General features: G+C 34.8%; 3 protein-coding genes and 1 long non-coding RNA gene across 4 annotated transcripts; 3 read left to right on the top strand and 1 right to left on the bottom strand.

The window, feature by feature from the left end:
* The first annotated feature begins 21,803 nt into the window (after nucleotides 1–21,803).
* On the top strand, nucleotides 21,804–23,478 carry LOC146166519 (uncharacterized). The gene is made up of 2 exons (XR_014498332.1): nucleotides 21,804–21,880; nucleotides 22,312–23,478. It is a non-coding gene; the product is annotated as an uncharacterized LOC146166519 (long non-coding RNA).
* A 17,630-nt stretch (nucleotides 23,479–41,108) lies between these two features.
* On the top strand, nucleotides 41,109–42,356 carry LOC146166518 (uncharacterized). Its single transcript, XM_083387124.1, has one exon. The coding sequence runs from the start codon at nucleotides 41,109–41,111 to the stop codon at nucleotides 42,354–42,356; it is 1,248 nt and encodes a 415-aa protein (XP_083243250.1).
* A 7,688-nt stretch (nucleotides 42,357–50,044) lies between these two features.
* Nucleotides 50,045–57,767, bottom strand: LOC146166517 (E3 ubiquitin-protein ligase RNFT1-like). Its single transcript, XM_083389100.1, has 8 exons — nucleotides 57,694–57,767; nucleotides 54,546–54,763; nucleotides 54,140–54,228; nucleotides 53,753–53,918; nucleotides 52,907–53,056; nucleotides 51,925–51,990; nucleotides 51,593–51,688; nucleotides 50,045–50,659 (listed from the first exon to the last, which is right to left on the bottom strand). Exons 1-8 carry the CDS (start codon nucleotides 57,755–57,757, stop codon nucleotides 50,471–50,473), a joined length of 1,038 nt encoding a protein of 345 aa, XP_083245226.1. The 5' UTR covers nucleotides 57,758–57,767; the 3' UTR covers nucleotides 50,045–50,470.
* Nucleotides 57,768–61,045: 3,278 nt separating this feature from the next.
* On the top strand, nucleotides 61,046–66,180 carry LOC146166516 (nicolin-1-like). Its single transcript, XM_083389146.1, has 6 exons — nucleotides 61,046–61,654; nucleotides 62,689–62,840; nucleotides 63,305–63,505; nucleotides 63,839–63,940; nucleotides 64,289–64,455; nucleotides 65,589–66,180. The coding sequence occupies exons 3-6, from the start codon at nucleotides 63,314–63,316 to the stop codon at nucleotides 65,812–65,814; spliced, it is 687 nt and encodes a 228-aa protein (XP_083245272.1). The 5' UTR covers nucleotides 61,046–61,654; nucleotides 62,689–62,840; nucleotides 63,305–63,313; the 3' UTR covers nucleotides 65,815–66,180.
* Nucleotides 66,181–72,089: the final 5,909 nt, after the last annotated feature.

Genomic DNA, 72,089 nt, shown 5'->3' with positions numbered 1-72,089 from the left:
CCCCGCTCGGTATTGTTCTGCTGGTGAACTTCTTGGCATCTCTTATCGCCGCTTATGCAGCGCTCCCATTCAGGGGAAGGGAGGAGAGGAGACAAGGAGAAGAGATGAAAAATGCAAAGAAGTTCATTTCTTCCTTCTTTTTCGTCATGCTGGTTCTCGGATCGAGCTGGGGTCTTGGATACTTCATAGGTACAAAGTGATTTTAAACGTTTGTACAAAGTGATTTGGCATGTTTGTATTAAGTGATTTGGCACGTTTGTATCACGTTATTTTGCATGTTTGTACAAAGTGATTTTGCATGTTTGTATTAAGTTATTTTGCATGTTTTTATAAAGTTATTTTGCATGTTTTTATAAAGTGATTTTGCATGTTTTTATAAAGTTATTTTGCATGTTTGTACAAAGTGATTTTGCATGTTTGTATAAAGTTATTTTGCATGTTTTTATAAAGTTATTTTGCATGCTTTTATAAAGTGATTTTGCATGTCTGTATAAAGTTATCTTGCATGTTTGTATAAAGTTATTTTGCATGTTTTTATAAAGTTATTTTGCATGTTTGTATAACGCTATTTTGCATGTTTTTATGAAGTGATTTTGCATGTTTGTACAAAGTGATTTGGCACGTTTGTATAAAGTTATTTTGCATGCTTTTATAAAGTGATTTTGCATGTCTGTATAAAGTTATATTGCATGTTTGTATAAAGTTATTTTGCATGTTTTTATAAAGTTATTTTGCATGTTTGTATAACGCTATTTTGCATGTTTGTATAAAGTTATTTTGCATGTTTTTATAAAGTTATTTTGCATGTTTTTATTAAGTGATTTTGCATGTTTGTACAAAGTGGTTTGGCACGTTTGTATAAAGTTATTTTGCATGTTTTATAAAGTTATTTTGCATGTTTTTATAAAGTGATTTTGCATGTTTGTATTAAGTGATTTTGCACGTTTGTACAAAGTAATTTTGCACGTTTTTATAAAGTTATTTTGCATGTTTTTATAAAGTTATTTTGCATGTTTTTATAAAGTTATTTTGCATGTTTGTATAACGTTATTTTTTCCTGTTTGTACAAAGTGATTTTGCATGTTTGTATTAAGTGGTTTTTCACGTTTGTATAAAGTTATTTTGCATGTTTTTATAAAGTTATTTTGCATGTTTTTATAAAGTGAGTTTGCATGATTTTGCATGTTTGTATAAAGTGAATTCGTAAGTTTGTTTAAAGCTATAATATATGTTTATATACGCTATTTGTGGTTAGTGTTGCTTATAGTGTTACGGAAAAATCCACTTACAATGCAACATGCTGTATAAGCAGCCGCCTTATTGTTGCGACAGGTCTAGGAAATGCAGTGACGTCACTTGTGCTGACGTACATCCACACGTCAATCAACGGGCTGCAGGGAATTGCAATCTTCATCGTCTATTGCATCCGAAACAGTGTGATCGTCAAGAAACTAAAGTGCTGTCACAACCGCCCACAAGCCCCCATTCCTGTGGGGCCGAATCGTCCCAACGCGGCACAAAATGCCAGAACCCAGTCTACAAATACTTAACTCTTCTTAAAAATAAACCACAATGAAATGACAGTTATTTTTGTAATGGACATTTTTTATATTTTGTAAATGTGAAACTATAAAGCGGCCGACCTGTAAATAAACACACAAGGGCGGATAAAATTTATACAACATCAAAAAGAAAATATTTTTAGAAATGGATTTTCAACTCTGTTTATCGAATTTTTCAACAAATCTAAAACGTTTTTGATTTTGTCAAAAAAAATATCATTTAAAGTATAAATTTCAAATAGCGAAATTTAATGCAAGTTTTCTATTTTACTAGGTTTCTTTAGTTGTCAAATTTTCCGCATCTTGATTTTATAGCGGTATTATGCTTTTTATTTCGCACACTTTACTAATGTTTTTGACAGCTTTATAATGTTGTTCGGTTCCTAAAATTTAAGCATTAAATTTTACAGACAAAAGTCCAATCAACAAAAAAACACACACAAAAAAAACAATCTAATTTTATGGTTAATGCATATAAACTCAAGGTATTTTTGTTTATTTTGATGGTTGCTTTTTTTATCTTACTGGGGGTTGTTTAATTTCATTTTTCCACATTTATGAGTCTTGCCTTATGGTTTATCGTTTTCTTTGCCTCTGTTATAGCAATAGTTCTACTTAAACTAAACAATATATTAGAATGTTGTAACAATATTAGAATGTTGTAACAATATATTAGAATGTTGTAACAATATTAGAATGTTGGTACAATATATTAGAATGTTGTAACAATATATTAGAATGTTGTAACAATATTAGGATGTTGTAACAATATTAGAATGTTGTAACAATATTAGAATGTTTACTAATTGCACTGTTCTCTTAATTAGAATAAGTTAGAAATATTTTCAGCTTCTTTTTTGAAAGCTGGTGTGAAAGAACGTTATCTACACAGTTGTAATGCATTGTGATTTTTGTTTTGAACCGGTTGTTGTAAATAAAATGTAGTGTGCACAATCATGGCTGTACATTGTATCAGCTCAGCGTTTCTATATTCGACGTCTGCGATGTATTTGCGTCACTACCTGTCGGATCGTGAGGCCTTTACTTTACCTAGAAGTGACTCTAAATGCCAACGAATGGAAAATCACAGCACTGGACATGTGTATTGATTAATGCGTAGGCCTTCTACATATTTGTTAAATAATTTCTTGGGAAATCAAGGCACAAACATTCTTGAACAACGCTGTTTCGAAATTAAAACAGCTTGAACCGAATAACCTTTACACGCGCTGGAATATAACGTCATGTTGAAATTTTCGTTGAAACGCTAACGAATGGACAACCACGGCATTATACGTATGTATGACTAATCTAAAGTGCAAGCCTTTTACATGTTTGTTAGTAGGATTCTTATTGAATTAAAGCACAGGAACTCTTAATCAACGTATTTTTTTAAATTATAACAGCCAGTGTCAAATAATTCCACATAAAGGCAAAAAAAAAACATGGTAATGTTTTGTTGATGGGTAAATAACAAACCTAGGCCTAAACAAATATAAACATGCACAAGAAAATAACTGTGCTATTCCAAGCGATCGTTTGTGAACTAGAATTTAAGAAGTTGATAGATGTCAATTTAGTTTCCAACCTTGGGTCTCGGCCCCTTAGATCAGCGTTGTTCAACCGTGGGTCTTAGTGTGGCCGTTAGCAGTGATGGGATTCAGCCGGTTCGCACCGTTCGCTGGAACATGGGGTTGCATTCTATTCTTGCAACTACTTCCTGTTTTGTAACTACCTGGAAAATTTGACTATTCGGTTTAAAAATATGGCTTTTGTGATAGAACCGGTTGACAACAAATTTCAATCCTACGACGGAATGCGTTGTGTTTATAGTATAATTTGTCCTCTAATGTAAACAAAATTGAATAGTACTCTTGGAATACTGTAAACCAGGGGTTATTAAACTGGGGTCCATGGGCCCCTTGGGGTGCGTGAACTAGTTTTAGGGCGTCCATGAAGGCATAATGGAAATAGTAGTCTTTATTTAAGAAGTAATCCATTTTTAAAATACCTTTAATTAAAATTGAAACGGTTTTGCACTGAATGTAGAATCCATTAGGCTTTCAGATTTTTGAATTCTATTTACATTGTGACGTCAATTTATGACATCATGCTTGAAAATTTCTCGGCTACCGTGGTCAACGCGAAGCCAAACAAATTTTAGGGGTCCGCGGTAAAAAAAGTCTAAGAACCCCTGCTGTAAACAAACAAATGTCCCCCTTTTTTCTATAATTTTATGGTAGGTTTGTTATATTTTGTGGGCGATAACATATGTTATTTGGAAAGCAGCTTCACAAATTACATGAAAATTTTGGAATAAATATGAGCTTATTTGATCGCGTGCTTTTTATTTACCACTTACACTTACATCAAGTCGACAAGTTATCGATTGCAGTAAAGCATTTTAAACATGCACAACAGATAATTTGGTGACGTCAACACAAACTATTCAGATTAATTTCGTCATCATAAGAATTTGTAAAGAAACTTGAAAGAAAAATTAAATGAGTTAAAAGAAAATCAAATGAGTTTTGCACTGATTTCGTACAAATGGTTTTATTACGTCAAGGTTAATCGCCAAATAAAGAAAGCACTAGTAACATTATTAGCGCTTGCCTAGAATCCAACCACAACAAACATTATTACTAGTTGTTTGTATTTTATACTATTGTATAACTGTTTCTAGATAAACCAGTTTTAAATACCTTGAATTTATGTTATGTTAAGTTTTCTTGTTACTTTACTTATACATCATACTTGAAATCAATAAAAGATATAGTAAATAAGAACCGCTAGTGTAATTAAGGAAATACGATTTATTTACACTTTATCTAGTTATTACTTTAATCTTGATTGATAGGACTTAATAAGTATGTAAATAAGTCATTGTGTAAAGTCATAAGCTTATGTGGCTTATTGGTTTACATTTGTTGAGTAAATTTTGTTGAGGTTTTCTTTACCATTTAAGCAAACAAAGGATATTGGACGTAAATAAAACCAAAAATATGTGAATTTAATTTCCTCCTAATAATTTCTACATAGTTGGCGCATAAGGGCATACTTTATTCAGTATAGCCTTAAATTATAGACTTTTCTGAATATAATACCGTTATAACGAAATATTATTCGTTTAGCCACCCTTGCGACACCTAGCGGACATAAATACTAAATTATATTTTTTTCCAATAAAACATGCACACACATGTAAAAATAATAATAATATGGTCTAGCTCTTCTGAAGCTGTTTTTTGACCAACGACTACGGCTTGATTATAATTAGTACACCAAAAGCCTCCGTAGACTCACCGAATCTGCTGATCAATGATGCAAGCAGGGCAGGCTATAAAATTGACGTAATACATATTTTGCGGTAAATTATTTTGTCTAATTCGAATAGGTTTTCATCATCCATGCTGTGTGCGTCGCATAGAACTAAATGTCGACACAGGAAAACCAAAGCTTATGACTTAAGAACAGTGCTGAACACAGTAGTGGATTAGCAATAATTCGGGATCATGAAACTGAAATGCATTTTGGGAACGTATTTTTTACACAACCGCATTTTTAGGTGATTTCTGTGCAAATGCAGCTGTGGGGTCAATGGTGGCTTTCACAAATTGACAATATCATCTTGATAAATGCAAACGATTGAAAAGTTCGCGATTCTTGATTGTGTGCTGAAGACAGCACCTATCCCAACTTGCTAAATTGAACGTTTTGTCAACAGAATAAATAAAGGTTACTAAAAAGATTTTATAGTTAGAGCTTCAAAATGCTGCCTAGCAAAAAATATAATGTTATACAATCGCTCGCTTATAGACGTGGCAAGCATTGTACAATGTGTTTAATAATTTATAGTAAACATATTCGTATAGCTAAGAAAATGAGAATCTTTTAATAGCGTTATTAAAAACAAATTAAAGCTTAATCAGGATCAATCTGATAAAACATTGAACGTTGGCGCCGTTCAGCGTTGTTGTACCTGTTTAATACCTGAAGGTGCTAAATAACGTTCTAACCGAATACAAACACCGACATTACATAACCAAGATTATAATTGCGTACTAAACTGTAATTATTCTTATTATTTCGCCACTATTTTCATCGTATCACTCAGGATTTGTAAAATATGTTAGTTGTGCTTCTTCATTTTTCGTAGCTTTAATATTTCCACCAGATCAAAATTAAAACGGATAAACAAAACATTTCGATATTCAAGAACCTTTTTTCCATTCCGCCAGAGGACGCCAAAGTGTTAGCTGTACTAAATACGTCATCGTGATTGCTTGAGGGTGATTGGTAGGATAGAAGCACGACCTGGCAAGTTTCTGTAAAGGGTTACAAGTATCCGTTTATTTTCTAAAAGAACCACAGGATTATATGACGATTTACAACAAACATGAAAGCTTTAAAGCCGCATCTTTAGTTATTAACTCAAAGTTAATTCTTTAGACTTTCTTGTTCTAATAAATGACTGACTTTAAAAACAGGAAAGTCTAAAAAACATTTGTTTTAATTTGAAGTCAGTGTCGTCACACTAACGTGAAATGGCGAGGAGATATCTTCTCTTTTCACACATTCAGTTTGCCAGTAACTGAAATTACTGCCTTATTTACTTTCTGTGTACCGGTAATACAGGTGAGTTACAATGATTTTGGAATTTATTTGAATATAGATTTTATAACAACGGTACAGTGATTTTCATAATTCTATTATTGAGTGGCAAGCTCAAGAAGTTTGATAACAACTGGATTCCATTGACAAACCGCCATCTTCGGAAATAGTACTTTTTTTTCGCGGCATGCGATGAGATGTATGACGCCTTCGGGGAAAATATTTCAACATAATGTGGTGAGTCAGAATAAAAACCGAGTTTAGATTCTCGGTAAAGATGTCCGATACATTTTATTCCGATACCGATAGCCGATATTTGTGACGATAATTATCGAGATACGATACCGATTGACGTCATTACTAGGACAAGATTATCCGGATAACGGTTAACTGGTTGACCGATTAACCGCAGTTTTTTTTTCTATCTGATATCCGAATATAATTCTGCCGGTTGACCGGCTAAAAGAGTATGTTGCTAATGCGTTTTACACTTTTTAGTAAGTTTGAACATTCTTTGTTACGTAGAGCAGTGGTTCTCAACCGGGGGTCCGCAGCAGAAATCACATTAAAATAAACGTGTTATAAAGTAATTTGGTGTTGTCTGTTAATTTATTCAACATAAGGTACACTATAGGCAGATATACGGAATTATTAAAAGGAACTAAAAACGCAGATATTCCACCATAAAAATGTAAGGGGTCCGCGGCCATTTGAAAGCATCAAAAAGGGGCCACGGGTACAAAAAGGTTGGAAACCACTGACGTAGAGGCTGACTCCCCCTGAGCGCAATTAAACCTTTGTTCACACTTCTATTGTTTTATACTTTCAACTACGGTACTCGCAAAATGCACGAGTGAAATTTACTATCACGTCACAAAGAAAGCAAGCATAATGAATGATTCTTTTAATAGAAGACTGCATTCTCATGGCAAGGTAAAGTCTGGTAGTGTCAGTTGAAAAGCTTTTTGCGTGATTTTTTTCTTTATTCATTATGAATAAAGAGTTATTGGAAACGTTCAAAATGCTACCTACTTCTGTATGAGCTTTGATATTCTTATTACGTCTTACTACAACCTCCTACCATTATGCTCCAAAGCTGAAATTTGGTTTGGAGTTAAGAGGTTTAGTTACTTTACGTTGTAATAATATTACTTTGACAAAAATTTGGCTTTTTGTGAAATCATCACCAAAAGCTCTTCTGGTTGTTTAGGACTTTCTAAAAGTTGCAATAAAGAAGACAGTTGTACCAAATGACTGAAATATTTCATTTATTATTTGGTTAGTTAAACTTCTTTTTTAAGTTTCCTTGATATTTTTATGTTAAAAAAAACTACACCTTAAAATCGCCCAAGGCCAAATTTCAAATGAGCTTTTTAACTAGCTCAACTACCAGGAGCATTAATGTAGAGCAATTCAAAATTCCCTCCTAATTAATATTACTGTTATTTGATTAATTGACCTTTCCAAATAAAATCGTGGCATTGGTTCGCAAATTATGGCTGAATTCCAATATTAAATTGGCGTCGGGTATCGGCTCCGATCCAATATCACCGGACAGTCCTAACTTTTAGGAAACATTAAATCAATATGAATGTAGAATAATTTAAGGATGCGATAAATTTGAAGTCAAACCACTTAAAAATTGACAAAACTCGTAATTAAACTAGAGCTTTTATAATTTCGATTTTGTTGATAACAAACAAGAAACGTTTTGCAAGGAAAAACAAGGCATTTGTTAAATATCCTAAACATTCATGTTAAGTGAGTATGCTCGGCGCCCTTGAGCTAAAATATTCCCTCTAAGCTATAACCATCACCAAGCCAATAGCATCCATGCAAAGTCGTTTAAGTGAACAAAAGTAGAAAAGTGTATCAAAAAATCAGAAAACTGTGTCTAATTTAAAATAAATTGCATTATAAACGAAAATGCTGCACAAAATAAGTAGACCTGTGGATTGAAAGTGTTAATTGCAAGTTTTATTTGTTTTTTAAAATATAATTTACAATTAAATCCAGCAGGGGGCACCCATTGGCTTTTTATCTTTGGTTAAGGCAGAAGTTTTACATTTTAATGTTTGTGGCGGTGGTAGTAAGTTTATACTATGTATTGTTAAATTAGTTTAAAAACCCATGTTTCCCGGGAAAAAAGGCAGGAATCTACTGAACTTGGTAATAACATCCACAGGGAGCCAATTATTCAAACACCGGTGTTGGTAATAGTCCTGGTAAAAATACAGAGTGAACTTGGTATTTGACTTATAACAGGGGTAATTTGTCGGGGGGGGGGGGGGGGGGATCCATGAAATCCCCTAGAATTCATCAGACGCTAAAAGCTTACTGCAGGGTTCCTAATTTTATATCGCGGACCCCTAAACCTTGGGTTTTAGAAAGGACGTCAAAGACAAGTAGACTTGCTGTTTTTTTTTCTGTCGGCGAGCGTATTTTTTCAATTAAACTCCTCTGGGTAAACGCACTGTTTACTGTTTTTCCAGGTACGGTACAGGTCCTGTGACGTAGGATAGCGATGTATATTCGTCGATTTTTTTCTCGATAAATTGGAGCCTTATTCCTGTGGACGCACAAAAGACGTTCGGAAACATGAATTGTATTTAGGTCAGTTATTGCAATGCAAGCGCAGCATCTCAGGTGGAACAGACCGCAATTATGATTATGTGTGGTTTCTCCGAGAAAAACATAAATAATCCAAAGGTTTTCTTACATTAAAGGCGTGGTTTAGGGTTTAGGGTTTTCCTTGTAATATGTAGAACTACAGTAACCTAATGAATGAAAGACACACACAAACATATGTGTTTAATAACATCTGTGATCTAGCCCCTCGGAAGTTGCTTTATGACCAACGATTACGGCTGTGCAAGTATTGGCGCATGGTTGTTTCTCGACTCGCTCCTCTCTGAGCCTGCATAGCTCAGTTGGTAGAGCGACGGTCCCGGCTTGACCGGAGGTCGTGAGTTCGAACCTCACTGCAGGCCAGTTGTTTTTCTGGCTTGCTCTGCTTGCATCATAGATCGACAGATTCGGCGAGTCTGCGATGGCTTTTCGGTGTACAGTAACCTAAGTGTTTCTACAATACTTTGCTTACTACTAAAATAGTTTTTTTGCAGAAATTGTTGTTTTTTTTCACGATTTTGTATCCCAAACTGTTTGTATTTAAAATTAAATGTGGTTTATGATTAGCGACTAGTTGGCAGGGACGTGCAGTCAGGGGAGGCATGTGAGGCACTGCCTAACATGTCAACATTTGGCAAAGCAAAAGATATATCAAGCAAAAGTTATATCAGTTATATCTCTACCGCAAATTTTACGATTCTATACCTAAAGCGTTATTGTTTCCAATTTCTGTTGCGTTATTTATATCAAGCGTTCAAAATCGTTGAAATACGCGAAGAGAGGCAGTGACAAGCTGTGCCTCTCTTCAGATCACAAAAGTGCTATACACTGCATTATGCGATTTTATAGCGGTATTATGCTTTTTATTTCGCACACTTTACTAATGTTTTTGACAGCTTTATAATGTTGTTCGGTTCCTAAAATTTAAGCATTAAATTTTACAGACAAAAGTCCAATCAACAAAAAAACACACACAAAAAAAACAATCTAATTTTATGGTTAATGCATATAAACTCAAGGTATTTTTGTTTATTTTGATGGTTGCTTTTTTTATCTTACTGGGGGTTGTTTAATTTCATTTTTCCACATTTATGAGTCTTGCCTTATGGTTTATCGTTTTCTTTGCCTCTGTTATAGCAATAGTTCTACTTAAACTAAACAATATATTAGAATGTTGTAACAATATTAGAATGTTGTAACAATATATTAGAATGTTGTAACAATATTAGAATGTTGGTACAATATATTAGAATGTTGTAACAATATATTAGAATGTTGTAACAATATTAGGATGTTGTAACAATATTAGAATGTTGTAACAATATTAGAATGTTTACTAATTGCACTGTTCTCTTAATTAGAATAAGTTAGAAATATTTTCAGCTTCTTTTTTGAAAGCTGGTGTGAAAGAACGTTATCTACACAGTTGTAATGCATTGTGATTTTTGTTTTGAACCGGTTGTTGTAAATAAAATGTAGTGTGCACAATCATGGCTGTACATTGTATCAGCTCAGCGTTTCTATATTCGACGTCTGCGATGTATTTGCGTCACTACCTGTCGGATCGTGAGGCCTTTACTTTACCTAGAAGTGACTCTAAATGCCAACGAATGGAAAATCACAGCACTGGACATGTGTATTGATTAATGCGTAGGCCTTCTACATATTTGTTAAATAATTTCTTGGGAAATCAAGGCACAAACATTCTTGAACAACGCTGTTTCGAAATTAAAACAGCTTGAACCGAATAACCTTTACACGCGCTGGAATATAACGTCATGTTGAAATTTTCGTTGAAACGCTAACGAATGGACAACCACGGCATTATACGTATGTATGACTAATCTAAAGTGCAAGCCTTTTACATGTTTGTTAGTAGGATTCTTATTGAATTAAAGCACAGGAACTCTTAATCAACGTATTTTTTTAAATTATAACAGCCAGTGTCAAATAATTCCACATAAAGGCAAAAAAAAAACATGGTAATGTTTTGTTGATGGGTAAATAACAAACCTAGGCCTAAACAAATATAAACATGCACAAGAAAATAACTGTGCTATTCCAAGCGATCGTTTGTGAACTAGAATTTAAGAAGTTGATAGATGTCAATTTAGTTTCCAACCTTGGGTCTCGGCCCCTTAGATCAGCGTTGTTCAACCGTGGGTCTTAGTGTGGCCGTTAGCAGTGATGGGATTCAGCCGGTTCGCACCGTTCGCTGGAACATGGGGTTGCATTCTATTCTTGCAACTACTTCCTGTTTTGTAACTACCTGGAAAATTTGACTATTCGGTTTAAAAATATGGCTTTTGTGATAGAACCGGCTGACAACAAATTTCAATCCTACGACGGAATGCGTTGTATTTATAGTATAATTTGTCCTCTAATGTAAACAAAATTGAATAGTACTCTTGGAATACTGTAAACCAGGGGTTATTAAACTGGGGTCCATGGGCCCCTTGGGGTGCGTGAACTAGTTTTAGGGCGTCCATGAAGGCATAATGGAAATAGTAGTCTTTATTTAAGAAGTAATCCATTTTTAAAATACCTTTAATTAAAATTGAAACGGTTTTGCACTGAATGTAGAATCCATTAGGCTTTCAGATTTTTGAATTCTATTTACATTGTGACGTCAATTTATGACATCATGCTTGAAAATTTCTCGGCTACCGTGGTCAACGCGAAGCCAAACAAATTTTAGGGGTCCGCGGTAAAAAAAGTCTAAGAACCCCTGCTGTAAACAAACAAATGTCCCCCTTTTTTCTATAATTTTATGGTAGGTTTGTTATATTTTGTGGGCGATAACATATGTTATTTGGAAAGCAGCTTCACAAATTACATGAAAATTTTGGAATAAATATGAGCTTATTTGATCGCGTGCTTTTTATTTACCACTTACACTTACATCAAGTCGACAAGTTATCGATTGCAGTAAAGCATTTTAAACATGCACAACAGATAATTTGGTGACGTCAACACAAACTATTCAGATTAATTTCGTCATCATAAGAATTTGTAAAGAAACTTGAAAGAAAAATTAAATGAGTTAAAAGAAAATCAAATGAGTTTTGCACTGATTTCGTACAAATGGTTTTATTACGTCAAGGTTAATCGCCAAATAAAGAAAGCACTAGTAACATTATTAGCGCTTGCCTAGAATCCAACCACAACAAACATTATTACTAGTTGTTTGTATTTTATACTATTGTATAACTGTTTCTAGATAAACCAGTTTTAAATACCTTGAATTTATGTTATGTTAAGTTTTCTTGTTACTTTACTTATACATCATACTTGAAATCAATAAAAGATATAGTAAATAAGAACCGCTAGTGTAATTAAGGAAATACGATTTATTTACACTTTATCTAGTTATTACTTTAATCTTGATTGATAGGACTTAATAAGTATGTAAATAAGTCATTGTGTAAAGTCATAAGCTTATGTGGCTTATTGGTTTACATTTGTTGAGTAAATTTTGTTGAGGTTTTCTTTACCATTTAAGCAAACAAAGGATATTGGACGTAAATAAAACCAAAAATATGTGAATTTAATTTCCTCCTAATAATTTCTACATAGTTGGCGCATAAGGGCATACTTTATTCAGTATAGCCTTAAATTATAGACTTTTCTGAATATAATACCGTTATAACGAAATATTATTCGTTTAGCCACCCTTGCGACACCTAGCGGACATAAATACTAAATTATATTTTTTTCCAATAAAACATGCACACACATGTAAAAATAATAATAATATGGTCTAGCTCTTCTGAAGCTGTTTTTTGACCAACGACTACGGCTTGATTATAATTAGTACACCAAAAGCCTCCGTAGACTCACCGAATCTGCTGATCAATGATGCAAGCAGGGCAGGCTATAAAATTGACGTAATACATATTTTGCGGTAAATTATTTTGTCTAATTCGAATAGGTTTTCATCATCCATGCTGTGTGCGTCGCATAGAACTAAATGTCGACACAGGAAAACCAAAGCTTATGACTTAAGAACAGTGCTGAACACAGTAGTGGATTAGCAATAATTCGGGATCATGAAACTGAAATGCATTTTGGGAACGTATTTTTTACACAACCGCATTTTTAGGTGATTTCTGTGCAAATGCAGCTGTGGGGTCAATGGTGGCTTTCACAAATTGACAATATCATCTTGATAAATGCAAACGATTGAAAAGTTCGCGATTCTTGATTGTGTGCTGAAGACAGCACCTATCCCAACTTGCTAAATTGAACGTTTTGTCAACAGAATAAATAAAGGTTACTAAAAAGATTTTATAGTTAGAGCTTCAAAATGCTGCCTAGCAAAAAATATAATGTTATACAATCGCTCGCTTATAGACGTGGCAAGCATTGTACAATGTGTTTAATAATTTATAGTAAACATATTCGTATAGCTAAGAAAATGAGAATCTTTTAATAGCGTTATTAAAAACAAATTAAAGCTTAATCAGGATCAATCTGATAAAACATTGAACGTTGGCGCCGTTCAGCGTTGTTGTACCTGTTTAATACCTGAAGGTGCTAAATAACGTTCTAACCGAATACAAACACCGACATTACATAACCAAGATTATAATTGCGTACTAAACTGTAATTATTCTTATTATTTCGCCACTATTTTCATCGTATCACTCAGGATTTGTAAAATATGTTAGTTGTGCTTCTTCATTTTTCGTAGCTTTAATATTTCCACCAGATCAAAATTAAAACGGATAAACAAAACATTTCGATATTCAAGAACCTTTTTTCCATTCCGCCAGAGGACGCCAAAGTGTTAGCTGTACTAAATACGTCATCGTGATTGCTTGAGGGTGATTGGTAGGATAGAAGCACGACCTGGCAAGTTTCTGTAAAGGGTTACAAGTATCCGTTTATTTTCTAAAAGAACCACAGGATTATATGACGATTTACAACAAACATGAAAGCTTTAAAGCCGCATCTTTAGTTATTAACTCAAAGTTAATTCTTTAGACTTTCTTGTTCTAATAAATGACTGACTTTAAAAACAGGAAAGTCTAAAAAACATTTGTTTTAATTTGAAGTCAGTGTCGTCACACTAACGTGAAATGGCGAGGAGATATCTTCTCTTTTCACACATTCAGTTTGCCAGTAACTGAAATTACTGCCTTATTTACTTTCTGTGTACCGGTAATACAGGTGAGTTACAATGATTTTGGAATTTATTTGAATATAGATTTTATAACAACGGTACAGTGATTTTCATAATTCTATTATTGAGTGGCAAGCTCAAGAAGTTTGATAACAACTGGATTCCATTGACAAACCGCCATCTTCGGAAATAGTACTTTTTTTTCGCGGCATGCGATGAGATGTATGACGCCTTCGGGGAAAATATTTCAACATAATGTGGTGAGTCAGAATAAAAACCGAGTTTAGATTCTCGGTAAAGATGTCCGATACATTTTATTCCGATACCGATAGCCGATATTTGTGACGATAATTATCGAGATACGATACCGATTGACGTCATTACTAGGACAAGATTATCCGGATAACGGTTAACTGGTTGACCGATTAACCGCAGTTTTTTTTTCTATCTGATATCCGAATATAATTCTGCCGGTTGACCGGCTAAAAGAGTATGTTGCTAATGCGTTTTACACTTTTTAGTAAGTTTGAACATTCTTTGTTACGTAGAGCAGTGGTTCTCAACCGGGGGTCCGCAGCAGAAATCACATTAAAATAAACGTGTTATAAAGTAATTTGGTGTTGTCTGTTAATTTATTCAACATAAGGTACACTATAGGCAGATATACGGAATTATTAAAAGGAACTAAAAACGCAGATATTCCACCATAAAAATGTAAGGGGTCCGCGGCCATTTGAAAGCATCAAAAAGGGGCCATGGGTACAAAAAGGTTGAGAACCACTGACGTAGAGGCTGACTCCCCCTGAGCGCAATTAAACCTTTGTTCACACTTCTATTGTTTTATACTTTCAACTACGGTACTCGCAAAATGCACGAGTGAAATTTACTATCACGTCACAAAGAAAGCAAGCATAATGAATGATTCTTTTAATAGAAGACTGCATTCTCATGGCAAGGTAAAGTCTGGTAGTGTCAGTTGAAAAGCTTTTTGCGTGATTTTTTTCTTTATTCATTATGAATAAAGAGTTATTGGAAACGTTCAAAATGCTACCTACTTCTGTATGAGCTTTGATATTCTTATTACGTCTTACTACAACCTCCTACCATTATGCTCCAAAGCTGAAATTTGGTTTGGAGTTAAGAGGTTTAGTTACTTTACGTTGTAATAATATTACTTTGACAAAAATTTGGCTTTTTGTGAAATCATCACCAAAAGCTCTTCTGGTTGTTTAGGACTTTCTAAAAGTTGCAATAAAGAAGACAGTTGTACCAAATGACTGAAATATTTCATTTATTATTTGGTTAGTTAAACTTCTTTTTTAAGTTTCCTTGATATTTTTATGTTAAAAAAAACTACACCTTAAAATCGCCCAAGGCCAAATTTCAAATGAGCTTTTTAACTAGCTCAACTACCAGGAGCATTAATGTAGAGCAATTCAAAATTCCCTCCTAATTAATATTACTGTTATTTGATTAATTGACCTTTCCAAATAAAATCGTGGCATTGGTTCGCAAATTATGGCTGAATTCCAATATTAAATTGGCATCGGGTATCGGCTCCGATCCAATATCACCGGACAGTCCTAACTTTTAGGAAACATTAAATCAATATGAATGTAGAATAATTTAAGGATGCGATAAATTTGAAGTCAAACCACTTAAAAATTGACAAAACTCGTAATTAAACTAGAGCTTTTATAATTTCGATTTTGTTGATAACAAACAAGAAACGTTTTGCAAGGAAAAACAAGGCATTTGTTAAATATCCTAAACATTCATGTTAAGTGAGTATGCTCGGCGCCCTTGAGCTAAAATATTCCCTCTAAGCTATAACCATCACCAACCCAATAGCATCCATGCAAAGTCGTTTAAGTGAACAAAAGTAGAAAAGTGTATCAAAAAATCAGAAACTGTGTCTAATTTAAAATAAATTGCATTATAAACGAAAATGCTGCACAAAATAAGTAGACCTGTGGATTGAAAGTGTTAATTGCAAGTTTTATTTGTTTTTTAAAATATAATTTACAATTAAATCCAGCAGGGGGCACCCATTGGCTTTTTATCTTTGGTTAAGGCAGAAGTTTTACATTTTAATGTTGTGGCGGTGGTAGTAAGTTTATACTATGTATTGTTAATTTAGTTTAAAAACCCATGTTTCCCGGTAAAAAAGGCAGGAATCTACTGAACTTGGTAATAACATCCACAGGGAGCCAATTATTCAAACACCGGTGTTGGTAATAGTCCTGGTAAAAATACAGAGTGAACTTGGTATTTGACTTATAACAGGGGTAATTTGTCGGGGGGGGGGGGGGGATCCATGAAATCCCCTAGAATTCATCAGACGCTAAAAGCTTACTGCAGGGTTCCTAATTTTATATCGCGGACCCCTAAACCTTGGGTTTTAGAAAGGACGTCAAAGACAAGTAGACTTGCTGTTTTTTTTTCTGTCGGCGAGCGTATTTTTTCAATTAAACTCCTCTGGGTAAACGCACTGTTTACTGTTTTTCCAGGTACGGTACAGGTCCTGTGACGTAGGATAGCGATGTATATTCGTCGATTTTTTTCTCGATAAATTGGAGCCTTATTCCTGTGGACGCACAAAAGACGTTCGGAAACATGAATTGTATTTAGGTCAGTTATTGCAATGCAAGCGCAGCATCTCAGGTGGAACAGACCGCAATTATGATTATGTGTGGTTTCTCCGAGAAAAACATAAATAATCCAAAGGTTTTCTTACATTAAAGGCGTGGTTTAGGGTTTAGGGTTTTCCTTGTAATATGTAGAACTACAGTAACCTAATGAATGAAAGACACACACAAACATATGTGTTTAATAACATCTGTGATCTAGCCCCTCGGAAGTTGCTTTATGACCAACGATTACGGCTGTGCAAGTATTGGCGCATGGTTGTTTCTCGACTCGCTCCTCTCTGAGCCTGCATAGCTCAGTTGGTAGAGCGACGGTCCCGGCTTGACCGGAGGTCGTGAGTTCGAACCTCACTGCAGGCCAGTTGTTTTTCTGGCTTGCTCTGCTTGCATCATAGATCGACAGATTCGGCGAGTCTGCGATGGCTTTTCGGTGTACAGTAACCTAAGTGTTTCTACAATACTTTGCTTACTACTAAAATAGTTTTTTTGCAGAAATTGTTGTTTTTTTTCACGATTTTGTATCCCAAACTGTTTGTATTTAAAATTAAATGTGGTTTATGATTAGCGACTAGTTGGCAGGGACGTGCAGTCAGGGGAGGCATGTGAGGCACTGCCTAACATGTCAACATTTGGCAAAGCAAAAGATATATCAAGCAAAAGTTATTTCAGTTATATCTCTACCGCAAATTTTACGATTCTATACCTAAAGCGTTATTGTTTCCAATTTCTGTTGCGTTATTTATATCAAGCGTTCAAAATCGTTGAAATACGCGAAGAGAGGCAGTGACAAGCTGTGCCTCTCTTCAGATCACAAAAGTGCTATACACTGCATTATGCGTGCCTTTTTCTTTCCCAATTCTCTCGGAAAACATGACGAACGAGTTAACTACGATTTGAGGCATGCCTCAATTGTGACTTCCACGCTATGAAACCTTTCTTCGTCCAGCTTGAATGCCCGCATAGTACGTGTACATTGACTTCTTGTAGTGTAAAGCTCTAAAGTTGAAGTCATAAATAAAGGCAGACCTGTTGCAAATTTTGAACTTTTGCATCAGACGACTGGACAAAAAAAATAACACGCAACTTTCAAAGAGATTGGTTAAAATGGAGTAGATGTGTAACTGTCATAGGCGTAGCCAGGCGGGCCATGGCCACATAAAATTTATTTATTTTTTTATTAGTACTATGCCGTTTGTGCCTCACCATCTAGGAACCTCACCGCACGTCACTGCTAGTTGGTATATAAATAGGTGTATTCGTAAAGATGCAGCTGGTTTGGAAACTGGCATTTTGTTTGACGCTGTTTCTTTGGTATGGGAGCTACACTGTTAATGCAGGTGAGATGAATTTACGTGGTCGTTAATAAGGGGTCTATGTTAAATATAAAACTTTGTTAGTTACAGTGGCATGTGGTGGAGTGTTGTGCGACAGATACATAAATTGTTCGGCTTCGTTGTTTAGTGATGAGAGCAAGAAAGTGGAGTTTACATCGATTGTCAACATATTCCGAAACAAGAAAACATGCAATTGTCGGTTTTTTTTTCTGTATTAAACTATAAATTCTGCAACTGCGGAAGTTGTTTTGTAACCTTATACTTATTGTTCACTATTTTAATTGTAACAGATTCTGAGTCACCGAATCAAACCGAGTTCGTTCAAGATTGCCTTCAGCTTTTCTCCAACGATGAACTTCACAAAAAATTATCAGAGAGAGGTTCGTTAATTTTTTATTTAATATATTCCAGTTTTAAACAAACGCTATATATGTTTGACTCGCATGTGACAAGTAAATATTTCAAAGTATTTTCAATTTTGAATATTTTCAAAATTGCATGTTTTAAAAAGAACTGTGGGTTTGACACGTTAAGCTGAGAGAGAAGTAAATATACCTGGCAACTTTCCATGGTGCTCTAGTGTAAGAGGAACACTAAAAGAATATTACCTTATAAACTACATTTTTTTTTAAACAATAGACATGAAAAGTACAGCAGATCTAAAATAAATATTAGAAGCACTGCTATATGAAACCGTAAAGTATACAAGATTATTTTTTCAAATGGCTATGCCTTCCAAATGTAACGTCTAATTGTTAGTTGGAATAAACAAATAAAGGCTATAGTAAATCTTATCTTAGGTTCATTAACTTCGCTTAAAAGTCTGTATAGAAGCATATAAAAAATGACGCCTCTTTTCGCTAACAGGATAGATATAGGAAGGTTATTAAACACAAGTCGGTCTTATATTACAGGTGTCCCGGTTCCCACCAATAAGATGTATTGGTGGAGGTATAAATTCATGATCCAGCCCGCAGCCAAAGTTTACTGCAAAGGAGTTGAACCACGAGCTGAGCTGCTAAAGGTGGAAACATCACAAGAGATGGAATTGGCCAAATGTTTGGGGAACATCAACTTATGGACGGGTGAGCGCCATTTCCTAATTAATCTGCACAAGACATAATATTCATGTGCTAAAAAACTTTTTAACTTAGTTAAGCTGATGAAGCAAAGTTGTTAAACGCATCGTTCTAAAAGTCGACAAATTCCAACACAGCTGATGGTAAACAACTAAAAAATTATGACGTAAATAACAAAGTCCCTTTTATGACGCAATAATGCCTGGCAATAAGAACCGCGAAATGTTTATTTACCACAAGGGAGTCAAATATGCGGCCCGTTGCATTGTGTGCGGCTCGGGCGTGACGCAACCTACAACACAATTAATTATCTTTCCATGTTTCATTGGCCTTAGTTTTCTTCGAAGAATGGCAAGTGTTTTATTCCTTATCGATCTTAAATTTTCTATGCACCTAGTTGAGGACAATCCTACCATTATGGCGTAACAATTAAATGAACATTAAAGCTCCTGTAATAGAGCACTCTGTTCTATTAATCTCTGTTTCTATTAAGTAACACGCCCTTCTACAATTAGAGCTAATGTTAAACAATACAGTTTGTGTTTGAACAGGGTTAACCTACCAAGGCGGAAACCACACTTACAACAGGAGTTTGTGGAAGTGGCCTGATGGGTCATCGGTCAACCCTGACCTGCCGTGGGGATCAGGCCGTGAGGAACCGGTTGGTGATCACAAGGGACGGCATTGCGCCTTCGAACGCAACGCTCATTTCATGAATTATGCTTGTTCAACTTCATATGCTATATGCCTTTCGTGTTACATCACCTTTACAGTTACAGGTAAAACAACATGTCAGCTCGTGGTGGTTCGCTGACAACTAAACTTGTCACTTAGCTTATCCGACAAATAGCAAAATAAAGTGTCACTTAGCTTATCCGACAATAGCAAATAAAGAAATTAAGTATAGAAAATTACATCATATTTGTTCAGCAGCTTATAAGGAATTTTACCACGATGTTACGTTTGATAAGGCAGAACAATTTATTTGCAGAATTTCCAGATCCGGTCCAGCCATCGACTGAGGATAAGATTGAGCAGGTGGTTGACGGTTTAAGCAACGGTTCATTGAGTTCGAGCAAGTTGCTGTCGTTGGAAAGCGATCTCGTAAATGTGGCGGCCGAGGCTGGCAATATTTCCATTCAAAAAACCTTCGGCAAAGTCGTGGTTCTCATCAACTCCTTGAGTGCAACCGGTGGTCAAGCTGAAAACGGTTTGATCCAGCTGACCAACGCCACTTCCTTCAATTCCACGTTCCCGGCTGAAAACGGCTCTAATGTTGTCGTGGTGGCATTTGAGGTGAGTGTTTACAACACTTCAACATCCAGGTTCCAACAAAATGCTTCCAGCAGTCTCAAGGATCCGACAATTTACTTCGTAAATCTTTCTCCGATGGTTTTCACCGGTGTCTCGGGCTACGACGTCACTGCAAACTCCACACTAAATGGTTCCATCTCTCTGTCGAGGAGCGTTGCGCAAGACGAAGAGAGCGACAAGAGAGTTTGTGAGAAGGTTTCCAGAGAAACCTCCAACACTTCCTCGACAGGTCTCATGCTTAATAAGGTTCAACTCACATGTGTTTTCATCGAGCAGGCATCTGGGGCCTACTACACCGATGGTTGCCGTACTAGAGTGGACGGGAGCCAGGTCTTGTGCGAATGTGATCACCACACCGTGTTTGCTGTGCTTCTCTCCGTAAAGATGGTCGCTTTGACACAGGACGTCAAGGTAAAAGTGTGATCAGTTACTTTCCTTGTTGGGTAAAAAGTACATGAATAAAGTAGGCGATAAAAACCATTGATGTACGGCGGTATTGTTTACAAAATGTTTTTTCAATTTTGTTTTTACAGATTTTCTCTTACGTTTGCGAATCGATTTCGGTCGCGTTCCTCGTCGCCACCATCGTACTCCTTCTTAAACACAAACGCGAGATCAACAACGACCGTACTCTCATCCAGCTTAACGTCGCCATCGCCCTTACATTGTTGCATGTGGCCAATCTTGTTCATGATGCCGCTGTAAAAAACGACACCATGTGCCTCATTCTAACGGCCGCCATTCACTACTTCCTTCTTGCTACAGGTAATTAATGCTTGTTTGAAAATCCTTTTCCGGCTCAATCTACAGCGAAAGATAACATTTTTTCGAAAAAAAAATTCGTTAGCTATCTTGTCATGTGACATGAAATAAAGCATAAAAGTGTACTCATTTTAATTAATACCTAAACATCAAACACCTTAAACACCGGAACACAAACATGCGTTTCATTATTCTATAGGTAACTGGTTCATGTTCGATGGAATCCGGATGATAATGGCCTTCAAGTTTCCAGCAAGCTTTCGCGCCCAAGACCCCGAGAAGAGAAACAGAGCGTTCTTGGCGCTGGGATGGTTCGTTCCAGCCCTGATAGTTGGCTCGGCGCTCGCCGTCGGTCTGCTGTATTCAGGAGATTACATAAAGCCCAGCATTCACTACCAAAAATGCCACCAATATCAACAGGTAAGAATCAAGGAATAGGATAACTACAAAAGTTGTAAGTCATTTAATAGTGCGCGTAGACAGATAAATTACTATAGAATTAATATAAACTGGTGTTCAATTGTTATTCCGCTAAACTTATAATGTTTCATTCAACAGGGAATGCTGAAATACACCAGATGCTGGTTGGATCCCAGTACATTGGTGTACATTCTCTCGGTGACTGTCCCGCTCGGTATTGTTCTGTTGGTGAACTTCTTGGTTTCTATCATCGCCGCGTATGCAGCGCTCCCATTCAGGGGAAGGGAGGAGCGGAGACAAGGAGAAGAGACGGAAAATGCAAAAAAGTTCATTTCTTCCTTCGTCTTCCTTATGCTGGTTCTCGGATCGAGCTTGGGTCTTGGATTCTTCACAGGTACAAAGTGATATGCACGTTTGTACAAAGTGATTTTTAGACGTTGTATAAAGTAATTTTGTACGTTTGATAAAGTTATTTTGCATGTTTTTATAAAGTGATATGCATGTTTGTATAAAGTGATTTTGCATGTTTGTACCAAGTGATTTTTAGACGTTGTATAAAGTGATACGCTCGTTTGTATAAAGTGATTTGCACGTTTGTATAAGTTAATTTTTCACGTTTGTATAAAGTTAATTTGTACGTTTGTATGAAGTGATTTTCCACGTTTGTATGAAGTTATTTTGTACGTTTTTATAATGGTATATTATATGCTTATATACCGTGATTTTGCATGCTTATTTGTGATCAGTGTTGTTAATAGTGTTGTGGAAAAACCATCCACATAACGACTGCAACATCCTGTATAAGCAGCCGCCTTATTGCGACAGGTCTCGGAAATGCAGTGACATCACTTGTGCTGACGTACATCCACACGTCAATCAACGGGCTGCAGGGAATTGCAATCTTCATCGTCTATTGCAACCGAAACAGCGTGATCGTCAAGAAACTGAAGTGCTGTCAAAACCGCCCACAGCCCCCCATTCCTGTGGGGCCGAATCGTTCCAACGTGGCACAAAACACCAGAACCCAGTCTACAGATATGTAACTCTCCCCATAAATACCTGAGAAAGAAATTAACAATTTTTTTTTAATACTTTCACAAACGTAATGCAATTCAGCGGCCGGCAGGTGAATAAACCGGCAAGGCGTTAAAAAATTTACTAAAAGACGAAAAAAGCAAATAATTATAAAAACATAGATTAATTTGTAACTATGTGTTTACCAAATTCGAAAAATCTAAAATGTTTTTGATTTTGTCAAGAAGCAATCGTTTAAGGTTTAAATTTCCAATAGTAAATTTTATAGCCGAATTATGCGTTTTATTTTGTATAGTTCACTTTATTTTTTGGACAGCTTTATCGTGTTTTTCGGTTGCCAATATTTAAACGATGAATTATCAACAGACAAAACTCCAACCAATTTTAATGCATACATCATTGTGTTTATTTTAAAGTTTGACTTTTTTACTTATATTGTGTGTTGATGTAATTGCATTTTTCCACTTGGTTAAACCTTACTTTATGGTTAAATATGTTTTTCGTTGCTTGTGTCATTGTGCTTTCATTAGTTTGGTGATTGTCTGTAGGTCGTTGTTTGGGTTTCCAATCTTAACCTTGATAATTTACCAAAACAATAGTTCAACTCAAACTAAACAATATTAGTAATGTCGTAACAACATAATGTCGTAACAACACTTAAATAATAATATATCTAGCAAATTTGGCCTCTAACACAATATTTACTGAAAACCTTACAATAAACGTCACATATCGAAACTAAAACTACCAGTAGACCATTGCAACCATTTTGTTTTACATAAAACCATTATCAGATATACTTCCGATGAATGTTTTCACGAACGGTAATTCGAAATATAAAGGAAAACTAAACTTATATTTTAAAATGAATATCCTCTCGAACGTGAATGTGTTATTTTATTTTATTGAATCTTGTTTTTTTTTGACGTACAGTTAAAAACGTTTCAGTCTATTGCTTGTCGCTTGTGTGTATACATTTTTTATAAGCGATGTCTTACTATCAATATAAAACGTTACATTTGAAAGTAATATCGCACTTAATAGTTTTTCTTATTACATTTACTGGGTTTTTATTCATTTCATGCATTTTTTCCATTTTCTATTAAAATTTTAATCTTCTCTAAATTAAAATAAGTTAGAAATATTTGCACTTTATTTTTTGTAAATTGGTATAAAACAACGTTTGATGTACAGAGTTAATGCATTGTGATATTTGTTTTTTGAAGCGGTTGTTGCAAATAAAATGTAGTGTGCCCAATCATGGCTGTACATTGTATCAGCTCAGCGTTTCTATGTTCGGCGTCTGCGATGTATTTGCGTCACTACCTGTCGGATCGTGAGGCCTTTACTTTACCGAGAAGTGACTCTAAATGCCAACGAACGGAAAGCACAGCACTGTGCATATGTATTGACTCATGCGCAGGCCTCTTACATATTTGTTAAATAATTTCTTGTTGAATAAATCACCATTATTAGGATATTAATCAAAGCAATTTCCAAATTTATAACTGCTTGTACAGAATAACCTTTCCAACGCACTAAAATATAACGTCATGCTTGTGTTTTCGTCTAAACGCCAACGAATGGAAAAACGCCCAGCTCTATACATTCGTATTGACTGATGCATAGGTCTTTTTTGCATATTTTTAAACGGTTTCTGGTGAAATTAAAGCACAAACATTACAATTAAAAAACGTAAATTGTAAATTTATAACAGCTAGTGTCAAAAATCTCTACGCGGCAAAATATAAAGTCATGTTAATATATTTATTAATGGTTGGTTTATAATAGTACTAAACTAATATAAACATAACCAAGAAATTGCGGTTTTTATTTTAAAATGTTGGTCGACCTAATTCACCTTTGACCTTAACCCTTTAGACCAGTGATTCCCAACCTGGGTTTGTGACCCCTTAGATCAGGGGTGGCCAACCAGAAAGCGACCAAGAGCCCCATTTCTGCTGTGTTAACCGCAAAGAGCCACCCTTTACAAATGGGCAGAAATAACTTTTGAAAAACGCCGTTTCTTACTAACATGCACAGATACTGTGATTTTGCACAACCAGATTTATTCAACTGTTACCTGTAAGCACCAAACTGATAATGAAAATATTAACAAGAAATTGCTGTCATGTCTGTTATGATACTTAGCGGGTCATTTATGATATATTTCAATGGCAGGCTTGCAAAAGTCAGTGATAAGGTAAATTAGTGACCAAACCGAGGTTGACTTAATATTACAATCTAAAAAAAATACGAAACACGACATGAAGCCGCATAAAACCGGTTGAAGAACCGCGTGTTGGCCACCTCTGCCCTAGATCAAAGCATTATTTGAGCCAGTTAAACGCAAATTTGTCGTTCTTTCAACGTTATGCAACTCAGAATTACTAGTGGAAATTTAGCACGGCCCACTGCGACCTTACCGAGTTTGGTTTTGGCCAGCTTTTAGGAAAAGGTTGCTGACGTCTGTTTAATTAATACTCTGTTTGTTTGAACTTTGTTGTAAATAAATAATAATATAAAGCCAATAAATCACTGTATAGCGTAAGCGGTTTGATATTTGAGTGTTCTTACTTGGCCAAGGTTAGAGTAATGGTCTGTTCTGCAGAATAAGATACGGGATAATTTGATAATGTCTTGATCTAATGACGTGACTTATTGCAACCCAAGACTATTTTTTGGCAAACTTGTATCATGTCTTTTGTATAAAAGAAGATCGTTTGGGACAAACAACTCGACTTTAAATAAATTTATTTAATAAATTAAGGGAACATTGGGTAGTATATTTGCAAGTGAAAACAAACCCATGTATTAGAAAATAATTTACCTCCCGATGCAAAGACACCACTGCAACTGACGTCATAGACCTGCTGCGACACCTAACGGATTGACTTGGGACGCCCAGGCGAGTAGCAGCTAAATATATAGACGAGTGAAAGACGCTCCTTAATTCTCCTCAACAATAGCTAAAGCAGAAAAATATATAAAACCATAGACATAATACGACATAATACAGCTGAATACGCAGAAATATTCAGTACAGCATTGTTCTGTTAAAAGGGTGCTGCGAAATAATTAAGATTTGTTTAGTGTGCCGCGAGCTAAAAAAGTTTGGGAAACACTGCTATGGGGTGTGCTATTTTGTAGTAGGAAAGGGGTCTAAACTTAAGGTTTCATTCGATGCAGGAACGAGATTTGCTCAATGCGTCGAAACAAAAATATAAGGAATGGCCTCGTGTCCGGTTTGTGAAATATAGTTCGAGGACCGCATGATTTGCGTTGGCGGGCCGGATCTGGCCCGCGGGCCGTAAGCTGCTCACCCCTGAACTAAGTGTACATTTCTGTTTAAATGTGAGGCGTTCCTCCATATCGTTTTCAGGACTGATTTGTTTGTCTGCTGGTCAACTAAAACATGGTAAAAATGTATACATGAGATTACACAATAAATTGCTGTTAAAACGCAGCACATCATAAAATCGTTTTGCTGTGAAAACGCAACTACTGTTAAAACGTAGCACAACATGTAGAAAATATCGCGTTGCAGCAGATACACTTGACTGTAAATAAACCCAGGTGTAAATAAAAATAAACCAGATTGTGAGCCAATTCAATTCGAAACTGCCCGCCTCATTCTGAAGCTGTATTTGCTCAGTCTTGTGTAGCGGACTGTAACGTGAATAGAGCGTAAAACTTTGGAGGAAAGTGAGCTGCACGTGCTTGCTGGATCAAACCAATTTTTGTCTTTAAGTCAATAAAAATGCCTTAATCTATTGGTTAAAAACGATTAACATGCATCTTTCATTAAGAGGTTGAACTACATTAGACGCAACCGCTTATTAAACGTCTTAAGTCCTTTAAAAGTTGGCTCATGATTAAAACTCCGCTACCACATGTGGCAGCTTCAAAACTTTTTTCTTTCCAAAGTTTCACGCTTGATTAACTGCACGGTCGACTGCGCACAACTGCTGGCAAGACTACGTAAAGACAGCCCTCAGGCCAGTTAAGATTGTATTTTGATAGCTGTCATTGTAATATTATCAGCATTTACACTTAGGCGAGGAATTATGTTTATTTACAGCCAAGTGTAGCTGCTACAAAGCCACATTGGTAAGTTGTTGTGCTTCCTTTTAACAGTAACTTAATGTGTAAATTGTCATCCCTGTATAAGTTTTAGCATGTTTTAGTTGAGCAGCAAAATGCGGTTTGTGTTACAAGGACAATTAACAGTAACCGCTAATTCACGACTTTTTCTTCTGTAGATTTGTCCAGTCATTAATAAAGGGATTTCACTTAACAAAATTGCGTCAACTTTTATTTTAACGAATTTCAATGTTTTAGTAGAGCGGCAGATAAGTAAAGCAATCAGATAAAAGTTAGGGAGGGAAGTCGCAAATTTAAATCGCAAAATTATTGGTGCTAGGGTGAGAAGGTTAACAGGAAGTATTGGATCATAATGGTTGGAGATTGTAGTAAGACGTAATCAGAATATCAAAGCCCATACAGAAGTAGGCAGCATTTTGAAACAAATAACTCATTTTGTTGAAAATTAATAAAGAGTTATTCGAAACGTTCAAAATGATACCTACTTCTGTATGGGCTTTGATATTCTTATTAGGTCTTAACAGGAAGTGTTACTTGTTTTAAGTTACCACGAAGGTCTATATTTTTCGATTTAGATCGTGGAGTAATCACGGACAGATTGCAGCAGTCAAGTAACGACGCACAATCAAACCGCTGAAAATGCCAAGAGCATAAACATGGCTTAATCGGGCAAAACAATCCTTCAGCTAACAACATATTTTAATGAAAATTGACAATTAAAATAGTGCAAATAGCAAACTAAATACTAGCATAAGATACCAGACTTGGACGACGAGATAATCCTACTGTTGTAGTTCAATGAATTAGAGCAAAGTGCGGCTAATTCTAATGATTCAAATGTAATTTGTAAATTGCTTGTGTGCCCTAATTCTAGTTCTAGTTCGGATTTACCGAAATTATTATTTTGTCCAAAATCATTTTTAGTCTCTCCGTCTAAACGACCTATAGGTGAAGTTTACATTCTAAATGTAAGTTAAAATCTGAGTAACTGACAACAACTAACAGTTTTAGTGGCAAAAAGCCAAAGTAGTAGGGCTGAAGAACTAAAAAGTGGCAACACTCCAGAAAATGGGGGTTGTTTTTTAACATTAATTGCTAATAAATGGCCTCTGGACACTTATTCAGCCATGTTTAAGGGGATTTCGTTTACCAATTGCGTTAATTCTATTTTTCAGCAGTAAAAAATGTCAAATTTCAAAATCCATTGTGAAATGACAGATCTAAGTAAACAGAGAGAAAATGGAGTTTCTGGCGATTTTTTTGCCACGATTACTAATTGGTCATCATCAAAAGCGCCGATCATAAGAGAAGAGTCCGATTGTGAGGAAATACGGGACTTGGATAAAATCAAGAAACAGCAGAACGAATGCACTAATCTTTTAACTGTAAACAGCAATTACGAACAGCAAAACTTTAACATTGAGTTTCGGTGTCACATTTGTGAAAAGTTGTTCAAAAAGCGTCATCTGTTTACGCAACATTTGTCCAGGATTCATTTCAGGAAACACAAATGCGAGGTTTGTGGGAAACTTTTTGAAATAAATTCCAAACTTGTGAACCACATGAGAATTCACACTGGAGAAAAACCGTTCAAGTGCGAACTATGTGGAAAATGCTTTACTCAGGCAGGACATCTCAAATATCATGAAAAAAATCACAATATAGAAAGGCCTTACAAATGCAATGTTTGTCAAAGATCATTTGCATGGCTAGAACACCTTAAAGACCATGAAAGAACTCACATTGAAAAGAAAACGTTCAAATGCAAAGTTTGTGGAATTATTTTTACTTATGCAGGTTATCTTATAGTTCATAGAAGAATTCATACTGGAGAAAAACCTTTTACGTGCAAATTTTGTGGAAAATGTTTTACTCATGCAGGGTGTTGTAAGCTCCATGAACGAATTCACAATGGGGAAAAACCTTACGAATGCAAAGTTTGTGGAAAAGGTTTTATAACTGTAGGAAGACTTAGGGCTCATGAAAGGACTCACACTGGAAAGATTCCTTACGAATGCAAAGTTTGTGGAAAATCTTTTAGCAAAGCAGTACATCTCAAATATCACGAAAGAGCTCACTCTAGGAAAAAAACTTATAAATGCAAAGTTTGTGGAAAATGCTTTTCCCATGCAGGAAATCTCAAAGTTCATGAAAAGGCTCATTCTGTTAAAAAACCTTATACATGCAAAGTTTGTGGAAAATCTTTTAGCAAAGCAGTACATCTCAAATATCACGAAAGAGATCACACTAGGAAAAAAACTTATAAATGCCAATTTTGTGGAAAATTCTTTTCCCATGCAGGAAATCTCAAAGTTCATGAAAAGGCTCATTCCGGTAAAAAACCTTATACATGCAAAGTTTGCGAAAAATGTTTTATAACCTCAGAAAGACTTAGCATTCATCGAAAGACTCACATCGGAGAAACACCTTATACTTGCAAAGTTTGTGGAAAATGTTTTCGTGAGAAAGGATATCTTCAAAGACATAAAAAAACTCACACTGGAGAAAAACTTTATAAATGCAAAGTTTGTGGAAAATGCTTTTTCCAGGCTGGAAACCTTAAAGTTCATGAAAGGACCCATAGTGATGAAAAGTCTTTTCAATGCCAATTTTGTGGAAAATTTTTGCGTCAGACGAGAAGTCTTCAAGTCCATGAAAAAAAGCACACTAAAAAAAAGAAAGAAAACAAACACACGAAAATTTCCGAATTAAACATCATTTGCCTAAATTAGAAGTCTGATCAAAAAGCATGTCATCAATCACATTGGAATATTTGAAATGTACATTCAGGTGCAAAAAAATTGGAGTAGGAGTCAATATCGTACAAGAACAAAATTTTGTTTGACACGGGAAAATCTTTAGGCTTCACCTGAGCAAACATTAGTTTAAAAAAAGAACTGCAATTAATTCGCAATCGTCAACGAAATTATATTGCAACTAACCATGTTTCATTTTGAAGTGATTGCACCTTTCGAGAAGTTCTATATTTGCTAATACATGTAATATTTTCCTACCAAAAAACTCTTCACATTAATCAGGCAGCCTAATAGCTATATGCCTTATAACTAGGGCGATTATTTTTTGACTTGTCAAAAAAAGTCAAAATTTTGTTAAAATTTACACGTTAGGTCAGAATTATTTTAAGTCAAAATCAAATAAAAATGCACATAAATCGTTTACAAAACTAAAACAACTATAGACGGCTTTTTGAAATTCGATGTTTAGTTGTTATGAAATTTATCGTTCAATTTTATCAAAAAAAATTAGTTTTGATTTGTGTTCAAAGTCATGTTAACCGTATTATATCTTTATTAGAGCAATATACGCTATAAAAAAACGTGTGATTAAAGACGCATAGGTTATTAAAATAAAATATTTCTAACAGGTCAAAATTTGTCAAAATTTTAATTTTTCAGGTCAAAACGTCACTTATAACCAAAGAGACATTCACAATGGTTAATGCTATTATTTTTAAAACGTGTGAAAAGCACAATGAAACAATTCCTAATTACAGCAGGCAACCAGCAATTCAGTAATTACATTTGCTTAGGAAAGTTTCGAAAAAATATAGAATGAGAACTGAAAGGTACAACTGACCACAACAATACAAAATAATGACTGCTTAATCTGAGCTAACGAAGCATTTTAAATTAACTTTATGTTATTTATATATATGCGTTAAAAGAATACATACAAAAAATTCTGGGACAAAACAATTTATTGTAACTCGACTGTCAGTATGTGGCCAGTTCAACGTTTCACAAATCACTCTTGGAATTCGTTTTTATTTTGTTTGTGTCCTAAACCGAAAAAAAATTTACTAAACCGAAAAAAATTTTTTTTAACCTACTTTTTTTTTAATCTAGTGCATAACTAGGCGTATAAAACCGCAACATTATATTTTTCGTGCCGTTTCATTTTTGAATGAAATAAGACAAACCAAAGTTTTCGTTTCGGACGAGATCTGTAAGCCTATAGTTATGCTTAATAAATGCATTGAGATAGGACAGTTTTATAGGTCCTTATAAAAAAATAATGGTTAATGATATTTCTTTTCAAAACGTGAAAACACACAATGAAGCAAATCCTAATTAGGCTACAACAGACAACCAACAGCTAGCCAAACAAATATTGTAGTAAATTACATCGTCCTAAACACAAATAACTTATTTAATTCGCTTTTATTATTGTTTGTGTCTTACCAAAGACATGTTTTTCTTGTTTTAACCTAATATACATAGCTCGCCGTAAAGAACTCGAAATTATATTATTTGCGACTTTTTTATTCTTGAATAAAACCAGCTAGGCTTTTCGGCAAATCAAAGTTCGTCATTTCTGACCAGACGTGTATAGGTATTTAATAAATAGGCTGCGCTTAGATAGTACAATTTTGATACAAATGGCTTGACATGATAGGTCAGTGTTACTCAACATATAGGTCGTGAATAGAGGTGTCCGATAGTATCGAATCGCAGCCGATCCTATTTGTTTGTACCACGCTTGAACTTGAACCTTACACGTATGGTCCCTTTTTAAAACAAATTGGCCCTATGTGGGTCTATAGAAAAAATATCCCTAGCCAATAATTTATGTTGATAAACACAGTTGAACTAGACGCAAAATTCTAGTCAATTAAATTTCGAATAGAAAGCTTAAACATGAAATTCGACAACCACGTACTGCTGTCTTTCATTAAAAACATTCTGCCAATTTGCAATGCACTCGGCGACCCCATTTCTCCAAGTGGTGGTATCGCTGTCAATCAGATACCAAATAAATATAGGGATTTCAGCCACGAATTCCGACCAAACGCAGCGTTTTGACGTAGAAAGTTAAACAGCCGATGAAGGTAACTATACTTCTTACCTCTATATAAATTTTGACCTAAAAAGATAAAAAAATAGTTTTGTATTTTCAATTTCATCTACTCTGCTTGGTTAATCATACTAATGACGTCATTGGTATAGGACCGCGATACTTTTTGTCCGATATACCGGGTATCGGAATAAGAATAAGTGTCAAGTACATCCCGAGTAACCGTTTAATTTTTTGTGTCGCCAGCAGCTTAAGTAGTTACCATCAGGGCTGCGGAGTCGAAATCGGACTAGGGCAGCGGTTCTCAACCAGTGGGCCATGGCTCACTGGTGGGCCATAAGAACATTTGAGGTGGGCCACAGACCAATTTAAAAAAGCTAGATTTAATTTTTTGTTTGTGTCACTATATTTAATTATACAGGAATAATGACTTGGGCAGGAATTAAAAAGGAATGTAAATTTATTTTTTAGCCGCAAGTATCTCACTAATGCACGGTTGAATAAATAATCTGTTTTGAAATATGATCTGCTATCTTCTGTTCTCTCATAAAAATGTATTGGTATAATGGTTTCTTCTTTTAAAATCGATTTAATATATTAGGTTATCGACGAATATGTTAACCGTTGCCAACCTAATGCAGATATTACTGTTGTTAAATATGTCCGTTATTTTGCAACCTGAAATTATCCTAATATGGAATAGCTTAAGGCGATGGCGGGTGTTTATTACAATTGCAACCAATCGAAAAAACGCGCTAAAACAAATAGCACGAGAAAAAATAAGAAAAAGGCACTTAATAAATCCAGCTCGATGTAGTTAAGCTACAAAATCATAGTGTTTGTCAGATTCTATATGCTTGCAATTAGCAAGATAAAGCCAGATATACCTAATAATTCATCAGTGGTGGGATTCGGCCGGTTCTATAGAACCGTCTCACGAAATTTTATTGATTAGTTTTAGTGGTCTGAAACACCGATTTTTGAGATCCAAGTAGCTCTGCCCACGTGTTTTTCTTTCAAAAAGTGCAATGGTTCAGTTTGTACGAATGCATTCTGTTCATTTTTTATAATTCTAGTAATTTTCCTGTTGTAATTGTTTACAAGATGATTGGTGCTCTTTTAGTGTGGCTGCCAATCTTGCTATTGTACTGACTTTGTGACGTCAAATTAGGCAAAACAGAGTAATATTGCATGTTAAATGGTACAACAAAGAAAACAAAACACTGGTGCATTTTACACAGCTTAATTAAAAAAGCACAAGTTATTTTTTTGTGTTTTAAGTTTGGAATCTGAAGCAATTGTCTCATTTTTTTGCACTTATTTGACTTTTCTCAATGCTGGGTTCTTTTGTGATGTCTTAGACTACTATTGTGAGTAAAACATTTTTTACAAACTTTACATTTGTAAGGTTTTTCTCCAGTATGAATTCTTTCATGCACCTTAAGACTTCCTGCATGGGTAAAACATTTTCCACAAAATTGGCATTTGTGAGGTTTTTGCCCAGTGTGAATTCTTTCATGTTCTCTAATGTTACTCATACTTCGAAAGTATTTTCCACAAACTTTGCATTCGAACGGGTTTTCTCCAGTGTGAGTTCTCTTATGTAACTCAAGACTTGATTTGCGATCAAAACACTTTTCGCAGACGTTACACCTGTATGTTTTTTCTCCAGTGTGAATCCTCTCATGAACTTTAAAATGTCCTGGCAAAAGTTTTGCCACAAACTTTACATTGGTAAGGTTTTTCTCTAGCGTGAGTTTTATTATGACTCCTTAACTGTCCTGGTCCGGGAAGCGTTTTCCACAGGTTTTGCATTTGCTTGTTTTTTCCCCAGTGTGAATCTGTTGATGCCTTTTGAGTTTTGAACAACACGCGAAGCTTTTTCCACAATCCTTACATTTAAAAGGTCTTTCACCAGTGTGGATTAACTTATGCTGTTTACAATGTCCGGCTCTGCTAAACCGTTTTCCACATTCTTCGCATTTATATGGACTTTCTCCGCTGTGAATTCTTTCGTGAATGGTAAGGTGTCCACTTTTTCCAAACAATTTCCCACAGAACTTGCATTTGTGTTTCTTGAAGTGAAAATACGCCAAGTGATTTTTCAGCAGTCGGCGACTTTTGAAACACTTTTCACAAATGTGACATCGAAACTCCGTATTGCTGTTGATTTGGGGTTTGCACTTTTCTTTCCTTTGTGTAAAATCCTTGCTTTTGTTCTTCTTGTGTATGTTTGTTTGAGCCAAGCCACTTAGATCTTTACAATACGAGTCTTCTTGTGGTGACCATTCTGTGATCGTGGCAACAGAATCGTCAGAAAATCCATCATCGCACTATTGTTTCAGCTCTGCATTTTCAAGGTTAATTTGGGAGTTAGACATTTTCAATTCCTGAAAATAACAGAGGTTTACCTAAAATGTATTACAAGTCATCCTATTGTCCAAAGCATTCCGCAGTCTGAAACGTTCGCCAATTTTCGCTTATCTTCGTCTCGCGATAAACTAGGTTGTCAAATTAAAGTCTCCAGCTTTGTTTTTTTCTCGACTTGTCTTTTTGAACACAAAGTTACCTCTTTTGATTATAACTTTGACGCATAGGCGATTATGCGATGGCGTTTGACTTCACAAACTATAAAGAATGCACAGAGCCCGACCTAAAGCTGATGCCTTGTGCGTAACTATAAACGGCGATATTGTTCTCAATCAGTCGATTTAAATTGTCTCGCCACACCGTGAGGCACAGTCTTGCGTATCGAACCCCAACGTTAATACAGAGTGAAATGACGAAATCTACCGAAGATTTAACCGGTTATATAAAAGGTGTTACCAGTACAAATACCTTAAGCATTGCTTCTCTTGTGATTTTGTCATTTTAGTTTGTTCTTTTCTAAAGGAAATATATTTCACCAGAACAGTCTCTCCAGATCAAAGGCGACGTGCATAGAAGTTATCTAAGTGGAAAATTGTCATAGCATTGAAGTCTCGAAAATGTAAGTTTCTTCAGCTAAATCTATAATTTATTTTATCGCATATAACAAAAGAGTAAGGAAGGAATATGTGCTTTTAGTTGTGTGTTAGTTGTGCCTCAATATGTCTCGTTTTCAATTGTATGAAGCATTAAGTTATTGAAAAGTTATAATATAACAAAAGCCTGATAGCCACAAGTTTTTAAAACTAAATTTTAGTGGAACTTTATACCCTATGGATATTTTTGAAGATGGTGTCTACTGGTTTATACCGTTACAGTGTAAACTTGCTGGCACTAAACAGTAATGACTGTATATAAAATTGCAGCTCTTTAGCAGCATAGCTGTCGTAGATGTTGCCCTATAAAAATGTTTGGTTTTGGCCCGCGACAAGGAAACGGTAGCCGGCCCCTGCAGGATAATTGTTTTATTAAATCTAAAAATATTTTAGTTTAAAACATTATTAGCGCAACTGCTTCTGCCATTGGCGACCTAAACATCGTTATTATTGTCTCGAAAGTCGTGTGAAAACCACAAACAATAGCAATATGTTATAATGTTTGTATTTAACCGACTCATACAAAAAACAGTATTATTGCTATAAGCCATAGGCTTGTTAAACGCCGTCAATCAATCCAAACAGAATTTCGGTTTTAAAAAGCACGTGATCACTACGCAATTTTTGCACTTTCACACTTTCACGTTCTCCGTACGTTACGGTCGGCTGCACAAGACTGCTGGCAAATGCCCCAGGGCGTTGCGAGCCGCTTCAGATTAACTTAAAGCAGGCATCGAAATCTTCAGGCGTTATTATTAGGCGGCAATGTTATCGTAATACGCCATGGTATCAAACAAAATACGCTACTAGGTTACTTAAAGTCAGCTTAAAGCAGATACTCAGCGAGGTTAGACACAGAGCATTTGGTAAGTTGGAATAACTAGTAACTTGGCATAATACTTTCAGCATATTATTTGACTGCTAAACAGATCGAGTTGTAATAACCTACAACGAAACGCGTCAAGAAATTCATGTTTGAAATTGACTCACAGACAAAAATGAGTGTTAGGTAAAAAACGGGTATTTTTACTATGTTTTTGTTATTTTTAAGGTGTGGGGATAACGAACGTTAAGTATGGGGATAACGAACGTTTAAGATAAACTTCTTTCACCCTCGTATCACTTGCTGAGCAGTAGTAGTTGCCATTGGAAAGCTTGCAGACTGTTATCGCGTTCTTCGCGCTGTGTTTTTTTCTCCCTCTGTTTCCACTGTTTGGTTCTTTGTCTGTATATATAGCTGCTATAAACCTTGGTATCTTGTATCAGACAAAGTTCACTATATTATATATTATAGATAGATGCCAAGGTTTATGACAATTGTGGCACTGACGATGATTTAACACGTAGGTAATAATCCCTATTTGAAAAATAGTTGTACTCGATATTTTGGTTTCGTGGGGGTAAAGGATATTATTTTTTTTTTGTTAATTTATGTCAGTGTTTAACTCACTGTCCGACGTGGCTTTTTTAATGTCATTGGGTCAAGCTCTTCTTAATGCGTTATCTAAATCATACGCTGTTTTCGACTTTTGTTTGCACAGCGGCCGACCGTAAACGCAGAATGTTTTTTTTTATCTTTTCCGTTGTTTAGATTGGCTAATTAGCAAGTGTCTGTTCGACAATTGAAAACGCAAAGTCATAGCTTCTTTATTTTTTCTCCAAAAATTATTGAGTTGCGAAGGCGCAGCGAATGGTTCTCGTTTTTCGCTGTCTGCGCAATTATCAAATTATTTTAAGAAGATGCATAACTGTGACTGTCGTGCGCGTTTTAAAGTCGCAATTTTTATGCTATAGTAGTTACTGCAAAAGTATTCTCTAAAAGTATAATATGACACCACGTATTTAGTATGCAATTGACATAACTTATTTTCCCTCAACTGCAGCATGTATTTTGGCTGACTTGACATCGCAGATATTTCGCTAATTGTGGCATATTAACACCCGGTAAAAAACGATTTTCGTTTAGAATCGCAGGTGGCGAAAGGCGTGCATGTAATTTAGCGTAGTCTTAGTAAACTGCGCTGATAATAGTCGATACTTTTGTTTAATTAATCACAAATTTTACTGTATAGGTTAAGTTTTCTCCTGAAGTTAACGATCGCACACTTACCAGTTTCGCAGCTGGCGCCTGACAGGAGTTTCGGCGACGCAGCTACGCATTCAAAGGTAACTCGAGTACATTAGGGGTGCTAGTAAACATTTAGTGGCAATCAGGGGAATGCGGTTTGTAAAGGTAAAGCATGGTTAGTGAATGGCATTTACTTACACCTTTCATCAATATGATGGAAAATTGTTTAGCCCTGGTTTACTAAATAGTTAATCTCATTTCTGTTTTTCAGAAATAAAATTATGTCAAATAGTCAAATCCATCTTGAAACAGCAGAGTCTAAAACCGAAAGTGACGATGGATTTTCTGATGATTCTGTTGCCACGATTACAGATTGGTCATCACAAGAACATCAACCTGTAAGTGAAGAGTCCGATTGTGAAGAACAAAGTAACTTGGATCAAATAGAAAAAGAACAAGACAAGAATCTTTCAATTCATGATGGTAAAGTCAACATTGATCAAACCAAAATAAAAAGAAAAGAAAAAAGGAATAACTTGAAAACAAATAAAAGTAAATCTAAACTCGAAAACATCACCATAGAGTTTCGATGTCACATTTGTGAAAAGTTGTTTAAAATGCGCGGCCTGCTCAATGAACATTTGGCAAGGTGTCACTTTAAAAAACATAAATGCAAGTTTTGCGAGAAGCGGTTTGCATCAATTAATGCAGTTGAAAACCACATGAGAATTCACACCGGAGAAACACCTTTCGAATGCAAAGAATGTGGAAAACGTTATAACCTGGCAGCAAATCTGAAAGTTCATAAAAGAACTCATACTGGAGAACGGCCTCACAAATGTCAATTCTGTGAAAGGCAATTTATTTATTTATCTGGTCTTCAAGCTCATGAAAGAATTCACACTGGAGACAAACCGTACATATGTAAAGAATGTGGAAAATGTTTTAACAAGGCTGGACATCTCAAAGTTCATGAAAGAATTCACACTGGAGAAAAACCTTTCAAATGTCAGTTTTGTGAAAAGTGTTTTACCCATAAAGCCAATCTTAAAGTTCATGAAAAAATCCACACTGGAGAAAAATCTCACAAATGCAAAGTTTGTGGAAAAAGTTTTACCTGTAAAGGAAATCGTAAAAGACATGAAAAAATTCACATTTGAAAACTACAAGATAAATCATAGATTTGTAAAAATATTCAAAAAAGTTACTTAGGTTTTCACAAAAAGTCAACCTCTTCTTAAACTACACAAATGGAAACCTTATGTGCAAATTTTGTGAATACGTTTTAAACAACTCCTGCTAATCTATTATGATCAAACTACTGTACAGATCCATGCATGCGCACTTAAATATATATGTCGTGTTATTATATATTCCATCTGCTAACTCTGTAACTACGGTTTTGTCGTTATAATGTTCGATTGATATATTGTACCAGGGTGAAAATTACAAACGATAGTCATTAAGTGCGTCGTATATGTGTAACAAGTTAGGGTTTATTTTACACTTATTCATCTACTTCCTACCTCCACGCAATAACGATAGGTTTAGATCAGGGCTGAATTACTAAAATGTTACAAGGAACGCAACAAGCAAAAAATATTTTCGCGGCATACTGAAGTTGATAGTACCATTGTTCTAACGTTGGTTCCGATGTTACTAAAATGTTGTGGGACGACATTACTGTTACGTGTTCACTAACACATTAAACACCTAAATTAATTAATTGCCATAAGCCAAATCTTGGACTTTGTAATATTATTAATTTATATAACGAACTAATAAATTGGGTTTTAGGTTAGCGCGTTTCAGCCTTTGTGCCAATCATTTTCTTCAGTTGCATAATATCATATTTAATGATGTTAAGTTTTTCATAGTGTTGTGCCGGTAAAGCAATTCGTCGATTTACTTGAAAAATTCCTGAGTTTTCGTGCGTCCGTTAGCCTCGTTTCAAACTTGAAATTTAACCAATTATCTCTTATCTATAAACAGTCCTTGCGGGCCGTGATAAACGCGCTCTGCAAAACAAGCCACTTGTTTTTCCGGCATCTTACTCCCGCTGCAAATTGGCCTTAAAAAAGCCACTGTGATCTTAAAAGAGTGTCTAGCTATGCGTACAAAGTGCCGGCCAGTTTTATTGGCCAAATATGACGTAACTTTCGTGTTACTTTATTTCTACGTATTGGCTACATACAATATATTATACATGTCGTATCTTAGCGATTTTTCGTGCGGGTCTTCAGCGCAGTGTTTACCCGACAGCGACCACAATAGGCGGTGGCTGTCTGTCACACATTAACGATTTTGGAGTTTTTACAGTAAAGTTTAGCTCTACAAAGCTCGTACAAAAATCGCGCAGTGGAATGCAAGAACAGCGCAGAAAACGATAACATTTGGCAAATAATACTGCATTTATAAAAACCGGGCGAAACAAGGATACAAACGTTTGATGTCCGGCCTCTGTAGTACGGTAGAAATGACTTCCTGAAGTGCGATAATTACATAGGTCCTTTTTATTTGGCCCAAAGGCTGAAATGCGCCTGCATTTCAATACGGAAGGCGTGGCCAATTAAGTGAGTGTGCAACTGTGCATGTGATGCGCCGCGCCATTCTGCGCACGCAAAAACGAAAAATACAGCCATAGCGAATTGAGGAAAACTTGCAATAGTAATGGACTAGCTGCCTCGAGCTAACTTTGACCACATTAAGCGTATATGGTAGGCCAAACCAGGGGGCACTATGTAAGGATAAATTGTATTGTATTCTCGACAAGCTTTCGCACAACTGTGCTTCATCAGGTCAAAGTTGAAGCGTGCTATAGAACATCAGGCTTTACGTAAAAACTAAGATGGACTGATCAACAAAGATATTGCAGTAATATAATATCTAAGGTTACAAGAGCAATCTATAGGGAAGGCTTTGATAGAAGGTCGAGTTAAATTCTCAGCTTTACAGTTTACATTCTTTATGACTTGGTTTAAACTTACCGTTAGACATGTTTTTGTAGATTAGTAGACATATAAAAACTCATAGGGACGAAAAAACTTAAATCGCTGAATTAACCGTTTAGCATCCAACCTTATGGTTATAATCAGAGGCGGGTCCAGGAACGGCAAACTTTTTGTTATACGTTATTGGAATCGATTATATAGACCTGTAAATAGTTTAAAAAAATTCATTTCGAAAAAGACCCGGTATTTTCAACGAAAAACTCGCACATTAAACAGTAAACATGTTTGCAGAAAAAAGTTGGGGAGGAAATAAAGTGTTAACGATTTTTTTCTTTTTAAAGTTTTAGTTTAGAGAGGCGCTACTTTAACAAAGAATCATTTGACAGAAATTATACAGTGGATAGCAGCATGTCTACATATATGGCAATATAAAGAGTGTGACAAAATTACCTTCAGGAGAGATGGTTATGTGTTTAAAATCGATCATATTAAGTTCAATAGGGCCGGTTCCTTTTTGAATATATGTTCATATAACTAATACGAACAACTAAAAGCGTGTGTAGCTCGAAAGAATTTTGAAAACAGTAATTTCAAAATTTAAAGTCATACGGCCGTCGCCTTATGCTGAGAAATATCGTTAAAAACATATTAAACAAGGTAAGATGAGAATCGCGCCAGGCTACATATTTTTGTACTTATCTGTTATATTTAAGCAGAAATAACGTTTAGTCGTCTTGTCCTGCCCTGTCACCAACATTGGGTAGTATTTATTTTTATTGTGCATGCAGCAAAGCAGGGCTGCTGGGCTGTTAAGAAATCAGAGTTCTCCCGAGTCCCGAGTCCGACTTTACAGCTTGTATTTCACAAATTTACGTAACTAAAATAAAGTGGATATTCAGCATTCCACTTATAGAGTTATTATAAAATTCATTCACACGCAATATATGGTTGGAAAATATTCCACCATGTGCTATGCTGACAATTTACAGTTAGCGGCAAGACCATCTTAAAAATTTTGTACTGCGCATGCGCACGTGACACTTGGGACTCGGTAGATTTACGTGGTCTTACTCAATTTCCGGTCGGACTCTGGCAAAACAAACCGACTCCGTCGAGTCCCGAGTTCCACTCCGACTAAGCAGTGCTGCAGCAAAGTGACTTGCACATATTAGGAACGTATAATCAAAACTTCATTCGAATAACAGAATCTGCCTAAATCCGAATGGTGAAAACAAACGATTCTGGTTTCATATCAATGCTAAAGATTAAACTGAGTACAGAACTTAGTAAACTAAAAATCAGTTTATTTGGATGCTATAATATGATAAATATATTTTCGCTAAGAATCATCAGTATCTTAATTCGAATGAAGCGTGATCAGGAACGTTGCAGAATAATTGAACAACTCCCTGACACACGAGATAATACAGGACTAAGTTACTTTGTTGTCTTTTAGGCGATGAAATTGTTTGTAATAATTACTTAACTTGGCTCATATATTTGCAGCCCAGTTATTATTTGTTCAGCAACATTTGAGTCGACGACACTTGTTAGTGTTGCTATAAAAACTTATAATCTATATTTTTCAAAAGTAAAAAAATCACAGAAAACCAATTTAACCTTGAAATGACTCAACTGAAACAACAAAGCGATGATGGGTTTTCTGACGATTCTGTTGCCACCTTAAAAGAAAAGTCATTACAAGAAGATCAGCCTGAAAGTGAAGATTTAGATTGTGAAGAACGAAGTGACTTGGATGAAACTGAAATCCACAGTGAGAACAAACATAAGGAGACGTCAAAAAATATTGGAAAATTTAAAAACAAAATCAACGACATTGAATTCCGGTGCAACATTTGTGAAAAGTTGTTTAAAAAGCGTTACGCTCTCAAAAAACATGTGGCTGTTGTTCACTTTAAAAAACACAAATGCAAGGTTTGTGGGAAAAGTCTCGGAACAGTTGGGTCACTTAAAAATCATACAAGAACTCATACTGGAGAAAAGCCATTTGAGTGCAAAGTTTGCGGGAAATGTTTTGCATTGACAGGACAGCTTAAAGCACATGAACGAATTCACACTGGCGAGAGACCTTTCGAGTGTAACATATGTGGAAAATGTTTTATCCAGGCAGGACATCTTATACAACATAAATTAACTCACACTGAAGAAAGACCGTTTAGTTGCCAATCCTGTGAAAAGAGTTTCAAGAAATTAGATCTACTTAAAACACACCAGCGAACTCACACTGGCGAGAAACCTCACATATGTAAAGTTTGTGAAAAGTGTTTTAGCAGGGCTGACAGTCTTAAAAATCATGAAAAATTGCACACTGGAGAAAAACCTTACAATTGCCAAGAGTGTGAAAAATGTTTTGCGCGTGCAGATAGTCTTAGAAATCATAACAGAATTCACACTGGTGAAAAACCTTACAATTGCCAAGAGTGTGGAAAATGTTTTGCGCGTGCAGATTATCTTACAAATCATAACAGAATTCACACTGGTGAAAAACCTTACAAATGTCTAGTATGTGGTAGAGGTTTTTCGAGTAAAGAATATTTAAAAATTCATAATCGAATTCACACTGGAGAAAAACCTTACAAATGCAAAGTTTGTGATAAATGTTTTAAGCGTAAAGTTTCTTTACAAATTCATGAAAGAATTCATACTGGAGAAAAACCTTACAATTGCCAAGAGTGTGGAAAATGTTTTGCGCGTGCAGATAATCTTACAAGTCATAACAGAATTCATACTGGAGAAAAACCTTACAAATGTCAAGATTGTTCAAAATGTTTTACCCAGGCAGCACATCTTAGAGGACATGCGAAAACGCATGATTCAAAGTTAAGGAAAGGAGGAACAACTTCTGTTGAGTAGGCTTCACCAAATCATCAATCCGTAAACAACATGAGACCCTACACAAGAAAGTCTGTAAAATTTGGAACTTATTTCATTTTCAACGCACAAAATAATTGACTTTAAATGTATTTCCTGCAATCACAGGCAAGTGTGATGTAAAACTAAAACCTCGGGAAAAACCAGCACCAATAAAACTCAAAGTTGTAAATAAAACTTAACTTTTATGCTTCGCCGACGCCAGAAAATATTTCCTGAAGTGTTTTGTTAGTATACTGTTTGTATCAGCATATATGAATATCTACAAGTCCTATTGTTGCGATTGTTACTTTCTACTGTATTAGAATGACCAACCTTGTATTCATTTGTAATCAATTGTGTTGTATTTTTAAACTACAAAAGTTTTTTGTATAGTTGCAACTAGGGATGTCTGATAATGTCGGATCTGAGCTAAGTGGTTGTACCGCTGCTCGTCGGATTTTAAAGTTTCATTATATAAATAGACGTCACGAAAAATTATCATTAATCATTTCAAGTTAACTCATTTTGCTTTGTAAGCATGCGGTATTAAATATGTCATTTAAATCAGATTTAATCGCAATACTTAATTTCTATAATTTTGAGTACCGGTATTGATAGGCAAATAAAGTATCTGACATCCCTATAATTGTAATGTTTCCATTTCTGCACAATAACATGTTGTTAAGCCAAGTAGGTAACCAAAGTAACTTATCCTCTAACAAGCGTATATGTTCTTAATAAGCTAATATTAACTATACAACAAAACATCAACTGGAGGTCAACGGCATAAGTTTAAAACGTGGGTCGAACTTTAGCGCGAATTAATTTTCAGGTTATATGTTTTTTTTACAATTTCGGCTTTTTAAAAATGTTTTTGTAAGTGTATAACAACGTACCTCGCTGACTAAACATGCCGCATTAAAAGTGTTCTCACATTTTATTATAAATCGGAGAACTTCACGGTGTATTGACGTCGGGGCCTGCTGCGCAAGACTGCAGTTAAAGGAAAAAATACGAACAGTTTTAGAAGGTAAAAAATGTTTCTGTGAATCAACAAGAGAGAAAATGTAAAAAGGTCTAAATTTGGTGAAATAAGTTAAACTTTCCAGGCAACGAAAACTATTTACTATTTCCAGGGAGCCATATATTTTATAAAAAACTGTTTATCAGGTAGCTTAATGTTATAGAATATATTCTGCCAGGGAGATATTTTGCGGTTCTGTTGTCTTGTACCCGGGTAATCGAGTATATTTATTGTACAAATGTACTATATCCGAACGCTTTTGCTTTAGTATACTACAGTTATTCCCAAACTGTGTGCACACTAGTCTGCATCGAGAGATTGTCAAGTGTGCCGCAAAGCTTTTTGTAATTTCGGGAAAAAAAGAGTTTTTTTGTATCACCAATAGGCGCAAAGCATTTTTAGACTTAAATACGCACTATTTAAGTACACTGAAAGCCATTGCAGACTCGCCGAATCTGTCGACCAATGATGCAAGCAGACTAGAAAAACAACTAGCCTGCAGTGAGGTTCGAACTTACGACCTCCGGTCAAGCCGGGACCGTCGCTCTACCACCTGAGCTATGCAGGCTCAGAGAGGAGCGAATCGAGAAACAACCATAGGCCAATGCTTGTTCAATCTGTTAGTATACAAGCAGCTTCATAATGAAGGGTATTCACAGTACCATATCATTCATTGAGACATTAACATATAGGTTTGTCGTGTGTTAAGGCGACTGTAAAACTACTCTAGTGTTGTTCTGTTAAAAGTTTGCCGCGAAATATTAAAGATATTTTTAGGGTAGCGCGAGTCAAAAAATTTGGGAACCACTAATACAGTATATTGCTCCAGTTTGCTATTATAATCTCCTGGAAAGAGTATTATGTATTAAAATATCCTCTTCCAGGGAGCTATTAGATAGAAGAACAAAACACGTTTAATATATAGGCTACTACCATGTGATAATTTCGCGTAGGGAATTATTTCGCAATTCAACCTTGGTATTTATTTATAAGTCAAGACATTGTCATTACAACAACAACAGAAATGAGCTTAATTGCAGCTTATAGCCTCTGCCATTTTCGACATACGCTAAACCAGTGGTTCCCCAACCAGGGGGGAATTTTGTAATTTGTAGGGGAGAATTTGTATTTGTGTCACAATATAAGCAATGCATGTACGAAAAAAATTCGAGAAACAAAATAGTTTTGTACTTGTTTACGAATTATTGCGCAAGTCTAGGTCACTTGATTAAGCTGATTGTGACGTCATTGTGTTTTCTGTGATATCATTTGACTTAAATAATGCTGAATTTGTCGATATATTCTGTAAAGTTATGCAGGCTATAAAAGCCAGTCAGAAGTAAGATGTCGATGTAAGAAGGCCTGTGTAGTGCGTAGGAATATCAGTGTAATGGGATTTATTGTGTTCTGCTGGGATTTATTGAGTTATTATTAGTAGCGAGAAGTTTCACTTTGTGTGCAGAGTCCATATAGGCCTAGAGCTTATAATCGAGAGTTTAATTTCGGTTCTAAGAATGACATTAAAATAATAAGGTAAACGACATTTTAGCTTTTTCTCGCTTTTATTGCATTCCGACAAACGCCTTGGGAACAAAAAACAAAAATCAGATTCCGTTATTGTGCTTGAACTTCCCTGCTAACCACCTTGCGAAGCAAATAAGAACGACAATGGGGTAAATCTGGTTTAATCAGCTTTTTCAAACCAACATCACAGTATGCAACAAAAAGCACTTGGGGAATAAGCCTGACATGCTTCAGAATAAGGTTAAAACAAGAGCTTAAGCATTTTCTGACGTTAACTTATTATGAGGTTACGACACTAGAAATAAAGAAGACATATTCGATCCTGTTAATTAAGGCACGTTTTGGCAACAACATTTTTTGTGTATTTCGCATCTCAAGAGTTATTTTTCTGTCGACGTGAGGGAGATCCCCTTCAGGGACTTCCCCAGTCTAGCGTTTGGTCCCACGAATTTCAAAACAAAAGCCAGCCAAGGGAATGCGAAGCAAATTGTATAACACCCGTTGAATGTATTAAAGATCACTTTTTAGGTGTAAGCAAAAACAGAAATGTGATAAAATGTTATATTAGGATTAACGAAATGTTAAAAATAACGCAATCGTTTGTAAGAATGTATTCGTATAAAACAACTCTTTTTTGCAAAACATTTTGAAACACGCGCAAGATGTTGTAAAAAAACGTAGCTATTTTAGTTGTGGGCCTCTTTGTTTTAGTATTTTACTTAAAAGCGATTTAAATTGTGAAAGATTTGACGATTTTTTTTCTCAAGCAACAAATAAATCAAATGAACATTTGGATACACCTATATTGACAAATGCCGATTTCCGACTAAAAGTTGTTGTATAAAAGTAGAAATTTAAAAGCTAAACGGCAAATAGGGCACGTTTTAATTAACAGTAAGGCACTATGCATTTAAACAAATTGCCAGGTGTGCAAGCTTAAGATAATATGAAAAAAATTATAATAATTGTTACCAAATACATACATCAGTTGGGATTCTGATTAAATTTTGTTATTTTAAAAAAACGTTAAAAAATTCCCTTGTTTTAAAACCACAATGCAAAGACACGAATGATGAATTAAGACACAAAATGCCACTAGCAACAGTTTTGCTAATTAATCATTACAAAGCATTAAATGGTTGGAACGTATGTTTTTCACTGTAGAATTGGGTTGAAACAAAATAAAGGTTTACCACAGAAATGAGGAAAACCACAATGATTATTTTTTATTATAACTGCTGCCCTGTAGTTAGTGAGTGGGAGGCGTTTGGGTATCTTAAAACACCTTAAAGAGCACAGCTAAATTATTCAAATTAAGCGGGATTTAAAACTTGTATAATGTGTTTGTAGAAGCTCCACTAGATATGTTTCCTACATAGAAGTTGGTTAAATAAAGAAAAGATGTAGACGGACTTAATTTGGCAAAATATTAAAAGTATATAATCTTTTAAAGAAAAAAATAAACGCTCAGAAAAGTAAAAACAAACGGCATCAACCTTTATAATAGATATTTTCTTGATTTTTGGAGCATAATGGTTGGAGGTTGTATGGAGACGTTAGTAAGAATATCAAAGCCCATACACAAGAAGTGTCATTTTTGAACGTTATGGGTTTGATATTCTTGTTTTTCAAGTAGGTAACCAAAGTAAAAGTAGGTAACCAAAGTAACTTATCCAAGTAGGTAACCAAAGTAACTTATCCTCTAACAAGCGTATATGTTCTTAATAAGCTAATATTAACTATACAACAAAACATCAACTGGAGGTCAACGGCATAAGTTTAAAACGTGGGTCGAACTTTAGCGCGAATTAATTTTCAGGTTATATGTTTTTTTTACAATTTCGGCTTTTTAAAAATGTTTTTGTAAGTGTATAACAACGTACCTCGCTGACTAAACATGCCGCATTAAAAGTGTTCTCACATTTTATTATAAATCGGAGAACTTCACGGTGTATTGACGTCGGGGCCTGCTGCGCAAGACTGCAGTTAAAGGAAAAAATACGAACAGTTTTAGAAGGTAAAAAATGTTTCTGTGAATCAACAAGAGAGAAAATGTAAAAAGGTCTAAATTTGGTGAAATAAGTTAAACTTTCCAGGCAACGAAAACTATTTACTATTTCCAGGGAGCCATATATTTTATAAAAAACTGTTTATCAGGTAGCTTAATGTTATAGAATATATTCTGCCAGGGAGATATTTTGCGGTTCTGTTGTCTTGTACCCGGGTAATCGAGTATATTTATTGTACAAATGTACTATATCCGAACGCTTTTGCTTTAGTATACTACAGTTATTCCCAAACTGTGTGCACACTAGTCTGCATCGAGAGATTGTCAAGTGTGCCGCAAAGCTTTTTGTAATTTCGGGAAAAAAAGAGTTTTTTTGTATCACCAATAGGCGCAAAGCATTTTTAGACTTAAATACGCACTATTTAAGTACACTGAAAGCCATTGCAGACTCGCCGAATCTGTCGACCAATGATGCAAGCAGACTAGAAAAACAACTAGCCTGCAGTGAGGTTCGAACTTACGACCTCCGGTCAAGCCGGGACCGTCGCTCTACCACCTGAGCTATGCAGGCTCAGAGAGGAGCGAATCGAGAAACAACCATAGGCCAATGCTTGTTCAATCTGTTAGTATACAAGCAGCTTCATAATGAAGGGTATTCACAGTACCATATCATTCATTGAGACATTAACATATAGGTTTGTCGTGTGTTAAGGCGACTGTAAAACTACTCTAGTGTTGTTCTGTTAAAAGTTTGCCGCGAAATATTAAAGATATTTTTAGGGTAGCGCGAGTCAAAAAATTTGGGAACCACTAATACAGTATATTGCTCCAGTTTGCTATTATAATCTCCTGGAAAGAGTATTATGTATTAAAATATCCTCTTCCAGGGAGCTATTAGATAGAAGAACAAAACACGTTTAATATATAGGCTACTACCATGTGATAATTTCGCGTAGGGAATTATTTCGCAATTCAACCTTGGTATTTATTTATAAGTCAAGACATTGTCATTACAACAACAACAGAAATGAGCTTAATTGCAGCTTATAGCCTCTGCCATTTTCGACATACGCTAAACCAGTGGTTCCCCAACCAGGGGGGAATTTTGTAATTTGTAGGGGAGAATTTGTATTTGTGTCACAATATAAGCAATGCATGTACGAAAAAAATTCGAGAAACAAAATAGTTTTGTACTTGTTTACGAATTATTGCGCAAGTCTAGGTCACTTGATTAAGCTGATTGTGACGTCATTGTGTTTTCTGTGATATCATTTGACTTAAATAATGCTGAATTTGTCGATATATTCTGTAAAGTTATGCAGGCTATAAAAGCCAGTCAGAAGTAAGATGTCGATGTAAGAAGGCCTGTGTAGTGCGTAGGAATATCAGTGTAATGGGATTTATTGTGTTCTGCTGGGATTTATTGAGTTATTATTAGTAGCGAGAAGTTTCACTTTGTGTGCAGAGTCCATATAGGCCTAGAGCTTATAATCGAGAGTTTAATTTCGGTTCTAAGAATGACATTAAAATAATAAGGTAAACGACATTTTAGCTTTTTCTCGCTTTTATTGCATTCCGACAAACGCCTTGGGAACAAAAAACAAAAATCAGATTCCGTTATTGTGCTTGAACTTCCCTGCTAACCACCTTGCGAAGCAAATAAGAACGACAATGGGGTAAATCTGGTTTAATCAGCTTTTTCAAACCAACATCACAGTATGCAACAAAAAGCACTTGGGGAATAAGCCTGACATGCTTCAGAATAAGGTTAAAACAAGAGCTTAAGCATTTTCTGACGTTAACTTATTATGAGGTTACGACACTAGAAATAAAGAAGACATATTCGATCCTGTTAATTAAGGCACGTTTTGGCAACAACATTTTTTGTGTATTTCGCATCTCAAGAGTTATTTTTCTGTCGACGTGAGGGAGATCCCCTTCAGGGACTTCCCCAGTCTAGCGTTTGGTCCCACGAATTTCAAAACAAAAGCCAGCCAAGGGAATGCGAAGCAAATTGTATAACACCCGTTGAATGTATTAAAGATCACTTTTTAGGTGTAAGCAAAAACAGAAATGTGATAAAATGTTATATTAGGATTAACGAAATGTTAAAAATAACGCAATCGTTTGTAAGAATGTATTCGTATAAAACAACTCTTTTTTGCAAAACATTTTGAAACACGCGCAAGATGTTGTAAAAAAACGTAGCTATTTTAGTTGTGGGCCTCTTTGTTTTAGTATTTTACTTAAAAGCGATTTAAATTGTGAAAGATTTGACGATTTTTTTTCTCAAGCAACAAATAAATCAAATGAACATTTGGATACACCTATATTGACAAATGCCGATTTCCGACTAAAAGTTGTTGTATAAAAGTAGAAATTTAAAAGCTAAACGGCAAATAGGGCACGTTTTAATTAACAGTAAGGCACTATGCATTTAAACAAATTGCCAGGTGTGCAAGCTTAAGATAATATGAAAAAAATTATAATAATTGTTACCAAATACATACATCAGTTGGGATTCTGATTAAATTTTGTTATTTTAAAAAAACGTTAAAAAATTCCCTTGTTTTAAAACCACAATGCAAAGACACGAATGATGAATTAAGACACAAAATGCCACTAGCAACAGTTTTGCTAATTAATCATTACAAAGCATTAAATGGTTGGAACGTATGTTTTTCACTGTAGAATTGGGTTGAAACAAAATAAAGGTTTACCACAGAAATGAGGAAAACCACAATGATTATTTTTTATTATAACTGCTGCCCTGTAGTTAGTGAGTGGGAGGCGTTTGGGTATCTTAAAACACCTTAAAGAGCACAGCTAAATTATTCAAATTAAGCGGGATTTAAAACTTGTATAATGTGTTTGTAGAAGCTCCACTAGATATGTTTCCTACATAGAAGTTGGTTAAATAAAGAAAAGATGTAGACGGACTTAATTTGGCAAAATATTAAAAGTATATAATCTTTTAAAGAAAAAAATAAACGCTCAGAAAAGTAAAAACAAACGGCATCAACCTTTATAATAGATATTTTCTTGATTTTTGGAGCATAATGGTTGGAGGTTGTATGGAGACGTTAGTAAGAATATCAAAGCCCATACACAAGAAGTGTCATTTTTGAACGTTATGGGTTTGATATTCTTGTTTTTCGTTTAAGCATCGTAACACAACTTAAAGGGCACGGCTAATAAGTCGAAGCAAACAAAATCCAAACCTGTATATAGAGAACTATACGTGGGCACACTACGCACGGATCTTTAATGAAACCTTGCTTATAATTTTCAAAACCACAAATGTAAGCAAATTGGTATTAATTAAGATGATGTCACTCTAGTCGACCTTTTTGGCTTTGCAATTCATTATCGAAAACTATACGGTTCTTCAAAAACTTCAACAGATATCCTTCCTATAAGGGATGTGGGTTAAAACAAAACAACACTTCGACAAAATCTTAAAACTCTACAGTTTCGAAGTGAAAATGCTTAACACTCAAATGAGTAAGTGCAAATAAACAGCATTCAACCTTTATATTGGATATTTTGATGTGTTTTTCAGAATAGTTGAACGAGGTATTCGGTGGTACCGGTCTTCCAGCGCGAGCATTTGGCCGTGATGCGAGTTTGGGGGGGCATGTGACGCGTCTGTCCCGTCACAATGGCGTGCAGCGATTGCGCGGCACACACGGGACAATGGGGCTCGCGATCGAACCACACGCACGAGCATGTGTGGCAGAAAGTGTGCTGAAAATCAAGGTTGAAACCGGGTTAAAATAGTCTGTTAAACTGGCCTGCTAGTTGTTATTTCGCGGCTGTATTTAGGTTGGGGTGAGAGTTAAAATTGAAGTTGCAAAAATAAATATGGCCACTTGAAAAAGATTTCAAATTTTAGGATAAGAAAACTTAAGATGTGGCAAAAGTGTGCTGAAAATGAAGGTTGGAACCTGGTTAAAATAGTCTGTTAAACTGGCGGCCTATAGTAGTTTTTTCGCGGTTCTATTTAGGTTGGGATGAGAGTTAAAATGGAAGGTCAGAAATTAAACAAGGCCACTTGAGATAGCTTTCATATTTTAGGATAAGAAAGAGTTAGATGTTACAGAATGTGTGCTGAAAATTAGCGTCGAACTTTGCATGTGTTCATTAATTAATTCTGCTTATTTCGGCATATTGACTACATCATATATATAGCTGTGGGTCGGACAGCCGTAATTTGCCAAAAAAATTAAATTTACGTATCGGAATAAAATGCAAGAAATCAGGAATTCATATATATATATATATATATGTCATAGTTACCAATAGAGATGTCTGGCATTTAAATCTGATAAAGCTAAATGATATTTTAGAGAAAATATACCGCGATCCGATTCAATACCAAATGATGTCAGTACCATGATTTAACAAGCTAAATAAATTGAAAAGACTAGATTTTTTCAAGTTTTTGGGTTAAAGTTTGCCTAAAGTTAAGAAGTTTGATTACCTCAAGTCAATATTTTTAATAAGTTCACCTTTATAGTGGAAAACGTTACTTTGGGTCGCAAAGTATGCAAAAATTTCCATAATATTTTGGTATCGGTTGAGTACCTGGTTTTCTTAGCATTTGTTTTAAGTAAAGTTGGAAGTTAAAATGTGCAATTTACAGAAAACCAATGAATTTCTAGCTATGGGTTGACTCACCCCGCATGGAATTTTAATTGGATTGTTGACCTTGAAATGACAAATAGGACAAATGGTGGTTGAAGTACTGTCCTCCGATACTGGGGTTCCAACAGACTAAAACATAATTCCATAGTTATGTAACAAATATAAAGATAAATAAATACAAAATTGCCCTAATGGAAATATCAATGGAAGAAAGTTGAACAAAACAAAAAAATGCTTAAGTTTTTAAATAAATAATGGAGAAAAAGTGAAAAAGTAGTATATACGATATATACTTTTGTAAGTAAATTACAACTAATTTATAATTCCAAGTTATTAGTGAATTATGTTTTTTTCTATTTTCTAACCTGTGGATTCCTGAAGTTGCTGTATCCAACCATGAATAGTTGGTGCTTGGTCTTAAATGCTGAAACCTGATGAATATTAATCATAATATTGTTCAAATACACATGTGAGTTTTAGTGATTTAATTCTTATGACACAGCATTGTAAGATCATCAGGTGCTCCGCACAAAGTTTATTAATTTAACTAATGTTCCATGAAACATCGGCATTAAAATCCCACAAGTGGTTTTGATTTATGAAAGCTAACAACATTTTGAATGTTTATCAATGCATAGTAATAAGAATGGTTGTGTAATAAAAGGATTGTAATGCAGACTTTTGCTACAATCAAGCGCTAATATCAAGTTATTACTGATCCAAACAGGCTCAGAAACAAAAAAGTGAATAATTGTTGTCAACTTGTCGTGTTGTTCATTTTAATGCAATATTAAACTTTCAATTGGGGTTCCTCAAAATTATTTTTATGTATTGAGTGTTCCATGGCTCAAAAACGTTGAAAAACACTGTTTTAAGGCAATTCATACATTTTCATTATATATTTACTGGCTTTGGCAAAAGTCTGTATTGAACTAAAGGTATTTACAACAAGGGTTAATATACACTTTTACGAAACATAAGAAAATTTGTAAAACCCAAAATTTGAGAGTTTGGCATGTTTTAAATATAATAAAAAAAACTGTTATAAAAGCCATGGGCTACCTAAAAAATAGAAATGTAGAACTTATATCTATAATTAAAATTCAGTAAAAAAGCTTTATATAAATTAATGTTAGCATGTAAAGGCCCGTTTACACTACAGCTGCGCTGAGCTGGGCGTCACAATCGCTCCAAAACGTAACGTTTCTTCAGCTGCATAGGGCTAGAGTTTAGCAAAGCGTGAAAAGCTCGAAACAATAGATTTTAAATGCAAATTACACAGCCGTAGTGTAAAAGGGCTTTGAAATCAAATAAATTATGTATCCTGAAAGTACACTTTCCCCGTACCTTAAGGGCAACATAGAGTGCTGCAAACAACCAACACACGATGACAGCAAAGCACGACGGTGAGCTGACAATGTATTTTATCCATTCCAACGTTGGGATAAAAGACCTCGCAAATTGTGATATTGATTCCAACATGATGTATACGCCACCCTGTTAAATATGACAGGCACAAAAGTTGCAACTTTTTTTTCGGAGTGCTTTTATTAGAACACAAAAACAATCGGCTTTGTATCACAATCCTCCCTGCCTTCACAAAAATATTAAAATTCTGCTGAAAAGATTTTTTCCCCTATTATATTTAATTATTGTTAATCTCCAGGGCAGAACTGGCATAAAAATTTCATTAAAAAAGCTTAAAACCTTCAGTTCATTGTATGTTAATATCTAGATAATAAAAACAACCATTCCAAGTCAAAAAAAACATTCAGTTTGCTGTTATTACTTTAAATGCATAGGACAGGTAATGATTTAATATTTAGGGGTTACATATTAACAAATGACGAACTACTCAGGATCAATAAAATCCATTTTTTATACATAATATATGTTTATATGAGTTGAAGAATTAGCTGGTCAAAAAAAACACACCTTGGAAATTAGGTAAACCTTTTGCTTTCACTTAAATAAAGTTTATTTTATTATTTTCAGGCATAGGAATTTTTTATGCAAAACTTCAATTTTTTTAACTGGGACTTTGTAACAGCTCTGTGTCAGGGTCAAATTCTACTTTACCAAAATATATAGCAAAATAATATACAATGAATAAATTGCTTAAGATATGTTAAAAATAATTATGTAATATCAGGGGTTCAAACAATTCACAAGTACAAATATTATTGTACATACCAGTTTCTGTCTTGGAAGTAATTTTGGGGAAAGAATCGTCACGAGAGATTTAACTGCGATTGTGTTGAGCTTTATGAGAAAGTCCGCAATCGCAATATCAAATAAAACTTTCCAGAATGTTTGATGAGTCAGAAACCAACTTTTCATTTGAAATAAGTTGAACAACCTAAAATGATATTGGGGCTATTTATTAAAAAACAAAGTATAAAAACTCAAAAATACCAGTATAAAACATAAAATAAGGTATAAAACAATAGAAAGTTGTTATGTTTTATTTTTGTGGGTCATTTTCCAAAACTGTTTCAAATTAAAATGTTAGGGTACTTGGTAAAATGGAGTTTAAGCACTAAAAATATCAGCCTACTGTTCACATCACTTTTGTCTTACCACAGTTCGTTCAATGTTGGAATGGTTAAGATTGTCACCAGAAGAACATAGAAGAAAATACAAATCAAAAACTTGAATGATTTGCCATCCTGCCAAAAAAGTTAAGAAAAATAAAATATGAATAATCAACTTTAGCATTTTATACAGCAGCATAAATAGAGATTTTTAAAACAGGCCAAACGAGAAATTTCTGAAACAGGCCAAACATTATATTACTGGGGCAAGTTCACAATATAACTATACTGAACTACTTTTTATTGTAAACCTATTTTATTTATTAAAACGTAAAATAATTAAAAAAAAAATATGGTATTATTAATTACAAATTAAAATTGCAAGTACTAAAACACTAATTGGCAGTATTACTTTACAAAAAGTATCAGTGAAAAAGGTAAAGTACAAATACCTGCGATGTACTATGACGAAGCAACATGTCATTCAAACGATCAAACACGAACGCCAAGGAAATGAAAAGGATGATGTAAATTGTGTTCTGATAAACAAGATTCAAGGCAATGAGTAGCATCAAAGGCAAGGCTTGTTTAAGCAGCTTTTTCTGCCCAGTTAGTGCATCTGTTGACTGAACCATAATTGGGTCTTGGCTGGATTCACTTTCCTCCTGGCCTAAAGAGTAAAGGAAACGAGATAGGGGTAGATAGCTTTAAAGAACTAAACGATGACATCACATTATTGGCTTTGTCCCCCAATCAAAGCCCCCTAGGGTGCACCTGCATATCATTCTATGCAATGTCTGAAGAATTTGAAATTCTAAGACGTATATATACTTTTTCTAGGAAGCTTCGGACAAAAACCAGTCTAAAACATGCACAGAAAACCAAAAAAGAAAAGCTGTAAAAACAAGATCCGAAAATAAGTTAAATTTTTTTATCTGTATATGCTTTGTTCAATGTATATTACATTAATTTACGATGGCAAGTATATTATACATTAAATTTACGATGCCAAGTTAAGGTAAAAATGGGTGAACTAATAAATAATTATCTGTTTTGGCTTACCCATCAGTGAAACAAATTTTGATTAGTGTGAAATATCTTTTTTAACTTAGTACTTTTTAATTTTGTGGGACATAGAGAAAGACCGGTTTAGCAATTGGTCTTGCTATGGTTCTGTAAGAAGCTGGTACATAACAAATGACTAAAAGTTGCCCTTAACCCTCACACAAGGGGATGTATTTATCACACTTCGGTGGACGGTCACATACATTAGGATCAAGAGAGTGGATTTCAACCAATGTTCTGCTGAACACTAGTGTTTAATTTATGATTATTGGGTGTTCCAACTGATTTATTAGTTTGAATAATGTTCAATGAAACAACTGTGGCAAATTAATGGTATAACACAAAGGAAGTATGAAACTTCTCTTTTGTGAGGGTAGTATCTACCAATTTGAAAGGTTTATCATGATTTGCCTTAATAACTGACTTTTACCTTGCTTGTTGTAACATTTCAAATTCTGTAGTTTAATAAAAAGTCATATAGAAGGATTAACAGAACTTTGGCTAATTCGTAAGAAACATCAACAGAATATGCGGCCAGGTTTGGGCTGCCTAAAATAAAATCAACTGCACTTTTATTTGGCCTTGGCTAATTATTTCATGGAAATTCACCCTGAAATGCATTTAACCACGAAAAGTCATACAAACATGTAAAACCTAGGTGTCACAATTGTTGATTTCAGCATGGTACTTAATTGATTGCAGCAAAATTTTACAAATGTGCACAAATTTTGGCTTAAACTTATTACAGTCGCACATTTTAATAAACATCTCCCCAGTGCCAGACATGAAAGCATGACAGATCCCAACAAAATGACTGAAGGAAAAGGGTACATTTGCCATAGTTCCCACAGCGGCCCAGTGCAATATCCAAAGTTTTCAATGGCAAAGATAAAACATTGCACAAATAATTGACATATAGAGTTCAAACATATGGTGTTCTTTAAAACCTTGTAGCTGCTAAACATTATTCAGCGCTGGTCTAGAATCCAACCACAACGCACCTTATTCGGGTTTGGGTATGGGGTTAGCGTTTGAGTGCGTCAAGCAGGGTGCGGAGTCGGTTAAAAACAACGAGTCCAACTCCGGGCAAAAAAATACACCCGAGTCCGACTCCGGCCAAATTAAAATTTAGTCGAGTCCTGTGTCCCAGATTGGAAACTTTGGATATTGCGCGGGGGGAGATGTTTTGCAGCTGAAAAAAACGGCTGAAAATAAAATTTCGACTTGAACTTGCGCGGCTGAAAATAAACCATCAGGCTACCGAAAGTTGTAAATTGCGAATTTATATTAAACTTACAGCGTTCATAGAATACTTGGGATCACTGCGCAATTTTTGGTTGGTGTGCGGGCGCAGGTAAATACTAAAAAAGTTGGATAGTGTAGCATTTAATATGCAATGTTACTCGATATTGCCTAATTTTACGTCACTACACACGTGACTGTTGTCCACTGATGCGTGACCAAAACGCTGAACTGTGCATTTTGAGCGTTTCGCAGGGGATTCTATATGATGCATTATATTATATACTTCTTATAGACTAGCGTTTGCTCGAGTCAGATTTGCGCGGCTGAACACATATTCTATAAAATGCGTGGATGTGACCGCGGCTGAAAGTGCTACTTTTATCCCCCGCGCAGGCCAAACTTTCGGATTTATCCCCCGCGCAGGCCTAACTTTCCAACCTGGCCCGAGTCCATTGACAAAAAAACTTACACCCAAACCCAAATATTGTGCGTTGATTTAATTATTGTGGTAGGATTCTAGACCAGCGCAATTTTGGGCGCTTTTTCACTATTGTATGTGAAAAGTTATGCAAAAAAAAATAATAATAATACCGCATACCACAACGCAAATTGTTTTGGTTAGGGTGCGGGTTAGCGTTTGGGTAAGGGTGGGTCAAGTAATATTATGTTTATTATTAATAATAAGTTGACCCACCCTCAACCAAACGCTAACCCTCACCCTAACCCAGGGGCGTGCAACTGTTTATCGCAACGGGCTATAATGTATAGTTATGATGGTGCTGCGGGCCAAACAATCGAACAACATTTACAGTTTTTATTAAAAAAACGTGAAATATTAATATATATTCAAAACACTGCACCCATAAAGTAAGATCATGTCAGATGTCACTGAATCATTACCAGCAAAACAAGGCAGTTTTACTACAATGCACACTATGACGCAATAATGGAGGTTCTGTCAGTGTGACGTAATACAAATTGAAAAATAACAACGATTTCGTTACAAAAATTACTTACAAAAGTATTTAAAATGAATGGGCTACTTGACAGAGTCTGTGCGGGCCACGTAAAAAGGTAGCGCGGGCCGTTCTGTGGCCCGCTGGCCGTATGTTGCACGCCTCTGCCCTAACCCAAACAATATGCGTTGTGGTATGCGGTATTTGAAGAAAAAAAATTTTGTATTAATTTTTACGTACAATAGTAAAAGAGCGCCCAATTTTGTGCCAAATAAAACAGGCCCCGATACACAACTTAGTAAAACAAAAAGTGAATAAATCGACGTTTTTTTACCTTGATTTAGATTTCCACTTTCTTGTAGCTCGACATTACAATCCAGAATATCTTCTGTGTCCATTCTTTTGCCATAACTATAAAACAATATCCTATAACTTTTGTTTACGTTTTCGTGGTCTTTATATGTTTGGTTAAATAAAACACCTCACAAATGATCAAAATATTTTAAACGACATTTTGTGTCACAAAATTATTTTGTTTTTCAGTGCTGTTTATAAGTTAATGTTAAGTTCTCTAAAAAAATATTGCAGTTGCACTGTGTGTTATATGTAATAAACCACAAAAAAGTAAATTTATCTTTTTTAAAGTAGTTTTTTAAATGAAAAATAAATGAGTATTCTCTGTTTCAACGGCGAACAGTTGAAATAACGTCTACCACTGATGGAAATTATAAAATACATTGCACGAGTACTATTCTTTATCGAATTTTTGTAATAATTCCGCTGTACATTCAAATTTATTTCTTTTAGCTTTAAATGTGCTATAAATAATGAACAGAATTGTATGATTTTTTAATTAAAACATTTGTACAGAGATCCATAGATGTATGACGTACAACTGTACATTGTAACGGTTGATAGGGCAGCTATTTTTGTAAATATTTGTGTTCAAAAAGATCAAAAAATTAAATTTATCTTATTTCAAAGGCAACCTTAATGGCTGTACTGTCCGCTGAATAGATTTTTCATGGCTGTAAGTTGGCTTATTATTGAAGTATAAGATTTGTATTGCGTAGCTATAATTGTCGCTGTTTAATTTTACGCAAAATCTTAAAAATTAACTAGTTCGTACTTAGATTTGTTTTCAATAAATTGTATAATTGTTTGATGTTTTATTTTTTTAAATAAATTGTTCCGAGACATTGGGCGCTGTTTTAAAAGCTTACATCATTTTCTTCTGGGCATTTATATTGCTATCATTATTTGGATTAGGGTGATAGTTAGCGCTTGGGTTGCTGGTTAGGTCAAGTATTATTAACACTATATTCTCACATATTTATTTCTTCTTTGCAATTTTAAAAACTCGTTTTGTTACTGTAAACAAAATGGTGGTAAGATTCTAGACCAGTGCCTGATTTCGGTTGTTTTTAGTAAACTCACTAAACAACTTAATTAATGTATTTTTAATATTTAGCTCCATGATTTTGAAAACAAACCAAAGTATCTTGATTTAAAACGTATTTACTAACAACAAAAAGCCTAGAGCTGTGGTATTACTTAAATCAATTTTTGTTTCAGCCAATTGTCCTTCCAACGACTCCAGCCCCAAGTACAGAACTTAAAGTCCAGGAGTGGTTTTTGATTGGAGCTGGAATTTATCTGGTTCTTGTTCTCATTATTATTACTATCATCCAGTGTTGCTGTAAGGTATGTGGTCTTGCAAAATGCAGGGTTGGTGCACTAACAGAAATATTTTTTTTTAGATATTCTTAAGTTGATTTCATATTAACAATTCTTCATATTTTATTGTTAAGTAAGAATACTTTAATATCAGGAGTTTTTATTTACAAAATTACATAATTTGGCACACTGATGCTTTTTGTTAAGCTGAAGTTAAGATATATTGCACATAGAATTAGTTTATGCAATGCAAGCAAAATAGTCCATATTATATTTATGCATTGTACTTTGTAGGAATCTTGTGACAGAAAGGCTAGCCAGTGTTTTGAATCATATTCTCAATTCTGCTGTGATTTGAATTGTATTTATGCAGTTTGTGCAAGAGTTGAACAGGTTATAATTTGTAACAATAGAAATGATATAATTGGCAAAGCAAAGTTTTTATGCAAAGTTTATATTGTTATTTACCGGTACAAGATTATGATGTTGTATTATTATACCATTAAGGCAGAATAAAATATAGATTTTTTTAGAGCCTAATTCACATATGGGCTTGTACTTAGCAGTTAGTTGATTTTCCAGATATATTACTGTAGATTGTAATATGGAGTTGGAATGATAAAAAATAAATCATTAAATTGTTTTGGCAGAGCTTGATTCTTCCAATCAAAAGCATTTGTCAAAAGGTAATTATAGTGAGATTGTTAGTTACAATATTTTTACTAAAAGACAAGTTTTCAGGTTAGAATATTTTGTATATGTAAAGGTGAAAGGTAAGAAAAACATCTAGCACAAGCTGTCAGTAATCCTGATTTGTTTTAAGCTAAGAAATTAATTTTTAGTGCTTTTTTGAGATTACCCTACAAACTTATAAAGTAATGTGTTTTTAACCAGTTATTTAGTTTAATTGAAGGTAGTTATTTTGTATATTTTTTTGAATTGAAGGTAGTTAATTTGTATAATTTCGATTTTACAACTCAAATCCAAAGTAAAAAGTGCATAAATAAAATAGAAACCTTGTAAGACTTGTGTTTTTAAATTTTGTATTTTTTACGTACAATTTTTATGGAAAGGAAATGTTATCCAAAAAATGAGGGATTAGAAAATGCTTCTAAATTAAAAGTTTGTAAATTTTTAATAACCTACAACTTTTTTTGGCTATAAGATTTGTAAATTTCTGATAAAATCTAAATCCTAATGAAATATTGGATTAGACACTTATTTAAATAATACTTGATTTGTAAATGTTTTTGCAAACACTGAAAAACGATATGTTTACAATACATAACAAAATCCAAATAAAATACAGGATTAGACATTGCTTTGAATCTAAACATATTTTGAACCAAACTTTATTTTAGAAATGACGTTGCACGTTCACGTCAGTTTCAGTTAAAGTCGTGCTTAAACGTACATAAACATCACTTGAGTTTGCTACAAGGACAAAAAATCACATAATGCATCTATCCTATAAAACTAAAAAACACATTTTTAGGGCAAGGGAACGTGTGGTGGAGTAACTTGTGGCGATCAAGGCGAATCGGACAATTGCTGCGACTGTTTGTTGACTTGTGCTCAGCTTTGCGATTGTAACGTTCCAGATTTAAGATCGTGTTGTGACTCTCTTTGTGGACCAAGAAGGGTATTTTTCTTGTACTATTTTTTCTGAGTTTCTTTAGAAATTTAACAGCTCAGTTTCTGATATTGCAATGTGTTTTTTATTTCTTTAATTAACTTAATTTAAATTTTATTTGCTTTTTCATTTTTTCAATGTTTTATTATTTTGTTTCTTTTCAGTTTTTCTTAGTCCACAACAACCTTTAAATTTTTTTTTTAAATCTTGAAAAAAAAAAGTTATTCTTATTTATTATTTCAAAATTATTAATTTATTTTTTTGAACCTTGCGAATTTGCAGAAGTACGACCCGGGTGACTGCCTTTCGTTTGGTGACGGTAACTGCTGCGAGGTAAAACTTTTGCATCCCTTGTACTTGTAAAACCAATGTCACTACTTAATTGTTATTGTCAAAGCAATCAAATACAAATCCTCATTTCATGTTGGGTGTAAAAGACAATCATAAACAGGATGCAATTTTTGACACATAATACATGTCCTGAAACAAATGATTTTAGTATTTGAATTCGTTTATGTATGTACACTTCTCAGTGTAACTTTTAAATATGATATAATACTGTGTACCTGTAATAATATCTTTTCTGTACAACCAATTTCTTTTTATGGAAATATTATACATCTTTCCTATTTTTATCTTTTTAACTTTTATTTGAATTGCACGTCCACATATAACATGTATAATTCTTCAACCGTATTCATTAGGTCAAATTAATGAGTTTAATTTTCTTGTTTGAAAGTGTACAATAACAACAATTCCTTTATATCTTATCTTCCTTAACTTATTTTTACCAACGGAAAATGCAGTTAAACTTTCAGCCAGCAATGATATTGTTGCATGTGGTGACCTGTTTAAGCATGACCTTTAACCCTATTGTGTTGCCTTGCACTCTTTGTATCAGGGAAATAACGCTCCGTGTGCTTGTCAATTCCAAACCCCAGAATGCGACAATCTTAACTGTTTCTGCTGCCAAGTTCAAAGATAGGTAAATTGGATTTTGACGTATGCATGCTAGTTTTGAAATAGGTAGTGTTTTTTCTACTTAGTTTTTTGTAGAGTTAGATTATTTTATACTGAATCAATTTTTTTTTTTTTAAAGATTGTTTGTTGGATTTCTTTAGGTGTACAAATACAAAAGATAGGCTAAACTTTTAACAGATTTTGCTTATATTAACAATTGCTAGAATATTCAAATCATGCTTTTACATTATGCATAAAAAACTAAAAAAAAATTCTTTATTAGTTGTTATTTTAAGTATTTTTTAGGAACGTCTGCCATGTTATGTTTTTTACAAAAATAATTAAAAATATCAGTTTAAAACTCCCAGGAAATTGGAAGAATCTGAGAACCTTTCCTGGAGTTGAACTACATTGTAAATGTGACAAATTATTATTATACCATGTTTTTTTTTTAACTTTTCAATAACCTCATACATTAAAATTCAGTGAATTTGCTTTTGCTCACACATTTGTTGTAGTTTTTATAGTTGTGTTATGAACTATGATCAGAAATAGTTTAAGATAGATTACTAAAATATGTTACTTTTTAAAGGTTCTTTGGGCTGAAAATATAACCATGTTAAACAGATGTATTTCTGCATGACTTTGTTTGCATATTTGGTTGCATGCTGCGCATAGTGCATGGTTTTTAGATTTTCCTAATTTGAGTATTTTTGATTTATTTTCATTTCATTGTATGCTATCTTCATTGCTAATAGGCCTACAAAATTGCTTTTAATTATTGTTTATTTGCATAAAAACAGAGTAACATTGGTAAGTATTCCTAAGCTTGATTTAAGTGCTGTGTATATTCTACATATGATAGCTACCTGCATTTTTGTTGAGTTATATTATTGTAAAAACATGATAGCTATAAATTTTAGACATAACTTTAAATACATATAAAAAAATTACTACAAAGTTGCGCAGGGAATGAATTAGAGTTGAAATTGGTTAGATTGTGATAAGAATCTTGCAGCAAAATCACCTTATATGGTTTTTCACAAACTTATATCTCAGTGTCCCAGTGGAACTTGCCCATCGTGCCCCAGTTGTCATTGTCCAACCATTGATTGTCAGAAGCCGGATTGCCACACTATAAGCTGTCTCTGCTTTACAATAAACCTTTAACAAGCAAGCAGGAATATATCGTCAATCTCAACAAAAACAAGGTTGCTAAAAATTGTTATGCAGGCATAAAATACACATAAGGGTACTTTACTAAATGAAAAAAAAAACACTTTACAATATCACTGCTATATATACCAGTTGTATTAATATAACATCACCAGTTTTGTATTAATATCACATCATTAGACTTAGTTAATGGCTTGACGAATCAAGATTTAACTGTAGCCAAAGCTTTTTGTTTAGTAAGAATGATAAAATATGGTGTTACTTTGTTTTAATTTTTCTATAATCAAGCTATATAATTGTAAAATAAAAGCCTGTCTTTGTTTTACAAGACAACATGTCAATGAGTAAAAATTTAGCAAAATTTTTATAAATAGTTAGGTAATTGGAAACCCTAAATAGATTGGTGCTTTTAAGATCTACAAAGTTAGCTTAAAATAAATAAGTGTTTTGCAGATTATTTACTGTCAGCAAACTGGTATATTTACTTTTACTGTGATAGGTTTTAAATATGGACAACAAGACAACGTCCCGACCCCTCTCATGCAATGTTAAGTCTGTCCAGTATTTATCGATAGGAGACAGTTCATTTCATTCGGGCTGTGGGGTTATCGAGGCACAATTCCCTAATATGAGAACGGAAGATATCGGCAAAATCAGTTTTGTTAACAACTACACAGCGAGCCTTACTGTCAAATTTAAGGTATCAAGCTCTATTTATGATTTTTTACTTTGTATCATTTTTTTTATTTTTGTGTAGAAAAACTATGATTTACCCAAAAATGTGAGTTAGTTAGATAAAATTTAATTTTGTAGGTGTCCCTTAAAAAATAACTCAAAAAATGTACACAAATGCTACCACTTTGTTTACATACTTTGAATTTGCCCAAAATATGACTTTACAATTTAAACTTCCATGAGGTCCCAGTTTTGCCGCCGTTTATTTACTATGCAAAAGATTTCACCATTACTTTTGTTGGCAAAAAACGGGGCAAGTGTTTTAATTAAAAAAATATATTAAATATATTTATTCCAGGTTGCTTGCAAAACCAAGTTGGGTCAGCCCAGCAATAAATGGGTAACAGGGGTTAAAAATTACCCCCTAATGCCGAACCCACACTGTGAAACTGGGAGTCAGGTGAGTGCTTTGAGCTAAAAAATTCATGTGCTAACATTTATAAAACATAAGGAAAAAATAATTTGATTTAAAACACTAAAGCCCCACTTTTTAGCAAATTGCATGGCCGAACAAAATTAGGAGCATGACAAAATATTTTTTTTTTTCAATTTCTCCATTGTAAAACAAGGTGTACTTATAAAAAATAGGCGCCTTGTAAAGTTTGCCAATAGCGATTTTTAAAGCTATGTAGTTATTCCAATACATCAAACAAATATTGATACTACCACTTGATATTGTGATCTAGGTTTGATCCAATTTCATTGTACCTCTGTAAACCAGTTAAGGAGTGATAATTTTTTTGTTTAGAGTTACTTTTCAATATTGCCGTGTGATTATTGTCACCCTCCGAACGAAGTGAGCACTCTACGCTTTATTCTGAAGCAACCTTCCCCAAACTGGAAATCCTTCACCATTGAAGAAGTGTACATTTACCCAAGGCTGGACGAAGACTCAAACGTGCCGAGACTTCCAAAGTAAGAAACAAAATTTAAATTAAGACGTTGAAAATTGATATCCGACAAAAATAAGTAAAAAGGATATCCCCTGGTTAAAGAACCACTATATTTTGCTTAAAAAAAAGACTTTTTTCGCCGAGAAAAAATCTACATCTAAGAAATATCCCTTTTTTTGCTTACAAGTGAAATTTAAATGGTACGGGCACATATCTTGGTTTCTATCAAACCTGATTCATTCAGGTTTCGTTTTTTTGTCACTCCAACTCAGCTTTAAGTTTTACCTTGTTTATTGTTTTTGCAAAACTATGTTTATTAGCAGGGTTTAAAATCAAACGGTTTAAATTCAATTTTTGCCCATTTTTTTGTTTGCCTTGAGGTTTTATTTGTTTTCTGTTACCCTATATTTGTTTGTACGTGAAACTTAAATGGCACGGAAACATAGCTTCGTTTCTATCAAACCCGTTTCTTTCCGTTACTGCATATTACGGCTTTAACTTTACCCCTTTATCGCTTTACAAAACTATGGTTATTATTAGAGTTTAAGTCCAACGGCAATGTTGTAGCGAAAATGTAATGTAGCTTGATAATGAACTTCAAAGACTCAAATGTCGAGTTAATCAACACCATCTTGATTAAGACGTTTCGGTATTTGGGCTATGAAATTCGTTATCAACTTAGCTTAAAGGTTTTATCTTTTTTATCGTTTTACAAAATTATGGGTATTGGAACGGTTAAAAGTCAAAGTTTAATGTTGTAGCGGAACCTTTGAACTCCTTTATACATGTTATAACGGTACGGCAGTTTGTCGGACGGTACGGGACGTTTGGAAGCCATTTTGTGTCTAATGTTGCATTGTATAAATACGTTTTGTGTGGTTTGTACTGGTCAATGTTTTAATGATTTAAGCGTGTTCATTGATTTTGAGAGCCACCACCTCACTTTAGCCTCAAATTTCCTTCATCCAAGAAGAATTACATCTAAGAAAATTAGAAAATTTCTCCTTTTATAGATGGCCCGTTTCATTCAGGTTTCGTTTTTTCTCGTTACTGTATAACTTTCCGTAAATTTTGCCCTTTTTATCGTTTTACCAAACTCTAATGGTTAAAAGTCAAACTTCAATCTTGTAGCAAGACCTTTGAACTCTTTTACAGGTGGCTGGAGGACACGGAAGACCCTCTTCTGCATGGCTCCGATTCATCTTCAACTCCCTCGGACCTCGCCAGGACGCGTGGACTCCCTGATCCGGAGGAAGTGTCCAGGAAGATGCAAGAACTTCTCCTCCTGGCTGGAAAAGCTGAGGAGGTCGCTCCTACTGTGGAACTTGGGAGATTCGACGTGGATGGATCTTACGAGATCAACCTCCTATCATACACTTGATAATCAGGAGGATTTGTTGTGCATTTGGAAAATGCATTGGCTCTAAATAATGTTTAAAATTTAGTTGTAACAGCCACTGTGGGATTGTATACTGTATTTTGTTCTTACCGTGGAAATTTGTTAGTGCGCTAGGCCAGGGATCACCAAACTTTTTTCGTAAAGGACCGAAAAACTGTAAAGATTGGCAAACTTTGACAACTAGAGATATTAACTTAAAACTTATTATTTAAAAAACATAAAACAATTATTCACCAAAATATATAGTTGGTTTGTTTGAAATCTTGCTTTACTTTACCTTTCATCAAAATTTAACCTGTAGTTTGGCATGCGTCAAACATTGCTGGAAATAAACTATTAATAACCTTGTTTTAGGGAATATCACGTAAGCCGAACAAATTTAAACGCTGAACCGATCTGCTGGCCCCTGTACTAGACTGATGCAGTGATTTTCAATTTTCTTAGCCTGGGAAATAATACTCGCGGTACATTTCCTACAAAATAATAACTGCAATCTCCCTTATGGCATTGGGTACATACAATAATATCATCAGTTTATTACCAATTTAATCTTCTATCTTACACTTGATATACAAGAGGAGGATTTTTGCATTGTGATAATGCCTTGGCTCTCCACTTTTTTAGCCTAAGGCTCAGTAAAAATTAAAAAAAATACTCGCGGTACACTTTGTTACAAAACAATAATTTGACAATGCACTGGGATAATGTACTCTTTGCAAATGGCCGTATTTGTCTAATTCTAAATAGGGTAATCAGGTGGAACTATATAAAGTCAAATGGTATTAAATTCTCGACAAGCTTTCGCACAACCGTGCTTTATCAGGCCTAGTAAAGTAGAAAAGAGCACCCCAATGATATCTGTTGGTATAATACGGTGCTATTGAGTCCTTTTTAAGTGGTCTGCCTATTTCGTCTAAGCAACGTAGTTTTCGTTTTAATTAAAAAACTAAAAATCGATTGGCGTAATATTGCGCGTTCATGCAAAATTCAAAAACTAAGCTACAACTGACATTTTGCTTTTATGTGATTTATTGTAGAATTTTTATCTATGTCAAAATTCCCCCCTTAAGCAGAACTGAGCAGTATTTTGATCACTTTCAAACTTTGTTTTTGCTGTTAGTCAGATGATTCCAGAGCCCGCAAAGTGGTACAATTTCATTGGTATTTTCACCACGAGAACGTATTTTGCAAACAATTTTTGGCAGGTTGTGTTGTGTTACTTTAAATCAGTGCTTTTCAACCCGTGGCATGGCACGAACTTGTGCGGATGAAAAAATTGTAGTGCGGATGACTAACGTCGTGCGGATAAATTTTGCATTTTTTTATTATGTGTAATACAGTAATGAAATAAACTGTTGAGCCCACTTATGCGATACAGGTACAGTGATATAGTTTCGTATAGTGGTCCAGACTAAAAGCTATCTATTTTATATCGGCCAAGGCTTAGGCACACGGTTTAAATACACAGCCCAGCCCTTTCATTGTCGTTTTACCAATAAAACTAAAGGATGCGAACTTACTGCGCTTGTTTTGTGCGGATGGAAATTTTCCGAAATAAAAAAGTGCGGATGGAAAACGTAAAGGTTGAAAAGCACTGCTTTAAATGATTCTACACAGCATTCCTTATTTTTGCTTGTGTTTTGTTTGTTTGTTGGATCTTATATTTGTTTCCTCTTTGTTTTTATTTGTAAAAGTGGAATTTAAATACCACCGGCGCATCTTCGCTTCTGTCAAACCTGTTTTATTTAGATTTCCTTTTTCTAGTCACTGTAACTTAACTATAAGTTTTAACTTTTGATTTGTGTCGTTTTACAAAACTATGGTTTTTGAGAGGGTTTGACGTCAAACGCCATTGTTGTAGCGAAATGTTTGAACACAGAAGTAGTTAAGATAAAACTTGTGACCACGCAGTTTTATAAATCATTTCTACAAACTATAAACACATGCTCAAATATAAAATTTAAAATTTAGCGCAAATTGCACAATAATCAACAGCAGTCGCTATTGAGCCTAATTGGTTTACCAAAAATATCGCTCTTCTGGTGTAAACGAAAGTTTCAGCAGATACCAGCTGACCTCATTACGTTAATAATGGTTTGGTTTTGTTAATGGATTAATTTGCTGACATATAACATTTGTATGTAGACTAAACACGTGACATTACCCGATATTTCCATTAAAAAGCGGATGTCGTTTGGATAAAATGGTTGTAAATTCACGTATTTAACACCCCCCCCCTAATACTTCCCAGTGCCTACTTAATTCTCAATTAACTCCCTGTTCGACTTAGCAATCGTTAAAGCCTAATAGTCTTAAATCTAACCCAGCACAGCAAGTTTGTGACCGCATCCGCACAATTATCTTAGCACTTGTGATTATGTCTTTCTTGCTGTTGCGTACAGTAGAAATGGTGCTTCGTGTGATAGTCCAGCGTATTATTTTTACTTTTTTAGCACATTCGCCGTATTTTTATACTTTACAAATATAAAAACGTTTGTTTAAGCCTGGTAAACATAATAAACTGCATTAAAGCAGGTTCAGCCCATGTCTATTATGACGTATAGGTCAGGTGACAAGACAGCATTGTTCCGCACAAAGGAGAGTCAGTGACGTGTGAATGGAAGCTTTAAAATTGTCGAATGTTTGCGATAAAGGGCTGGTTCGTCTCGGCCTAACAATTCAGGCATGACTGGTAACGAAAACCCAGCAGAAGTAGCTATTACCGAGTTTATATCTCTGAGGTTGCCACGAAAGCTGAGTGAGTAAAGCAAAAGGACAGATTGATATAGTTTTCCCTAATTTGAAACTAATTTATTCAAGAAAACTAGCAATATAACTTACTAGAATAGATTTATCAGTACGACAGTCGAAAAACTATATCTAGAACTACCTATTTTCAAGATTTTTGTTTACTTAGGCTAAATTCATTTCTGTAGTTTATTATTATGCTCTTTTGTAGGGCGGCTAAATAATTTATAAGATGGTGGCAGCCTACTATTCAATATACAACGTTTATTGTGAACCTTTTTATCGAATTTATCATGTCAACAAAAATGTTTTATACCACAATGGTAGAACTATTAGACTACGAGATACTGCTTCCAGTAAAATAACGACAAACAAAATATACGACGAATGAGTAAAGTGAAGAATTTGTCTTTTTTAGTTTTGTGAGGCTGATCTTAGCTTTTGGCTATACCAACGCACCTTGTCTGAGCCAGCTCAGCCAAGGCCTAAAACAGTTGTTTTAAAAAATTGATAGCTGTTTGACTTGCGTTTCAAACGCATGTTTTTTGAAAATATATTTTTAGTTTCTAAAAGCCTATATTAGAAACGTAAAATTTATATTAGTTTGGTTGTATTAAGCACCTAAGTTTGAACACATCCTTAAACTAGTTTTGGTAAGCAAATAATATTTGAAGAAAGCAAATATTTATAGAACGTCTTGCATATCGCTATGGTTACTTGAAATTGGGCGAAAAATTCTCAGTAAAGTTTCGATAAACAACATCAATTTAGTTAGATGCCAGTTTTTCTTTAAGAGAATATGCTTTTGTTTCAATTGTGAAAACTAACAATTCTGGCTTTTAACCTGTGGATTGAAATTAAAACAAGTACATGGGCTTAAAAAAACTTACATGGCCTTAAAAACTCTTTGCCATGTTTTTATTTTGCCTTGCTTTAAACTTTGTTACGTTTTTAAAAACTGGTGATTCGACGAACAATAGTTTACTTTTATACAAACTGATTTTCATCAGTTTTCAAGTTGATTTTCGTTTTTTGGCATTTCTTTTCTTGCCTTGTTTGAAAAGAATTCCATGTTATGTTCAAGATTATTTTAATTTCTTAAAATTACAATTAGGAATCAAAATGTATTACGAAAGACTACATCCCACAATTTGTTCATAAAAAAGTAATCTCAAGCAGACATTTTTTAAAGGCAAAAAGGTTTCGCATATACAGGCAGTTCCTATAATTTAAGTAAAAATAAATAAAAAATATTTAAATAAATAAACATAGCAAAGGCTTTGTCTGATCCTGGTTTTACTTGGATTATTAAACTTTTGAGTTATTGCACGCGTCAGCGGAACAGTGATCGACAAGCAGCAACCTGCTGTGAATGGTTTTGAATTCCATAAAGATACGTCTTTTTATACAGTTAGAAATAGTTTTGTTGGGAACTGTGGTGTGAAGTTGCTTGTTCTATTGAAATGTATCAAGCGTTGGTGGTCAGGGCTGCGGAGTCGGACTCGGGACTCGAGTAAGACCCGGTAAAACATCAGTCCCGAGTCCGACATGCGCATGCGCAGTACCAAATTTTAAGACTGCTATCGCCTCAAAATAGAAACTGTAAAGGTGAAATAGCATATGTACTACTTTCCAACTAGGTATTGTGAGTGAATAAATTATACGACACCCCTATAAGTTAATTACTGAATATGCAAGTTATTTTAGTTGCGTAAATTGGCGAAATACATGCTGTAGAGTCAGGGCCGGACTCGGGATTCGACGAAATTGCACATTTGACCGGAGTCGGACTCGGGTTTATTTTTTTGACCGGAGACGGATCGGTTTGATTTTTTGGCCGGAGTCGGACTCGGGTTATTTTTAACCGACTCTGCAGCCCTGGTTACGGTTGCTTCTCGACTTGCTTTTCCCTGAGCCTTTTGCTCTACTCAGTTGGTAGAGCGATGATGCCGGTAAGGCCGGAGGTCGTGAGTTCGAATCTCTCTTGTTTTTGTAGCCTGCCTTGCGCGCTTCATTGACCGTCAGATTCGTTTATTATGCGATGGCTTCCTGGGACGGGTAATTTTGTTAGGCTCGCAAATGCTCAGACATTGTAAGTAATTGTGGCCTTTTAAATTTAGCCGTGAAGTAAGAAGGGAAGGAAAACGAACCACAAAACGGCAGCTATCCTAAGCATAATGAAAAGACAGGGTCGAAAACGCCACAAACAACCACCTATGCATTAAGTTTTATGGTAAAACTGAGAAGGTTAATACTTTTAGTTCCTATAGACCAGGGGTTCTTAAACCCTGTTTACCGCGCACCTCTAATAAAAACTGGTTGGCGTGGACTAGTGCAGGCAAGGATTGTTTAAATTAAGTCATAAATTGGTGTCACCTCACAAATAGACTTAAAAAATCTGATGCTTCTGGTCACAGAAATGGAGTATAAATATACTTTCTGTGCAAAAATGTTTTATTTTTAATTCAACACTTTTCTTGGAAAAAATGATTGCTTTTCAAATGTGCACTAGTATTTCAATTAGGGCTTCATGCCCCCCCCCCCCCCAAAAAAAAAAATTGTTCGCGTAACCCCAAGGGATCCATGGAACCCAGTTTAAGAACCCATGCTTCAGACAGGGGTGTTTAGAAGCGCGCTTGTTATGTTGAATATTGTGCTGGTGAGTGAGGAAAAGAACAAATACCACGGTGTTTATTCGGGAGATTACAAAAATAATTTATTATGCACTGTGCTTTAACGTAACACCACTACCTAGATAGTCAACATGTATGGAATGTTGTGTGTTTTATCCAGTTATTTGTTTGTTCCCACAGCGTATTTCAGGTATGATAAGTAAAGTGCTTGCAGTGTCGGCGCTTTGCCTTCTGTTGGTGCAAGCCAGCCACGGATGTTTGAACATATCTCCCAAAGTGCCACAGCTGAAGGATGATGACGGCGAGAAGGTAAGGCCAAGTGCGGTGCTAAACAGTGTTAAAGTAAACCGGAAGTTAAATTATGGCAAAGGAATATAAGACAAATGTGTAAAATGAAGAATTTGTGTTTTTTGATTGTTCTGATGCTGCTCTACAGCTCCACTAATGCACCTTGTCTGGCTCAAGGCTTAATACAGTCGTTTGAAAAAATTCCATCACACTTTAACTCAGCCTAGTTTGTTAAAAATGGATTTTTTACCAGGTCATTCCGCTATCTCCTTGACTGTGTTTACACTGTAAGATTTCAGTTGCATATTTATGCCTAGCATCAAACAATAAACTCAGGTTTGCGAAGTTTACTTTTCTAAGCTTCTTACGTTATTATTAGACTTACCATAACTCAAGAATTAACAAAACAGTTAATAAGCTCTATTAAATATTTTTTCGGTAAAAACATTTAAGTTTATACATATTTGCATCTTAGAACTTTTTCCGGTAATAAACTTTGTACAACCAATAATTGGTTAACAGACCCGCTTTGAAGGTCACTAGCGTAGTATATTTCTAGCTCTACAGGCAACACACATCCTAAATTAT

Source organism: Ascidiella aspersa, chromosome 1, assembly GCF_963924565.1.
Source record: "Ascidiella aspersa chromosome 1, kaAscAspe10.2, whole genome shotgun sequence".
In the NCBI taxonomy this organism is placed as follows: Eukaryota; Metazoa; Chordata; class Ascidiacea; order Phlebobranchia; family Ascidiidae; genus Ascidiella; species Ascidiella aspersa.
This window is presented reverse-complemented; position numbering and strand designations above follow the sequence as displayed.

Bases quoted from the DNA above. Each gene is read 5' to 3' on its own strand.
- LOC146166516 (XM_083389146.1), top strand. From the start codon at position 63,314: ATGGACAACAAGACAACGTCCCGACCCCTCTCATGCAATGTTAAGTCT. The intron at 63,941-64,288 runs GTGAGTGCTTTG...TTTTTTGTTTAG, and splicing joins ACTGTGAAACTGGGAGTCAG to AGTTACTTTTCAATATTGCC. The intron at 64,456-65,588 runs GTAAGAAACAAA...ACTCTTTTACAG, and splicing joins AACGTGCCGAGACTTCCAAA to GTGGCTGGAGGACACGGAAG.
- LOC146166518 (XM_083387124.1), top strand. From the start codon at position 41,109: ATGACTCAACTGAAACAACAAAGCGATGATGGGTTTTCTGACGATTCT.
- LOC146166517 (XM_083389100.1), bottom strand. From the start codon at position 57,757: ATGGACACAGAAGATATTCTGGATTGTAATGTCGAGCTACAAGAAAGT. The intron at 53,919-54,139 runs GTAAGACAAAAG...ATATCATTTTAG, and splicing joins CCAACATTGAACGAACTGTG to GTTGTTCAACTTATTTCAAA. The intron at 53,057-53,752 runs GTATGTACAATA...CATATTTAACAG, and splicing joins TACTTCCAAGACAGAAACTG to GGTGGCGTATACATCATGTT.